This window comes from Charadrius vociferus, unplaced genomic scaffold (genome assembly GCF_000708025.1).
Source record: "Charadrius vociferus isolate BGI_N301 unplaced genomic scaffold, ASM70802v2 scaffold52, whole genome shotgun sequence".
In the NCBI taxonomy this organism is placed as follows: domain Eukaryota; kingdom Metazoa; phylum Chordata; class Aves; order Charadriiformes; family Charadriidae; genus Charadrius; species Charadrius vociferus.
In genome coordinates this window covers 1,363,155-1,431,555 of record NW_009647572.1, presented here as the reverse complement: position 1 = coordinate 1,431,555, position 68,401 = coordinate 1,363,155, and the positions used below count along the sequence as shown (strand labels likewise).

Genomic DNA, 68,401 nt, shown 5'->3' with positions numbered 1-68,401 from the left:
AGGGCGGTGTGCGGGGCCTTGGGGGTGGTGTGGGTCCTGCCCCGCGGCCGCCCCGGCTGTGTGGGAAGAGGCAGCAACGCTGCTGCAAGTGCCCGAAGAGTCCCTCTGGATGCCGGTGGTGTCAGTGGCAATCGGTGTTGCCTCGTGCTTGTTAGACTCGGAAGTTGCAAGATTTAATCCTTATATATTTGTATAACCATTTTTTTTTCAAAGCAGTTTGCCATATTGTCATATGTGCTGATTATAGCAAACAGAAAAGTTGTTCAATGCAGCAGCTTCTGTTGCATGTCGGTCCTTTTTATGCACCTCAATCACGGCACCGCCATAAAATCACAGAATTGTTTTGGTTGGAAGAGACCTTTAAGATCATTGAGTCCTACCGTTAACCTAGCACTACCAGGTTACCACTAAACCATGTCCCTCAGCAGTACATCTACCCGTCTTTTAAATACCTCCAGGGATAGGAGCTCTACCACTTCCCTGGGCAGCCTGTTCCAATGCTTTGACAGCCCTTTTGGTGAATAAATTTTTCCTAATATCCATCCTAAACCTCCCCTGGCACAACTTGAGGCAGTTTCCTCTTATCCTGTCACTTGTTACTTGGGAGAAGAGACCACCCCCTCCGCCTTTCTAAAACCTCCTTTCAGGTAGTTGTAGAAAGCGGTAAGGTCTCCCCTCAGCCTCCTTTTCTACAGGCTAAACAACCCCAGTTCCCTCAGCTGGTCCTCAGACTGTGCGAGTCTGCTCATAGCTCCTCCACAGGGGCTCAGAGGCAGCGGGGAGCTGAGGGAACTGGAGGGCACCAAACCCTCAGCTGAACCCCCAAGGCAACGCACCTGCCATAGCAACAAACAACAGGGAAGGGGAACCAGCTACCCCAAATACACAGGCTTGGTTGCGTGTCTCCTCGTGTCCAGAATGATGTTGCAGCCTGAGTGGAGTAAGGTATGTGTCAGTGTCAAGAATGATGATACCTTATTAGTTGTCATGATTACTGATGGAATATTAATTTAGGATTAATTCAGAAGAACTTGAATTAAGTTAAGAGCAGCCTGTGGGGACAGCGTGTAAGAAGAGTCACAGGAAGAAAGGAAAAGACTTCATTAGCAGGCTGCAGGGAAATGTAATAAGAAGCAAGACTATAGCCATAGGTAGGAAAGCACAGACTTAGGAATGGAGATGAAATATTTAAGGTAAGTCTGGCTTTGAAGTTATTAAGGTTAATGAACTTCCCAAATCTTCAGTGGGATCATCTATAGAAAGGAATAAGCTGTTTTGAAGGTTGGGATTAAAGAAAGCACTATTACAAAGTAAGAAAGATGAGTTTTGGTGCTATGTTGTGAATAGACAAATCTTGAATGACCCTGGAACAAGACACTGAAGCAGTTAAGAAGGGGGAAAGATAGAAAAACAGCTGTGGGTTTGACAAGCCAACCACAGAGGTAAGGCTTTGTTGCAAGGAGGGCATACTATACAGAACTGCTGTATGTTGTTATTTGTTACTGTTGAGTCTTTTAATTAAAATGACTACTAAGTCACTTGGGACTCATGGATGCAGAGAAAGCCTCAATATTCACTGTTCCTATCACAAGTCTTGAAGACATTTCTGTCATCTACCCATGCTGCACAGATCATGTTGCGCAGAAGAGCCAGGCAAGCTGAGGAGAGGTGTCTGTGAGAGAGAGGAATGCAAAGAGAAACACTCATCACTTCTGAGGTGCTGGCTGTACTTTTGTTTGATCCTCTGATTGTATATCTTACATCCATTCCAGCAGTGGCCTTTATAGCTACTCACAAAACTTCAAGATATGTAGTAACAGAAGAACAGCTTTGGTCCTTTCTCATCCATGTTTTGAGATGGGCACATACCGTACACTGCTTACGATGGAGAGAAAAATCTGGGACTTCACTGCCATCAGCAATGGCAGATATGTCTTGAGTTTTCCTATGGGTACATGAAGTTCTGGCCCACAGATGTTTCCAGTCTGACCAGGGCTGAAGGACAGTGCTGTCCAGTTGGATGTCTGCTCCCAGAACCAGCTTGTCAAGGATGAGCAGTTGGTCAGTTCAGCCAAAGAAGGAGGGCAGCGTGAGATGTGGCACAGTCTGCTCCGTGCCTGGTGAAAGGAGGAGAGAGGAGTTCAGGTTTTGTACAGGGATATGGAATTAGGGGGTCATGAACTCCCATTTTCTACTAACCTTTGCAAACTCTATGATACAGGCACATTCATAAATTTACCAGGCTCTACTCATTCACATACCCATTAGTGTTTTTCTCAAAAATCAAGAAGGGAGGGCAGTTTGGCCTGAAGGGATAGTTGAACTGTCATTGGGAATTGAGGTGAAGATGCCAGGAAAAGTGGTATTAGACTGGGACAAAATTGATATAAATGGTTACAGAAATAATTTGTTACAATTTCTGGATTAGTGGATGAGTTTGGAGCATCAGCCAGTTTTGCTGAAAGGAGTATCTTACTTTCAAAACCTTATCATTTGGGAGCCAAGCTTGTGATTTTTGACATTTGATTTCTTTTTTTCATGCTTTGGGGTGGTAACAACATTCTTTCTTTAGTCTATTTTTACATGTTCTCAAGTCTTTAGCTTCTTCAAGTGTTCTTCAAGTGACTGATGACAGAGGTTGTCCTTAGTCAAGGTGGACAGCACAACCCATAAATCCTCTGTAGATGAAGGATAGGACTAGTGAAGACAGTTACTATTGCCTGTTGTCTTTTATAGCTAGGTGTAAGTAGGACTGTGTCTTCATTTTCCAGCTAACTCCAGAATGTTCTACTCAAAGATCATGAGTAAACCCCAAGCTGTAGGAGGCACATGATACTTAGCAGTACTTCAGAGTCCCTTTGTGTGTGTCCTGTGTTTTGTTTGGGGGGATGTACTCTGCTCACATTTTCAGAGTTTCTCTAGAGCCACGAGAGCTGGAAACTTCCCTGAAGCTGAGCCTCTTGCTATATTGTGTGTCTCTTGGGAGGACAGCGTTCCATGAAAGCAGAAGCAGAGCTATCCTCGTGGTGCAGCTGTGAGGACAAGCAGAAGGCAGGTGTGCCAGAAGGAAACTGGAAGGCGTGAATGAGACACTGGTGTGAATGAGGGCATGGTTGTTTGGAGAGGGGAGCAACAGGGAGTGTGATACTAGAAATGAGTGTTATTAGAGGGGGGGAGGGAAAGGATGGCAGGACAGACCGTGAGGTTTTGATCATAATACAGTAGACAGAGTGTAGAAGGGGAAGAAAGCAGGGATGAGGCAGGACATGGCAACGAGTGGGACTCCTGGAGGACAAAATGGTGCTTATCCTTGAGTGCAGAAATTAGGATTCTCATGGAGCACAGAGGGAGAGGTGGAGATACTTGAGTTTTTGTGCTGTGAGTTTGAATTCTTAACTTTGAAGTGTCCTGCACCATTGAAATGATCCCACGCCATTTACCATCTACACAACATTGCAACAAAGGCACAGGCAAGTGACTTTATTATTATTACTTTCTCAATGTAATAAGCCTGAATGAGCCTGAAGTGTTATTTTTGGAGTCTTGAAGCTGCCAGTACTACATTCCGTCTCTGGAAGAGACAAGATGAAAAAATTTTAGCATGGTGGGTTGTTCTTCCTATTGTGACACTGTCGGGAGTGATCAATTAAAGCCACCAAAATATCTTATGTCCAGGGAACAAAAGAACCATTGATGATATAATATTTCTGCTGTCTGGTTTCAGATGCTCATTTGAGCAATGAACGATTCATCTATTTGCCTCTCGGATTCTGAGCTTTTGAAGAATGTAGATATATTCAAACAGCATAAAAAAAGTCTGACGTGAACTCTGAGAGTTTATTCAGAGCTTATTCACCCTCTCTGCCCCCATGTCATACACGTGTTGCTCCTTCATTCAGTCTGTTCTTCAAGATCTCTGGTGTTGGACTCTCTCTTCCAAAACCTCCTCAAGCAGGCTATTTCTCTAGCTTAAAATTTCTACTTTTGGAAAGCTGTTCCTGATCTGTAATCAGCATCCTTCCTGTTGCATCAGGAGCCCGTACGTTTAGTCCTGTCCACCATAGGCACAAGGAACAGATTGTCCCTTTTCTCTTTGCAACAGGTTTTAATCTGGATTTAACTTTTTAAATTCCTTCTCAATCTTCTTCTTAGGGTAAGCAGCATTGAAAGGCCTACTGAAATCAAATATATGACAAGTGCTCGGTCAACCCTATCCAAGGTGCCTGTTACTCTACTGTAAAAGGAAATGAGATTGGTTTGACATCAGTTGTTCTTGAAAAATCAATGTCAGTTCTTTTCTTCTTCTTATCTTTGAAGTACTTACAAATAGGTTGCTTGATTACCTTTTCCAGAAATTTTCTGGGGATCTCTTTCTCCCCCTTTCCAGCAATGAATTTTGATTATTGCTTTGATAACTTTGGCTTGTGTTCATATATTATGCAAAAGAAAAAAAAAAGGAGATAAATTAGGTGGCTTAGCTCATTTTTCTAATAATGTACTGTTCTGAAGTCTCTGTCTTTAGTACTTACATTCTTATTACCTTTTAGGGAATTTTTAATTTTGACGTTCTGCCATATGTATATCTATCCAAGTAAGTAGGTTGTGTGTTTTGTATGTCAAAATGCCTCCAATACTTGGCTGCACTGAGAACATTATTTCAGTGTTAAAGCTTTTCATTCTTTCCTTGTTTTAAAAAATTGTTTGATCGAGATACTATGTTTTTTATGTGCATGCAGTATGTCTTTGCTTGCAAGCTTCATTGTTTGGAAATATAGCACGATACTCTATAAATAAAATCAAGTGGGATGAGTTAACACACTGAGGAATTCAAGACTTCTGCTTTTTAGGCAAAGGGAATATAAGAGGTTGGTCTAACACCTAAAAAAATCTTTTTTGAGAGCATAGTCTGTCTGAGTATAGACAACTGCTGTGGGTTTGGTGGTGTTTGGTTTTTTTTTTGCCCCTTGTATTTGTTTTAATAAATGCCAAGGGCATTGTTGGGGCTAACTTGTTGGAAACAAAGTTATCAAACCTCTGCATTGTTTTTTTGGTTGGTTGGTTGGTTGGTTGTGTTTGTTTGGTCTTCTAATCCATTAGAAGAGATTAATCAGCTACTATTTGTTCTGCTATTGATGATTGAACCAGCCATGTTTACCATTTAGTAAGCTAAATATAAAAAAACCCATTGGCTTAATCTTTGGCAAAACTCAGCTTCAAAAGAATCTGATGGCTGGGATCAGATCAGATAAAATTTGGCAGCACACATTTCAGATTCACAATATTTCCATATCCAGGAACCATGCCTCAGTTCCTGAGAGTTTCCTGTTCAATTAAAGCATGTTCTGGCTCTGAAGCTGAAGATCTTAGACAAAACCTTAGGAAATCAGACTTTCTCAGTTCTTTGTGGATAGCAGCAACCCTTTTATATAGGATCAGAGGAATTTTGTAATGGTCTTGGCCAGAATTTTCCTCTCGCCATGCCAGATCGTGGTCGCACTTTGACACTGCTCCGTGGAGATAGACTGGAATCCTCTGGAGTACGTCCCACTGTAGAAATAAAAGATGTTGTTAACAGCAAGATTGAATATCATGAAGAAGAAAAGGCTTCCTGTGTTTGGGGCTGTGAGGAAACAGGATGTGAGATAATTAGCCATAATTTATAATATATAACCATATTGTTTCCTCAGCAAGAAATGGGATGGGTGTTATCCTGTCATGGAGACACCATTCTTTAATTATTCCAAGAGTTCCCATGAGCATTTTGCAAATATTCTGCCAGTGAGCTGTGACCAACCACATTTATTCACAGTCTTAAGACAAAAATTGCTTGGAGCTTTTAACACCAGCATATAGTATGAGCGCACCTTGCAGTTTCTAACAAAAGACCGACAGCGCACTCCCTGGCGAGAATGGCCTGCATTCTTTTCTTGTTCCAAATTATGTTTTCTAATTTGTGAGATGGTGATCTGTCTGACTAATTTAGCACATTGGACTTAAGCTGAACCACGTTATGCAATGGTCCTCTTTGCCACCCTGAACAGGCTTACTGGTTTCACTCAAACTTGCTGTAACAGGTTGTGATAAATATTATTGAAAGCACTGGGTGTAACTACCGCCCTTCATCTTAGAAGAACTATAGGAGATAGCTATGTGAAAGCCAAGTTAAGCTCAAATGAAAGGCACACGCGGGCTTGTACTCTTTGGGTGGAGAAGTTTTGCTGGGGGAGTGTGCATGTGACCAAGCAAGAGGAAGATGAGAGGGAGAGGAGTTAACCGGTAGCGCCGAGAAAAAACTGAGACTACAGCTGAAATAGGAAAGCAGAGTCATAAATTTGTGCAAATAACCAGAATAAGAAAAAGTACGACGAAAGATTCCGTACTTTTCTGTCAACTTCTTCTCACACAGAGCTGTAGTATCTCACGCTGCTAGCCACCTATTTCCATCAAGTGGCGTAATGGTGTATAACATGTGAGTCAGTCACACACACAGGTGGTTCGCGAATGCTTGGGACAAACCCAGCATGAAACACACATGCAGGCCGTACGTTGTGAAGCTGCAGTGTGTACTAGGAGTTGGTGGCACTACGAGCTACAGTTGGGGATTGCATCTCTCAGGCGGTAACTGTGGCTATGATTACTTTCAGATACTGCCCAAGGATGTGCTATATGATTGCAGCTGCATAGGTCACTCCTTCAAAAACCTTGCTGTCTCAAAAGACCAAGGAATGACAGAAAAACCCCAATATCTATTTCTGCTTTTTCATACTCTTCTTTCTAAAAGTACTAGTTTATGTTTCATATTTCTCATTTCTTGATATATTTTTTTTGGCATTTTTCTCTGCATATGATTTACTTAAATAGTGGCTGATTAGTGTTTTTAAGATAGATCAGATCTTAGCTTTATCATTTAGTATTTTCTAAATATGCAGCTTGGCAAGATTCAGCTTTTGATACCTCCTCAGCCAACACTGAAATTGTTTCTGGTTTTCAGTCTCAGCTCGTGCCTGCTGTAGATTCAACCATCTACTTGGGAAACTCTTTCCTGTAATCCTCTTGATAAAGAAAGTATAAAAATGAAAATAATTTATACTTTTCTCACGTAGCAGTAGGAAGAAGAACATTTAAAATTACATTCTGAATTTTTAAATGACTGATTCTTAATGTACTTCATGCAAGGTCTCATCTTTTCTTTCCATTTAACATAGGAACAAAGCCATAAATGTTCTTGATTTATGAGGGGATGGCTAAACTGCACCTTTCTGGTGTGTTTTACTTTACTGTGCTTTATCAGCTAAAGCAATTGTTAACTGCAAATTCATCAGTTTGACTTCTTTATCTCACGTCTTTATTACAAAAAGGTAATCAGTTAGGCATACCTAGATGTTATTGAGGAACTGAAGGAACACTATGAAATTAAACCTTGCTGAGGCCTGTCACACAGTCACACTGACTGGTACTTTGTTATTTGCCTGTTGACTCGTAATTTGCACCGTACAGCTGGACTCCATAGATGAAGGTACTGTTCCTGTTGCATACCAGCATTCTCTTACATCAATAAATGTACAAACCAGCATTCCTTCCCTGTCTTTTTTTCTTCTTTTTGTTTACCCTAAGGGATGAAAACATCTCATCTATCAAGAGCATATGCAATCTGAACCATACTGGAAAATACTATAACACTGCAATTTAGTAGCTTTGTTTCACTTGAATCAATGTTTTTGTACTCCTATGGATATCTAAGTGATTTTCTTTTTTAAACAGATGCAAAAGGTCCGTTAGTTGATTTTTTACATGAAAAATAAGGGCAGAATGATTTGTCTGAACTTCTTCCCTATTTAACCTTGAGATATTAGGAACGTGCTTTGGCCTTTTCTGGTTCTACTATAGAAAAACCCATATATTTAATTTAAAATGCTAAATCTTTAGCACACACTTACTTTCTCCAAAGTATTGGTTAACTACTACAGTTCAACAGTGCTCAGAAAAAAAGTAAAAAAATAATCTAGCTTGAAATCTTTTTCTTCCTCAGTTGTCCAACATTTTGAGTCTTGCAGTATCATTTGCCCTTCCTTGAGGTTTTGAGTACACCAGACTTCTCAAAATTCCCTACAGTTGCTATTCTTCCTGTTGAGGAATTCTGTATTCGTAACTCTGTGGTTTAGCAATGGCAGTAACTGAAGGATTAACAAAAGTGTCTGAAATCCAACCTACTATGCTATCTAGACGTGACCCAAGAGAAGTTAAAGAACGTGATGCAGAATAATGTCTCCAGAAAATGTCTGTGTGTTCATACCAGAAGACATTACCTTCTGCTCTTGTCTAAGCTGTCCTTCTCCTGAGGGTTTTCATTTCAGGAAAAAAACCAACAACCCACCCCACAACAAAACAACAGATAAATCCCAAACTGATGGTTCTTTACATTAATATGGTGTGCAGTTTGAAACGTTGAATCTGCTGCCTGTTATGAGGTGGTAACCATCAGCAAAAGGGAAAAGCAGGTAAATAGAGATGGTAATACCCTCTTTGGTTGCTCCACATGAGTCAACCAAGCTTGTCTGGAAATACCCAGAGAGGGCAGGAGACAATCTGCGTTCACTTTTGGTAGTGCTGGTAGTGTTGGTGAGATGGTGACAAGGAAGGACAATCCTACTCCATTGTTTCTCTTTTGAGATGGCTCATTGGTTCTTTTTAGTAAGTTTGAGTCTGCCAAGTCAGTTTGCAGATCCCCTGTGTTGGTTGCTTGGGTCTTCCACAGAGAAGGCAGAAAACAGAAATGTAGTTCAGCGTCACACAAGTGGAGAGAGGAGTTGCTCTGAGGCAGTGGCTCTCAGGGGCCGGGCACCTTCTCAGGGTCTTTCAGACTGTTTCGTCTATTAACTTCTATTAACTACTTTTAGAGTTGTGTATGTTTTTTTAAATGTGTTCTTTAAATACATTCAGCAAATGTCAGGTCCTAAGCACAACAAGCAATAATCCAAATGACTAAAATAAGAACAAAACTTGGCCATAACTTTAAAAATAAATCGTTTCAAACTTCAGATTATTTGCTGTATAGCTCACATGAATTGCATCAGTGCCAACGCCACCATCATCAGCTTTTCCAAACAGTCATTTAGGTTTGTATTATTATCACATACTTTATGTTGATAACATAATTTGGACATTAGTGATTTACTGCACCCAAACCGGGCTATGTTATTACAGTCCCTAGGCAATAATCCCCAGCTGATCACCCAGAAACAGCAGTAGAGTCACCCACGAGGCTGCTAGCTAATGGTCCAATACAAACTGAAGTGCTGTTAGCTGCCTGATAAACACATTTTTCATAGCAGACTCACTAATAAGGGCACCACGAAAAAGAACATCCCTTAATCATATATAATACCGCTGGTGTATTTTTAGAGCATAATAAACAATCTTTTTACCCAAAACAAAAATTAAGCATCCACTCTACTAAAAGTGCACCCCACTTAATACACTCTAAGAATAGTAGTACGGTATGTTCAGAAGTCTGTTGAAATAAATAATTTCTGGCACTTCCCCCAAAATAACACTTCAACGAGCCTCTGCTTGTCTGCAGCTGCTGGGGCTGACATTATGGGAGAAGGCAGCTAGGTGGAGGAGTTGTTAATGTTATGGAGCTCCAGCTAATGCAGCCACCAGCGGGGCTGGACTGGAGGAGGTGCTTAGCTTTATGCGCTGCGGAGAGTTTTGTCGAATCGCTGAGATTACTCACAGGGTATAAAATTAAGCACCTATGTAATTATTTCCTAGGTCCATCATCACATACCTCAAGGTTTTTCTAGGCTGTTTTGTTTTATTTTGTTCTCCTATGGTTGCATTCAAAAATGATTTTCAGCAGTTAAGCTAAGATTTATTCCAGTGGGGCTTTTTCCACCTGAAGTTTCTCGAATTTAATTTAATTTTTATTTTGAATTTAAAATGTTAAAAGAAAGTCTAACCAAAGCTGCAAGCACCTTCACAGCTATAAATAATAACTAAAAATAATGAAGTAACCTTCCCAATAGGAATTCAGTAAGTTGGGCACCTTCGGATACCCCCTCTGCTGCGATCTTGGGACCCCCAAGCCGCGGGGCACACCATGTGCTGTGGGGTCTCCATCCCAGCTGCTGTCAGTTCTGTGTGCGGGAACAGCAGGACTGCCACAATATGAACATCTCACCCAAGCAAGGCTCATGGGACGTGGAGGTGAAAGACAAATTTTGGAGTAGTGTCTGAAAAGAAAAGCCATCATCTCTTCAATGGACCCAGGAGATAAAAAGAGTGACTAGGTTGCAACCATCATGTAATTTCAAAAATCAGGAGCGACCTGAACTATCAACCCAAATTAGCCAGTTATCAAAGGAACCAACACTGTCTTAGTTATCTTCTTCCCCCAACACTTTGCTGTTACCACAGCCCTGTTTAGGTGGAGTGCCTGCATGTAGCTGCCCATGCAGTGAGCCATTGCCCTTCATGGTCAGTGTGTGCTTTTCACAATGGACGTATCCTTATGGCTTGTACAGTGTATTCATGTATCCATTTGTTTATCAGACAGAATTCACAGAATCACAGAATGATTGAGGTTGGAAGGCACCTCTGGAGGTCATCTGGTCATCCGCCCCCCTGCTCTGGCAAGGCCACACAGAGCCAGTTGCACAGGACCTTATCCAGATGGCTTTTGAATATCTCCAAGGATGAAGACTCCACAACCTCCCTGGGCAACTTGTGCCAGTGTTTGATCACCTCTCACAGTGAAAAAGTGTTTCCTGATGTTCAGAGGGAACGTCCTGTGTTTTGGTTTGTGCCCATTGCCGCTGGTTCTATCCGTGGGCCCCACTGAAAAGAGCCTGGCCCCGTCCTCTTTGCATCTTCCCTTCAAATGTTTGCACACACTGATGAGATCACCCCTGAGCCTCTTCTTCTCCAGGCTAAACAGTACCAGCTCTCTCAGCCTCTCCTCATATGTGAGGTGCTCCAGTCCCTTCATCATCCGTGTGGCCCTTTCCTGGACTGTCTCCAGTAGCTCTATATTTCTTTTGTACTGGGAGGCTCAGAACTGGACCCATCACTCCAGGTGTAGCCCCCCCCACCAGTGCTGAGTAGAGGTGAAGGATCACCTCCTTCGACCTGCTGGCAATACTTTGCGTAATGCAGCCTAGGATACCTTTGCCACAAGGGCATTTTGCTGGCTCACATTCAACTGGGTGTCCACCAGGACCTCCAGGGCCTTTTCTGCCAAGCTGCTTTTGAGCGAGTACAGGAAAAAAAGAAAAGGCCATCAAATTAGATGAGCTGCTTTATAAATTTCTGAATTGGTAGGCCAGAGAGCTAAGTAGATTGTATAAATGCCATCCTCCCAGGTTAGCGAGAAGGAAATGTTATAAAGTTTTAATAAAACAAAAAGCCACATTTCTGCTGAGGGAGCACATTTATGTATTTTGTAGCTATTAATAACACTAAGCTGTTACGGTGAGTCAGTAGTGACCTGCTCAATTCAACATTAAATGCGTGGCTGAGTCCATACCTGTGGTGTGACAAACCTGATGTTTCAAGTATTGGGGTACACTGCTCAAAAGGAAAGTTTTAGGCATATAGTATAAGGGTGTTTATTTTTGCCTACTGACCTCTTCTGGTCGCTTTAAAGTCTATAATAGAAACGGTAAAGAGACTCCAAATACAATTTTGTACCTTTGTTAACAAAAATGAAATCCAACACTTAGACTGCAAGCCTCCAGCAGAGATGTGATGGGTGCTCTGTGTTCAGCCACAGCCTCCGGAATAAGTTGGACAGGTTGAACATTTTCTAGCCCTGCAGAGGCAGCGTTTCCTTGATGTCATCTTCCCTATCACAGCTCATGTTGGAGGCTGGTGAAGTGGTGGCCTGGAGGGCATTGCTACCCGTGAGAGCAATCATGCTGCTCCCTCCACTCGCAGACCAACTTTCCAAAACGACTTCGAGGTAGGGAACCATTTTAAGGGTGAGATAAATTTATCAGATGGCAGCTGCGGGCTTCTGGGTGCTCCTGGTTTTGTGGTGGGAGAGGTGGACACACCTCCCGTGCTGGTCCTCGAAGCCATGTAGCTATTTTCAATCCACTCTGGACAGACTAATTTGAAATGAAAATTTTAAATGGAAACAGAAACTGTGTATGCTAGCTACAGTTGCCCATGTTTTCCTGAGCTTTAATTACTTAGATAATTGTGGGGAAAGATGCAAAATCCTCTTTGAATAGGGCCTCTTTTCCAAATGAAAGTCAGGATGAGTGGTTGGAAAGCCCTTTCAGACAACCTTCCTGGGGCAGCTCCTGCGAAGCAGCCACCAGGCAGCTCCTGTACGACTGGAGTCGCAGAAGATGCAAAGTAACTGAACTAGCCACATGGTGGAGCTCGTTTTGAGGACAGGAAGGTCGAAGCATCCCGACAGATGCTCCTCCTGGCTTTGGGAGAAGAGATGCTGCCTCCCAAACTCCTGGCAGGTTTCCTGCTTGGTATCTTCCAGACATAAGTAGTCAGTGGGCCTTCAAATAGAGAGCAAATGCAGGAAAGCAGTTCTCAACAGGGAGGAGATGTAGCAAGCTGTTCAGCACAGCTAAATGGTGGGGTGGAATGCCAGCAGGTAGGGGACCCTGGCTACTGCCCTGACTGTCGCAATGAAAACATCAGATTAGGGGGAAAGTTTAATTTTCTAGATGCTTGAACATCGTGGCTAGTTTCCACCTGAAAAAAAGTATTTCAACAGGATCTAAAGCACAGCCTGTGACTCAGAATAAGGCTGTAATCATTTCTGTGGACACTACTAGCTGGGAATGAGAAGTATAATTAAGCGGCGGCATCCTGTATTTCCAGCAAACAGAAGGGATTACTGCAGTAACTCCTTTCAGACAACTTTTCTGTGCACAGTGATGGAATCAGTTCAAAGCTAATTGTCAAGCAAGTATCGATTAACGATATCATTTGAAGGAGAGGCTAGGATTTATTGCTGCTGGTGGGTCTTCCCACCAGCCGGGCAGGAGAGCCTGGTGAGCTGGATCCCGAAGCGGTAGGTGACAGCATGTCACCCCTCGAGAGGACGGTTTGGTGGCTGGGAACTCCAATTCATAACCGAGCGGGTTAGGAGAGACTGCAGGCTCTGCAGAGTTGCCGCTTTTATGTCACGTTGAAATCTCCCTCCCTCCAGCAATCCTTCTGTCCTCTACAGGCTATAAATTACCTGTCCCCAGCTTTCAACACCAGATAACCACTTATTCACCTCCTTCCTTCCCTCTGATCACAAACAGCAGCAATACCACTTGTTTTTGCTGGGGTTTTATCCTGGTTATCCTTTTTTAGAGAGAGCTAAAGGCAGCAAGCTGTGATTGAGCACAATGACTGTCCCTTAGGGAAAGGGACGGCCGGAGATGTTGTTAGTTCCTATTAAGCGGCGGTGCCAAAACTTCACAGGATCAGGCTTTATATGACCGGACATATTTAGCATTTTAGCAGTACTGTAAGTGAGGATGTGCATCGTTTCCTGGGATTGTCAAGCCTTTGATGGAACTCTTGGTATGCAATGAATAATATTATTACAATACTGTACTTTCTTAAACATAGTGGGCATAATTAAAGTCCCACCCGCAGAGGTCAGATCCATCTGACTCGCTATTGTTAGGAGTTAGGAGACTTCCATTTATTTTAACAATGGCTTGTTTAGAATATGAAGTCAATGAATTTCTTGCCTTTGTGGAAGGTGTCATTTTACTATGCCAGGGACAATGTGGAGTTCTGGAGTAAAGCTAAAAATAGAGGACAGATACTATTGGATCTGTTTGTCACTTAACAAAAATTAAAGCCTCTTTGATGAAATCAGTGAAATTATTATTTGCATGTGTGCTATCTGGTCCTGTGTATTTAAAAATGGGTCCATACCTTTAAAGGTAGGATTGCTAAACCAGTAATATTGTAATATTGTACATTATAAAGCACAATATTGTAGATTATAAGCAATAAAACTTTTAAAAATTCATTTTTGGGGTTATTTTTCTTGCTCATTTTATCACAGTGAACTAGTTTAGACAAAACAGTTATAATTCTCATTTTTATGTCATTTTAACCATCTGGGGCTCTTGCAGAAGCACAGAACTGGTGCACTGTATTTGTATCAAGCATTGCATTGGAACATTTAAGTTCTCACATCACAAGAAAAAGAGTCTGAACTATTATCACCGATAACAGCAAAATAATTATTAATGAAAGAGATTAGCAAAAAGCAATCTCTATTTTTTAGCTGATTAGTCTATGCATTTGATAGCCCTCTGTGTATAATTAGTTTCATGGTTTTACTGATAATGGCCACTTAGACCCAGATCTTCAGAGGCATTTCAGTTTGGGAATCTGGGCTGAGCCTGGTGCCCGTGTTTATTATTAGGAGCCTAAATAACTTTGTGGAGTCAGACATTAGTCCGGATAATGGAAACACATTAATCTGTACCTAACTCTGTTACTGTGAACAGTCTGGTTGTCAAGCTCGAAAAGAAAAACAATGAAAAACAGAACTCCTTTCTTGCTCTTTAAATAAGGGAAGAGGGCAGAAAGCTTCCAGCTGTGGGGAAGATGCCGGCTGAGTCCCTGGTGGGTGGCTTTCCACAGCTCATGTTGCTGCAGATGCTTTTGGAGGGCGACCTGCCCAAGGTGTAGGGCAGGACAGGATGGCTGGCACTGGGGACAGGGGTGGTGGGCAGCCGTCCTCGTCCTCTCAGCGAGGGGATGGTGTTGTCACCGCCTCATGAAGTGGCAAAACAGCAGCAATTCCAGGCAAGGCCTCTTCCAGCTTTCAGAAGGCAAACAACTGGAGCGCCCTGGAGGCCCGACATCTCTGAAGGAGATGTCTCTGAAACGCTGCAGACCCCATGTGCCAACCCCGCAGTGGCCGCTGCAGAGATTAGGGGCTGGCTGTGCTCGGCGGGCACACCATCACCTTGCCCAAAATCCAGATTTGCTGATCACTGAGCAGCCCAGGAGCAGACTTAAGAATCAGCTGGGAAGGAGTAGGAGGGACAGTCCCTGAAAGCCGCTTCTCAAATCGTTGTACACATCTCTGCAATTTTTCTCCTCAAGCTGAAGGGGAGAGGGCAGGGTTCAACAGAACGCTGGAATAAGTCTAAATTTTGCTCGTGATTGATTTTGCTGTCTTGCTTACATAACCCACCTAATCCTGCCTTCCAGCTCGGTAAATGGAGCCCACAGCCCTCTTCTGAGGCATCAACCCGGAGATTCGTGATGAAAAGCAAATCTCGTTACCCATTGGCAGTGCAAGCGATAGAGAATGGAAAGTAAAAAGCGAATTATAACTTTGCTGGCTAGATTGAATCAGTTTTATCTTCATTTTTATCAAAAAAGCTGTCGTGCCTTGGGGGTGGGGAATGAGGTAGAAATTGCACTACAGGATTTTCCATGACCAGAGGAGCCTGGATCTTGTGCTGAAGGTGTGGGATTAAGGAGTCAGGGGCCATGTTTATTCCCAGTTAAGTCCACAAAGGCGTAGTCAGGATTTACAAAGAGATATTGAACTGTCGGGAAGAGTGCTCTCACTGACATGGCCCATAATAGCAACGTGAGGCACTTTTTAAAAGTCTGTTCTGATTTATTGACCTAAGCAGGAGCTGAGCTCTTCTGGCAACTTATCCCCAGTGGAAAGACCGAGCATCTGGGACATCTGACCTTGCACACCCTCCCCTTGGTACCAGGGAGGTGCAGTTTTGTCTTTCATTCTTTATGTGCAAAAGAGGGCAGTGCTGAAAATAATCCGGGGGGGGCGGGAGAGGGGAGAACCAGAGGTGGCCCCTGATTCAGTCACTGCCACCTTGAAAAAGGTTGGGTTTTTACATGAGTGACTTTGGTCTTGTTTCTTCAGACAGTTGTTTGTTTCTTAAGGTAAATTGGCTCTTTGCTGAGATGGAAATAAAGTATGGTCAACGGGCATGTGGGGAGGAAGTGGAAGGGAGAGCAGAAGAAGGAACTAGTGTGCTGGCCACTGGCAGGAACCTTTACGCCTCAGTGTGTTTGGGGAAGTGGTGCTAGCTAGATATCTGCTGTCCCCCAACCATCTGCACCTGGAAGACTGCTCTCCTGGGAGAAGGGCTGAGCTCAAACCGGCCCCTGCAGACTTCAGGGATGAAGTAAAGGAGGGTCTCCTGGTGAGACTGCACCATCTTTCCCAGGCTGTCCTTCACTGAGACTTGATCCAGCCCTGGGCAAAGTGGGGACAGGGGATCATTGCTCCAGTCTGCAAATGACAGATGGAGGTGATGCTGTCAGAGCGCGCATGGCCCTGTCTCTCTTTGACCAGCTCTGAGTAGGAACCTTGTGTTTTGCAGCAGTAGCAGAACAAATGCAATCAGGAAGGCCACGTGAAATCAATTTCCGTTTAATTATTCATTGCATATCTCTATGCTGTACTGAGGAAATCATTCCAAATCCTATAGTACCCAGCTACTTTCAGCTGCCTTCCTGAAGGTAAGCATGTGACTCTGGTTTCTATTGCTACTGTAAATATACAATTATTTATAAACTACCTCACAGGGACCATATGGTCCCCTTTTGAATAAAAATGCACAGACGGAGCTGAAAAAAAAAATAATCTGTGAAAGAGAGGCATAGTAAATTGATACGTAGTGTACCATCTGCTTCCATGTGCAAGTGATGTTATAACAAACTGCAGGAGGCACAGCTCAGACAACTGTGGAGAGCCAACTCCTTTGTGGTGTTTGCAGATCTTCTGCTGGTCTTCTGCCTCGTAGCAGTTTTGTGTTGTCGCTTGCTGCGGCAATATATGAGGAAAGCCATATTGGCTAACTTCTACATGCTTAGGACTAACGACCCTCTGTGGTTTCCCCTGCATGTGACTGTCCCGTGAGCACCTCTTAATTTGATTTCAATTGCTTTGAGTTTTGCTAGGTTTATGAAACACATTGAGTATCGCCAATCAACCGGGCTAAAGTTAAAATGCTTCTGACAAGGTTTATTCTGTAATACAGCAAGGAAACTGATGCAGAACTTCTCATTTATTGAAATGTTTTCCGTACAGGACCGAAACTTATCACAGGTTTCCTTGGCTGATATTAGAATAATGTCTGCAGTACTTCTCACAGATCCGTTTTTCGTTATTGTTATTGTAATATCAGGATGCCAGAAGCACAGGTGACAAGCGGGAGCACCGTTGATGCCACTTGGGTGATGGTGCAGCGGTGTGAACCCTTAAATGCGTCTCTGGCCCCTCAGGGAGAGCATAACACAATACCAGCCAAAGGGCAGTGTAGGTGGTTATGGGCGTGAGCACCTTGTCCCTGTGCTGTGCTCCATTCGGCGTTGCAGGAGCCAAGCTGGTGGCAGTCCCTCGAAAGCACAAAGGCAAAGACTGAAAAATTATGGGTTTATTATGGCAAGAAAAGAATGGAGTGGATGACAGGCGGGACGGCCAGTCTTAGCATCGACCCTGTGGATTTGGGACCGGTTCAGCGAGCCTGTCTGAGACACAGGGTGAGTTACTCGTGCTCTCACATGGTTTGGGAACTTGGCTGGGGGCTCAGAAGCCGGCTCTGCCCTTCCTGCTCAGCCCCTAGGAGCAGGCCAGCAGGGAGCGTGGGTCCCCACGTCACCCCAGTGCGTGGGGAAGGGGACACTCAGGTCTGAGCTGCCCCACGAAAGTCCAGCTGTGGCTCCACTGCCTGGGCAGGGGGGAGAGGAGAGATGTGTGAAAATGCTCAGGATCTTTGTAAAAGCTCAAGAAGAAGATAATTTTCAATAAAAAGGCAGAAGGAATGCACATTTTAAGAATATAAAGAACGGGCATTTTCTGAATTAAAGTAACTATTATAATAATGTAACAATATTATGATGAACAGTATTACTAATATTATTAAAATGCATTCAAATTGCTCAGGGTTTGACACTGAAATTCCAGCTGCAGAGCAGAGGCTGAGTCAGACAGAAAAGGACAGAAGCGTTAAAAAGGGAGTTACAAATAAACCAAGCTGCCTTATTCTCCTCCCCTGTCCTCCTCAAGGCCCTCAAATGCAGGACGGCAAGTGAGGGGGCCTTCTGGTCAACATCTCCTCACCTGGCCAGCTCTGAGGAGGTGTTGGATCTCTTGTGGGCTCTTTATTCCTTTGCAGCTTGTTTTGTTTTTCTCTGCAGAATACATTGAGCAGACTTCGCCACCTTGACTGGCTGTGCACTGGGGGCAGCCTGAGACTCTCTGCTGAGAAATAGCGGTATAAAATGCTGAGATGAGACAGCAGCACATTACTAAAAATGAAAGCACGGCCTGTCAGGGGACCTGTATCTTCACACAAAGCTTTCTGACCCTCTGTTGGTCTTTTCTTCAGCCAGTATTAAGGATCTGTATACAACATCATCTTCTTCTTACTCCCCTTCTAGACTTCTCAGGTGATGTGCAGCTCACTGGAGCATCTCTTTACAGGGTCTACTAAACTCTTTTGGCTTTCAAGCAGCCAGGATGGAAGACAGTCCTTCTATAAGCACCATCTGCTGACTTGAAACAGAAAAAGCAGCAGGCGCTCAGTGTCTTGCAAATTAGTTAAGGCCATCACAAGAAATGTGAGCTGGGCTGCTAAATGACACGCGAACATTAGTGGTGTTGTATGAATACACGAGCTATCTGTCTTATCCCAGACCTAACCCTATGAAAAATGCTGTGAGTACCAGTGAGGGCTGTGGTTACCTCTCATTTCCTTGCTGGGTGTGGTGGCTTTGTTCCACAGGCCATCACGAGCTTGTATGCTGGAGTAACACCTCAGTTTCTTCGTGTTCAGATATAAAACAACAGTGCAGGAGGAAATACTTTTGGTGACCCAGTTTCAGCAGAGTTGAGAGCAGATGTGTTTTCTATCGTATGCAGTCCTGCTGCAAATCCTGTTAGTTTAGTGCTAAACTGCTGGCATCCGTGCTGATTTACCTCTTGATCTTGGATACGAATGATAAATTTGTGTCAGGGATTAGTCTGCATGTGTAGCCCACAAGGAGAAAACCACATTGCTAAAGGCATTTTTGCTTGACTGACAGTGGAGATGAGGAAAAAGAGCAGCAATAGGTAAAGACACACTTAGAAATATGAGTGCATATGCAAAATAATGTTGCCTCAAGAACAGAGAAGACTCAGATGCCCAGTTGTGCAATTCTCAATAGCCATCACTAGCCATGTTGGCTACCTCATCACAGCTTGGGCCTCACATATTAGATGGGGCTTCACTGAGCTTTACAGCTGCACTTGCCTTTAATTTTTTTTTTTTCTTAGTTGAGATTTGCAATAACATTGCCCTGAAAGACCCTTCAGGAACTCCATTGCAGTAGTTTTCATTCCTTAAAATGTTTTCCTCAGCAGTGCAACACTGGCATCTTTTGCTATTTATTTTCCTGGGCTTTTGTTGATTCTCCACATCTTTTACAGAGTTGGTTTAGATAATTTTAATTTCTTACCAAGATTGGAACTGATATAAAATATAAATCCTATATCAGCAAAAAAGATACAAAGGCTTGAAGCCTACCTAGCATTTCCCTTGTCTCTTCCATCCCCCGAAAGCAATTCATGCGTAACTTAGTATCTTAAAGACCCATTAAGGCAGTTCTTCAGATTATGAAAGTCTAAGACATTTTATCAGATTATATAAAGCTAAGGCTAATTCCATTGACCACAGTGACCTCAACTATTTCACAGCAGGCTGTGAACATTGGAAAGTCTGTGAAAGTGATGCCTGGGAATAGCTTGGTGTATCTAATAGTAAGTTAGTCTGGTCCTTTTTGGTAGTGGTGCTAACACGTAGTGGTTGTGCTAGTGACCTTTGTGAAATAAGCTCTGTACCCACACAAGATCTTTGTGGCTAAATTTCTTTGCTCGTAGAACTCAGCACTCTAAATGGCATCCTTGACAGCAGTTATTTAGCTCTTAATTCTTCAAGTATGTACAATGTTTGTAGGTGGATGCTACATAGCTGATCTGGTCTACTGTAACTAGACTGGTGGTTTTCTGCCTTTGGCAGATCTTCCTGGAAGGTCCATGGGACTAAAAATTTGCTGAGCAGACCTGTGGCAAGGACATGTGAAATCTCTTTTACAGCTTTGAGCCATAGGACATCCAAAGTTAGTACTCCCCCAGCAAGGTAGCAGAGATGTTACCAGCTGCTTGCTGGTACAATACTGCCTTTGGTGGAGCACTTATGGAAGTCCACTGAGACAGCACCTATAAAGTAGTGGTGTTGGAAACACTGCATGTTCTTCTTGTGGGTAAATGCCCTCGTCATGTCTGTCCCCTTGTGAAAAGTGCATCTCTCAGAGCTGGCTTCAATGAATCCTGCTCTTTGTGAGTGTTGTTTTCATTGCTCAGCTGTGCTAACCACAGTGTTTTCTCAGAGGCAGGTGGGTAGGTAAAGAGAGTGTTGCAAGAGGTGTTTTCTAGCAATTAGTTTTGACCTGTTTTGTTTACTGGCATGTGGACTGTTTGTGAATACCAAAATAATAAAAAAAAAACCTTTTCAATTTTAGACAACTGTCCCAAATCCTCAGAACAGCATTCACATGCCCTCAGAGGAAGTATGGGCTATTTCTGCAGTGAACAGGACTAATGGTCTCTTGTGCTTGATAGAGGGTTGTAATGCAAATATAGACATGCTCTTACTTGAATGAATTGATTTAGAATCATCTTTTTTTTTTAGGGTAGTGAGGTTGTCCCCAGAGAAGTCAAAGTGTTGGTGGTGTGTTTGCTTGGCGTGTTATGGTGCCACCCCACTTGCTCAGTGCTTTAGTTGCCTGCCTGGGATTTGCAAACTGCCTGGGGTGCATCTTCTTCTTGGTGGGCTTATGTTCTGGTCAGTGGTGAGGAGGAAATTCCTCCTCATGGCTGACCAAAGCATGAGTCCCACCAAGAGCTGAGTTTGCCCTGGTGTAATCTGGAACAGGCAGGGGCATTCTGGAGCACGGGATGAAGGAAGATGATTAGGTGGCACGCGTGTGTCTGAACACGCTTCCTGCTCCCTAGAGAGTCCTCTGCATCTTGGTGGGCACTGGCAGCCATGTACAAAAGATTTCAAGCCATTCTCTATTCCAAAGCAGAGGTGAGAATATTGTCCCCTCTCTGAATTAGATTGGTCCTAAACAGTACAATCTGTGCTCACATCTTACACTAGGAAATCTGTGAAGATGACACGTCTGCTTTTGTAGTGATGCTGAGTGCCATCAGCACAGCTAGGACTCAGCTAGAACTTGTTAATCAACTGAGTTTTATTGTTTTCACTACCAGAACTCTTTAAGAAAACAAACAATTTCTGCATCTCTTAGTACCCACATTCCCGGGTTTAATTCCATTAACTGTGGGGACTGTGGATTCTAGTTAAAATAATCTGCCTCTGGAAAGCAGAGGAGTTGACCCTGTTTGTTCTGCCCTGAAAGATGCCAATTAGTGCTGCACTCGAGTCAAAATTTAACAAAGGCTTGAATGTTCCTGTGCCTGTTGCTCAACAAGATTGTTTATCAATTTACAGGGAGGCCACGCTGCCTTTTCAAAGTGCTGCTGGAGGCCTGCCAGCAGTAGTAACAGAGACTGTGCTCATTGTTTAGATGCCACTGGATGCGAGAATGGCAGGCTGATGCCTGGTTTCCTTTCATTTTATGATGATCTAATTGCAAGAGATATATAATTCCTCGTTATGTCGGGGAAGTTGTTTCTCCAGCATCTGGTACTTGTCTGATTATCTACAAACGGTATCTGAAAATTAATAGGAGATCCAGCTTTCATGTGAGAAACACTAGTGAGAACCATTGCCTGCACAAAGCTGGAGGAGACTTCAGAGTCTGCAAGAACTGGCTTTGTCAGTGAACGTATAATTTTCTTTTTTTCTTTTTTTTTTTCTCTTTTTTTTTAACATCCCAGTAAATTACAGGCTTTGGTTATGGTTTGAAGAAATGTGTTCTACAAATGTTGTAGCATCTGTATGCTGCTGTTTTTACTGCAGCCGTTGTACAGGTCATTAATCTGATCTCACGTCGTAAAAATTTCTCCACCCTCTTCATGAGTTTCTTTGTTATGATAACACTTTCCAATACCTTGGCGCCTAACTCCACTATGCTCCCTTATAATTATCCGGGCTAGAACAACTGCTTTTTTATCCTTGACGTGCTTGGCTCCTGCGATGGTGCTGTTCAGCCCCGTGCTCGCTGCATCTCTGCGGCAGACTGAGCATCCAGGAACACGTGGGGAGCTCCGGAGGGCTGGTACTGGTGGCTGGGGAGACATTTGGCCAACAGACCCTCTCCTCTCATCCTCATCGGCCGCTCGCCAGCACCGCTGCTGCCCGCAGGGCATGAGCATGGAGAGAGGGAATGGCAGCCGTGGATGCTCCTGCATCCAACACTTGGGTTTCACCTCTCTAATCACTGTCAGACACCTCTGGGCAAGGGTTGTTGCCATCCAGTGCTGTGGAAGGGGAATGGTTGAGCAAACCCCACCCAAATGAGGTGAGGGGAGCCGGCAGCTCTGCCTGGGCTGCGGGGCAGGTCTCTAACAGGCAGTAACGGGATGGTCCAGCTGGTGCAAAGCTTATGTGAAGTGAGCACTGTGGGGAAAAGAATGGGGTTTGGAAAGAGACACTTTTGGAAACTTACCTGAGCATGGGTCCCCAGAGGTGTCTAGGAAGGAAGAGCTCACGGGAGCGTGTCATGGGCACAGTCAGTGCTTGGTGCATTCAAAGGGTGTAGTCTGAAGTGGTGATCTCTACCAAAAACTAGGCAAATTTCACCAGCTTTTCATAACAGGCAACAGGAGAGTGATTAAGGTTTGCTGATTAGTGGGCAAACACTCTCCCAAGGGGACATGGTAGGCAGGAGGAGGAGGATCTGGTGCTACAGTCACCTCTGGGGAAAGGACCTGAGGCTTTAAGTGGGGTGGGATTTTCCAAGGAGGGGATGTGGTTCTCGGCTCTGGGGTATGTTCTGGCTCCCGTTGATAATACGTTTCCCTCCGTTTTTCCAGGGCAGCAGCCTCCATGGGGCCCATAGCACTGGGATCTCAAAGAGGGCGGCAGTTGGCCAGGCACCACTGCCAGCCTCACAAGGTGGCTTTGCTCTGCAGATTGGCTCTCCAGACAAGGCTGGCCTGTGCCACCCCAGCCTGTCGCAATTTACTTTCCTAGCCCTATTGTCTAAGCTTTGGCCGAACTACACCTTTTTCCAAGAATCCTAATAACCTCATGTTTTTCAAGCAGTGAGCCATGGCAAGGCTGAGGAGCACGACGCCAGCAGCACCGTCCTCTGCCAGCGCCCTGGCCTTTAGCAGTGTAACACCAACAGCTTTAAGAGACTCCATTTTCCGTAACTGTGAGTTGAAAGACAAACGCATGGCACTTAATATTTGCAAAATACAGATGCCAGGCTGCCTGAAAACGTCTGTCTGACCGCAGTGGGGTCTGTGGCAAGAAGTCAGTATTTCGGCCAGAGTCTGCTAGCACAACTGAACACAAAGCAAATGGTGCTGCTGTCGTGTGTGGGTCTGAGGAGAACAGGGTGTAAGAAGTGAAGCCCATGTTCGGTTTATCAGGGATCTGTGATCAGAAAGGCTTAGAAATGGACTTACCACTCACCCCTGCTCCTACTGTCTCCACACTTCTTAAAGTTGGTGCAAATGCTTACTTGGCACAGCGGGGAATGAGACATCTTAACAGTGGCTTGAATTTGGGCTTCAGCCTGAAGAAAGACTGCAATTTCACTTGAATATAAGTGAAACTAAGACCCCGCTTGAAGGAAACGGGGTGTCTCTTCCCTCAAGCAGAGCTTGCCCTAGATAATTTCCTTTTTTTTTTTCTTCAGAAAGTAGGGACTGGTCAGATGAACTCAGGGCTCTGGCTGACCTTGGGGATATACGAAGACCAAGCCAAACCAAAGGTTGAAATTTGTGGCTGGAAAGGAGCGTGGTGCTTCTTTCTTTGCCTCTGTGGCTTGAGGTGAGCTTCAGGTGAAGCTGTCAGACTGCACTGCAGAAGGCAACAGAGGTTTGTTGTTGTCTCTGCAAGCAAGGAAGAAAATCAACATAGCTTCTCTTTTTCCTCTGCTCCACAAACCGTGCTCCTGTGTTTTAAGGTATGGCTCTGAGATGATTATGCTTGGCTCTGGGCAGAGAAGTGGGTATGCCCAAGCAGGAGAGGCTATTAGACCAAGTCAGTGCAGAAGCTTGTGTATCTTGCCAGGATTATGGCTTTGAGACATTTCCCTGGGCTTGGGTACTGGGCAAAGGGTTGCCAAGGGTCCTCTGATACATAAATAATCCCATAGTTTCTCCCACAGAGGGGTCCAGGGAACTGTGCCACAGAGATGTTGCCCGTACTCACCCTGTTCAGTCAAGTAAGCTCTTCAGTTTTATGGATAGGACTCAAGCCAGGAGGTCTTTCTGTAAGTGATCGCTGCAGCCTGAGCACTAGTAAAATTAGTGGTCAAAGGCAAAAAGCTCGCATTTTCCAGACTCTCTAAGGGTTTGACAGAGGCACTTTGGCAGATCGAACTGGGAATGCTTAAGACATTACTGTCCTCAGGTATCCTTCTCATCCATCTGCTAACAGCTTCTGCTTCCATAGCAGAGGGTCTGGCAGGGGTTTAGCTACTCCAGGCACCAGTTTAGCATCTGAAGTCAAGCCCAACTCTAACAGCGGCCCTTAAAACTAAACTGCCTGACTTGACCCTGAAACAGACTGGCGAGCACTTGGACAGTCTTCGAGGAGCAGGCGGAAACAAGCACTGACTGGGCTTGAGAAATGTGGTCATCTTCAGCAACCCCAGTCTGTGGTGACCATATATGCCCTGGCTTCAGGTCCCTCTAAAACTGTATTGGAACTTTTACATTAATACTTAATAGCCATGTATGGATGTTTTGGTCTATGTACTGCACCAAGTCTAATACAGTTGGCTTTGCAAGACCTGCATGCCCTGACTTCAGTGAAAATACTTGTGTAAGAGCGGGAAGCACATCCTGTTCAAGGTATTATAATGCTACAGTCATCCCTTTGAAAGAATGAGTACGGCCCCAACATTAGTTTAGATCACAATTTTAATGTTTAAAAACTATAGAGGTAACAGAGAGATTATAGAACTCAATACATTTTTTTTTAATTTTATTTACACACAGAAACTGAAAAACTGCATCCTTTATTTGGATATGAGCAGCACAAAGTATGATGATGTTAGCAGGAGCAAAATATTACCAATGACTCACTTCAACAATCTATTAGAGACAAGCTCATATCAAGCGTACATCATTCATTATACTGGATCTGGGTGAGCCTTAACATACCTTGGGACACTAAAAACAGATTTCTATAAACAAGTTAAAGTTCAAGTCTTGTGGAAAAATACCTTTACAGTTTATATTTTATTGGCTATAACACTGAAAACAAAACGTACACTTGTATTAATTTGAAAAGCTCTGTAGAAGTGACTGCATATAGGTTTTTTCCTCAAATTTGTGCTCATGGTGAAAGCAAACGTTATTTCAAGTTTCATTTTCATCCAAGACCATAAAGTAAACATGGAAAAAAAATGCAGTTATTTTTAGATGCATTTCTCAACCTCTGTTTTTCAGCAATCCTGAAAAAAGCATGTTTCCATGCTTTACCAGTGAGAAAGTCTATGCAAGCCTCTTCACGGAGGCACTCTCAGGACATGCACAACCCTCCCCTCCCATCACCCTCACCCCTGGACACGCAGCTATCCCATGACCAAAATACCGGCCTCTGCCTGTTCGTAGGGTGGGATGTGCAAGCAGTCCCTGGCTGGGGATGCTCTCGCCAGCCTCGGGTGCCAGCGTTCTGGTCGTACGATAGCGGTGTGTCTGGGTCTGCAGTGGAGGAGCAGAGCAGGACTCTGCAGGAAGGGAGTGGGCTAGAAATGGCATGGACCGCTGTGGTTGCTGCCCACCCCTGGCTTGTAGTATGCTTTTTTTCTGACCTACAGTCATTTCTGGTGACTGAAAATGGAAATGCAGAAGCCCTGCCCTGACTTCTCTTTGTACTACTTGGGTAAATATGTGCCTGGATACAACATGGCATAATGCTGGGTCAAACTGTTGGCTGTGATTCACTCTGGTTTCTGCATAAAGCCTTTTTCAGCACTTTGCTACCGCCTGACCTCAGCTGAGGAGGTGAGAGGTACCCGGGTACCAAAGGGACCCTTTACAAGGGAGATATTTTACCCAGCAGGAAGACTGGCTAACTTGCTGCTGAGAAAACAGGGAGTCATGCACTGGAATTACTCCTAGCAATTTCATTGGACCTTTTATTTCTCTTTTTCTTGTTACGTTAGCGATGTAATTATAATTTCAAGTTTAGAATTTAACTTGTGAAGTCTTGGGAGAAAGGAAAGGATATATATTTTGCTAAGTCAGAAGCTAAAGTATTTGTATTTCTATTAAAATTATTCTCAATATGCAGAGCCTATCTCAACACTTCTATATCATAGGGGATAAACAACTGCAAAAATATACAGCATCCTATTTATTTACAATATATATATGTACATAAAAATGAAATTTCCTACAATACAACACAACTGCATAGATTTGTCTTCAGAAACATAGGCATGTGTACAATTTGTGAATTCTAGACCTTTCCAGCCCTGTACTTTTTATTAATTCATTATCTTTTTTTTTTTTTTTTTCACAGTTTGTTACAGAAATCCTTACATTAGATACAAATAAAACATTCTTTGCGTACGTTATAGGAAATAAGGATTTTCCTGATGCCGAGGGCTCTGGGGACTTGTTTAAGAAAGCACCCTGGCGCCAGGTGATAAAGCCATCTCGTGGAGCTGCTGATGGAGCTGAGTACATTCTGCTGTGCCTTTCTCCTACAGGCACTGGGGTGGGACGGTAGGACTGGAGGTGGGACACCACCACATGGAAAGTGTTTTGTTTTGACCAAGGTGCTCTTTAGCCTTAATGTAAGGTTCAAGCAAAGAAACGTATTTATTTAAAGGTAAGTTAGAGATACCATTAATTGTTACTGTTAATACTCAATATCAGAGCGAGCTGTGGCGCTTATGCGTTGTAAGGCAGATGTACCGACACAACCCATATATCACCCAACCTGCATCTGCATGTGTGCAAGTGGAGCACAAGCTATGGGTCGGTACGTGGCTCAGGAAAGCAGCCCTCGGGAGCGGATGGGCATCCCCATCCCTGACCTCGCAGGGTGACACCAGCCGTTCTGCCCTGGACCTGCACACGGGCTGAGCACCCCTCACTCCGTGTCAGCCCTACAAAAGGTCTGTGCATTGGACCACTGACCAGAAGCAAGCATCACCCAAAGAGGTCACTGCTCCCAAGATACTGTTCCCAAATAACAATTTACAGTGTTTTACTTAGTAGGCATGTTTGTCACCGGACAGAGAGGGGCAGCTGTGTTCTGCAACTGTAAGGGTGCTTTAAGCTCACGACTATTTTCTTTGCAATGTGCTATGGACTAGGAGAGGCAGCAAGGCCGTCTTTTAAGTGTAGGATTAACTCCTACTATCTTATTAGGAGCCCCTGCTTCTAATTAGTCCTTCCTTGTACCTCACCACTCAATTGTTGCTATTACGCAAACAAGAATTTTAATGCATTTTGTTGGAGCAATTTTGCATCCAGTCTATGACATTTGCAGTGCTCACAATAGTGATAAACTCTCTATGAAAAGAAAGCATGCTACCACCTACTAAGTAGATACGGTACTCTGGATCCTATTAATTTAACAACAGAGAAACTCCTACAGCATTTCACTGTGCTCTTAAAATCCTAGCTAAAATGTGGGACTCGTACATCGTTGGCTACAAGTTCACTATTCCAAATGAACTGAATAACAGCAGTACATTTTACAGATAACCTCATACAAATATTGTCATCCATCACTGATGTTGACAGTTACAGCAGGGTCTATTGCATTCTGTTAAGAATGTATAAACCTGATGAGAAAACAAAAAGCACGTTATTTCACGTTCATTACCACAGACATCAATAAACACATGATTCCTTTCCATAAATATCTATAAATATGATGCCAGTAAATCAGTCTAATCAAAATTCCCTCTTTTTTTTTTTTTTTTTTTTTTTCAGAGACCCAGAAACAAGGTCTGCTTAAAGACTCTATTTTGGGTATCTATTTTTCTGTATCCAAGATATGCCTTGATGGTCCAGTACCTGGGGTAATTTCACTCTATGCATACACCCAGCTCATTCTTCTCCCTATTTATCCAGTAAAACTCCAGTATACAAATAAACTGGGGAAAAAAAGGCGTCAGAATAGCAAAGAGGAGAGAGAGAAGGATAGTGATGGAGGAGATGTGGGAAGTTGCAAGGAGCAATCAGTCACTCAACAGCCCTTCAAGTCGAAGGAAGCTGGGTGCCAAAACTCAATGGTTGGTATTTTAAACATGAGACTGCAGACTATTTGGGGGGTGGGAGGGAGATGTCGCAGTTGTGAAATTGCTGGTACCCCGTGCAGCAGATCATAGCAGATCAGGTAGCTCATACCGGGGTACCTGAAAGACGCTCCCAGGATCTCCTTTCTCACAATCCCCTAATGCACAGAGCTGCACTGCTCATAAATCAGTAGTAGAAGAAGGATAAAGGGGGAAGGAAAGCAGGAGAGCCCTGGAGCATCTTGAGGATAACACTGTACAGCATTCTCAAGTCTGAGTTAGGTTTTTTAGGCTAAGATCCAGAGTGATTATAAGGCACCTCAAAACCTGAAACACGACCCCAGCAAGCTGAGTCAGAGAAGGCAGTGAGATGCTGGGGTCCTGCTGCAGCGACCAAGGAGGGCTGGGTGCCTGCAAAAGGGGAGCCACAAACTTACATCCCGAGCTGGGAAGATGCTTGGAATGAGCTGCAAGGAGATAGGAACCAAGCGTGGGTTCTTCTCGCCAGAGCTTGACTAACACATGGACTCATAGGCTATTGTATGGACTTCTCTGTGATTAAGGGCAGGGATCAGTCTCATGAAGAGAGAGCGCAGAGAGACGTGGTAACCTGCACCATCGCAGGCAAGGGTTTGAGACCAGCCACAGGAAAGCACTTGTGACCTCAGCCTGGGGGTCCCAGGTAGCTCAGGGGTTTGTGTCTTAAATGCTGGGCTGGGGGGTGCTTGGGAGGAAGGACGCCGCACTGGAGACCTTGCTGGGAGCCTGTGAGTGAAGATCTGAGAGACCAGGAGGAAGGCAGAATAAGGGAATCCCATTCTGCAGTCTAGCAGGTCACTTTGCCCAGAGGGCTTCCAGTTTTGTTCTTGCTGCTGGGCTACTCTGAAGACTTGGGCAGCCTGCCGAGCCCACTCTGCCTTATTTCTGGCTCACAGTGGAGTATCGGCAGAGCTGGGTACCTCACCGCCTAGGCTGAGGTACAGATCTAGAAGTCTGGGGTTAGTAGGCTTAGTTTCTGCAGCATGAACACTCTGCATCTCGATGCTCAAATTCCAAGGAAGGCCCCAAACTAACCTCTCTGGATGTTACCCTTAGAAACCATCTTTCAACGTCCTGAGAAGTGCTCTGTGGTCTCAACTCTCAGTGACTTCAAGCCATGTAGGACAAGACAATGGCAACTGAGGCAATTCACAAGCTCACAGAAATCCCAAGATCCCGAATTCTCCATCCCTAACCTTAAAAAAAGCAAGCTGCAATGGCAGATGCCCCACAACTGATGACAGTCTCCTTCCACAGTTACAACGGGAGTCAACAATGAACCAGCTACTGGGAGCAAGAGGGTCACCGTATACGGACAGGTACGGCTCGAGCACACCGAGGGCATTGCTCAGCCCTTGGGCGTGAAGCGGGGCTCCCTTTAGCCATCGGTTCTCTCAGTGGGAGCTGGGTTCATATTTTGAGACACTTCGTAGCTGACACGGCGAATGACACAAAGTGAACACATTTATGCTGCTGGCAGTGCACTAATAGATGTCTGCTCAGGATGGTTAACGATCACCTGCTTAGCGTTTGAGTCTCTACAAGTAGTTCTCTACACCAGCTATAAGGCATTAGGCAAATGCTTATTTTGTGGACAACAGATGCGAGTTACAGTGTTTCTGCTAGTAGTAATTGAATGTCTTTAATTGTTACGGAGAATCAATGAGAAATGTAAATGAAACATTTTAAATATAAAAAGTGTTTCTGTTTGTTTAAAGAAATGTTGAAGATTTCAATTTCCATTAGAAATCCAGTAGTTTGGCAGGGCAAGTCAAATCCTGCTCCCGCTGCTGTCAAAACTCCCCCTGACTTCAGTGGGAGGAGGGTAAGACACAAGAGAGGAGCCAGTCTCTACAAGGAGTGTACAAATGAATCCCAGAACGGGAAAGGCATGAGGTATGATTAGATGTGTAGATTTTGATGAATGTGGAGCTTGCCTTTTTTTTTTCTTTTTTTTTTTTTTTTTCTGAGAGAAGTGGGGCATTAGTAAACAGTTTAACGCTGAAGAAAACGCAGGCTTCTCTTCAGGTTTAAGTACTCATGGCTTGGGGTCAAGTCTAGTTCTGGTCAGGCTCCAGCTGAAATGTGCCAGGGTAATGGTGGCTGGTGGTGGTGGCTGTCCTTCTCCTGCTCCCTGCACCCCATCACAGAGACACACAGGCCTGTTCCCCAAAGCCACAAAACAGCCAAGCCCTTGGGCTGGCTCCCCCACCAGAACATCAGAGAGAAGCACCAGATTTAGGACATACACTTGTACAATGCTCATTTACACTCTTTAGGTGCCTTTTGTGCCTGTATCCAGAATGCTACACTCAACCCAGTGAGGCAAATGGTGCACGAAACAGCAACAGAACAAACAAACAAACCAACCAACAAACTGGATGAGTACAATTGGAGAGCAGAGTTTTGGCTAAAATGTTGGGGGAAGCATGGGAACTGACATCACTCCAGTTGGGGTTGATAACAAGAGGTGCTGCTGCTCTAAAGGAGCAGAGCTTATAGTTGAAGGGCTAAGGATAATAATGGAACAATGCAATTCATGGGTGGAAGAGGAGAAACAAATTAATTGTGATGAATTTCTATGAGCAACATTCTATATATTCTCACAGACAATTAACACAGACTTTAGGCTGATCTGATAGCTCAGTATCAGGGGACAGAGTGATATGCCTGTTGGAAAAATGGCTCTGTTTTCTGCAAGAAAATACACCCATAATAGTATTTTCAGTACTGGATAATCATTATTTGGATTTGATTTGAATAAACTCACAAAAGATGGAATAGATAACAGAACGGATGGTTGCGATTTTGGTGTGTAGCAAACAGGGGTGTCTTCTTCTCAGAAGGAGGTGAACTTCAGTGGCCTTCGGCACTGCCTCCTGATTGTACCCAGTCATAGATGACCAAGGGAATGCTCACTAGGGAAAACATTATCCCCAGCGCCAAGAAAAGAGAAGCCTGGAACAAAAAGAAGAGATAGTTAATGAATAAAAAGAAAAGACAATTAATTGAAGTATGTTAACTTCTCCTTTTAAGGAAATTTACAAGGTGATGTATCAAAGTTATCAGATAAAATGGGATAGCACTTCTGGTAAAGACAAGACTCATAGATAATTAAACAGATTAGTGCCATTAATAATTGCTCGCTAAACACCAAAACCAATTTTTTTCTCCTTTCAATTCCCTTCTTAAACACCAAGCCACAAGTGAAATGTGTTTGCTGCCTGTCTGCTTGGAGCAGGAAAGTCTGACCTTACGGTGCTTCCAGTGCATGCCCCACTAGACTGGGAACACACAGGGATGTTGCATGTTTTCAGCTGCAGCTCTTTCTGGGCCTCAGAGGAAATCCTTCCAAGGCCCATTCCCATCTGGTGGAAGCACCCTAAGTCTGACTCGGGTCCACTAAAACCATGAGGAATACCGCAAACAGAATCACAGAATCATAGAATGGTCAGAATTGGAAAGGACCTCTGGAGATCCTCCAGTCCAACCCCGCTGCCCGAGCAGGGTCACCTACAACAGGTTGCGCAGGACGGCATCCAGGTGGGTTTTGAATGTCTCCAGAGTCATAAACTCCACAACCTCTCTGGGCAGCCTGTTCCAGTGCTCTGCCACCCTCTAAGTAAAGAAGTTCCTCCTCATGTTAAGATGGAACTTCCTATATTCAAGTTTATGACCTGTCACTGGGCATCACGGAAAAAAAACCTGTTTCCATCCACCTGTCACCCTCCCTTTAAGTATTTATAAACATTGATAAGGTTCCCCCTCAGTCTTCTTTTCTCCAGACTAAAAAGACCCAAGTCCTTCAGCCTTTCCTCATAAGAAAGATGCTCCAGTCCCCTAATCATCTTTGTAGGAGCACTTTGCGTGCTTTCTGCATCAACATACGGAAACAGAGAAATCTTGCTGCGCTGAAAGGGCTGCCGAAGGGGGCTGGAGGGGTACCCACACCCTGCTGACAGCTACAGCTGCTGCAGAGCTGCCTCTCACCAGCCAGGGGAAAAGCTCCTCACCCCGCAGAGAAGGGCCTCCAAAACACAGGGTGCCTTGTGCGGTACGGCCCCTCCACTGGGCAACCCCCAGGGTAAGCAAAGGAGAAAGGCAAGCACGGCTGCCAGCTGACTGAAGCAGGGATGGAAAGTAACATAAAGAAGCTCACACATACGTTCAGATTAGGTACGCTTTGCACCTAGCACATCATAAGGAATGACAAGACGAAAGCGTTGCATTGATGGGAAAGGAATGCATACCCAAATCCTCTGAGTCAACTTTGATCCATCCTGCTGTGTAATTTTTAAATACAATGATGAAGGAAGAATGAAAATCAGCATATTGGCAGAAGTGACCCCTGCAAAATTCAAATAAATGAGTTTTGTTAGTTGTCAGCAACAGCTAATTATTTTGTTGCTGATTAGCAACAGTTTTTTATTAGTAGTACAAAACCAGGATACTGTACCTACAACTCCGAAAATATCCTTCATGGTTGGGATAAAAATGACTAACAGGTTGATGATAACCAAAAGAACAAAAGTAACCAAAACGTGACGACATAAGTCAAATTTTGTTTTCCTGGCCAGTTCAAATAATGATGAACGCACCTGTAGAAAGAGAGAGAGCTCTCTGTCAGGAACAGTCTATATAAGCCAATTCAAACCTTCCTATGTTTATTGTAACCGGTCCTTCACCTGACAACAAGTGCTGCATAGATATGTCAGAAACTTTGGGATCTCTGATGTAACGCCCTTTGAAATAATTCTTAAAAGTAATGTTATACTTCAAAACTGTAGGTATAAATGCATCCGCAGTAGGATATTCCTCCCTTTCTGACATGCCCTTTGGGGTCCTTTTGCACTTAAAAATGACCTTCACCTCTGAGCTTGCTCCAGTGAAGTCATGTGAAGTAAGAGAGGGCCCTTGCGGATTCAATTTAAAACAGATTCAAGATTGTAACAGATTTGAACAGATAGATTGATTTATTTCCTGCAGGGAGAACTTCTCCAGAAGTTAGTGGGAGTCTGGTGTGGGAAAAGACTGATCCAGGCTCAAGTTCTTTTTGTAGCTGCAATATCAGCTGCTGGACTGTGGTTTGAAGAAACGTGCTGTGTACAGCCATTACCCGTTTCCAAAGCATGTGGAGCTTTTTACTTACAGTGAAAAACAGCACCGGCACCGTGAGTATCACCGCAACGATCACAGCCAAACGCACGGTCAGGATGAGGATGTCATCTTTGCTCTGGTACTTGTGAAGCAGATCTGACTGCACATTGTCTATGGAAAAGACAATAAGATAAGTGTTCTGGCAAACAGGCAATCCGTTCACAAAAATCATTGCTTAACAACAGCCTTCTTGAACAACAAGTGATTTATCTGCAAACAAAAGAGTATGGAATGAAACATTCTTGAGTTAAAACAGCACTCTGAACCAAATCCTAATGATCCCATTATTCCAGATTAATCCTTTGGAGGCCTGATTTAGGAATGCATCCTAATTCAAGACAGCGCATGCCTAAGTCTAAGGTAATTTTCACTGTAGGAAAGACAACAGTGAGACATACATGAAAGCTTGCTTACATATATATGTATATAAAAAAATAAGTAAAGTGAAATATGCTATTTCTAATTTGTTCCATGGGCTTTTTTTTTTAAAGTGTCAAATGATATAAAAATAACCACATGCACTGCAATGGCTGAACTTAATATAAACTACAAGGTTTTGAGCTAAATTAGTCTAAAGAGCAAATAAACTTCCAGCAAAAAAAAAAGCAGTGCCCCTGTTCTCCACCAAGAACAAAGCCTATCTTGGGTCAGCGCTCAGCGGGACGCTCTGACATTTGCACTCAAATCCCTCGGCAGCTCCTCCGAGGGCTGCCCTGATGGTCTTTTTTCTCTTGGACCTACCACCCACCCAGCAGCGCCTGCAGCTCGGCCCCACGCCGGCCAGCGGCCCCAGCAGCCAAGACAAATCGCGGGGGGTGCCTAACGGGGAGGCGCTTGGCGGTATTTTAATACGACCTCCTGCAAAAACGTTTCCTTGAAGCTGTGGTAAATAGCGCAGAGTAGGTCTGCGTGTGCTAACCAACAGGAAAACCGAGCTGCTGAGGGACCTATGTGTTTCCTTCGTAACTTTTAAATATCTAAATATCTAACCGAATGGGGTGGCTGTTAAGCGCGCCACAAAACATACTCACTGCCCCTGTTTAGGCTCATGTTTTGTTTCTGCCTGCTAATCTTAGAAAGCTGGTGGTTAAATGTAACAGCTCTTAAACCAAAGTCCTTAAAGGGAATTTGGCAGCCACGTCTAGTTTAAAATCTTTGGCGCTTGGTAAAACCTCATATATTCCTGGAGGCAGAGATATCTGTCCTGCGGCGAAATGCCTGCGCTCCCCCCAGGACGCCCCTTTTGGGGAGAGACCACGAGTCAACACCACCTATGCAGTGCTCGAATCCCCACCAGGAGAAAGAAAACGCTCTCCCACCTCCCTGCAGATTAGGAGTGGGGTTTTCAAGCCGGGCACATGCACAGCTTCTGCGACACAGAGCTTACTCTGCTCCTGCAAGCACAGACTGCAACTTCTGTACCGCTCACGGACTGCAGCCAGGTAGGAAGTGAAGGGCAAGGCTTACAGTTGAAGGTCTGTTTTCCTTTCAGCTAGATACACCACAGAGCCCAACCACAGTGTGACCTTTTAGGGGAAGAAAAACACCTCTTTTCTGTAATTCTGCAATGTAAATATAGTCATCACTGCAACACTTTCGAGAACACAGCAAACAGACAAGTACTATTGGTGTAAAGAAGAAATGGCCATAATAAAAAAATACTGTTCTTACCCAGGTAAGGGTAGAGCAGTGGGTTAGAAAACTGTAAGCGAGCATATGAAAGATAAGGTCTTGCCAGTCTCAAGGGAATGAAGGATCAAAGTGGAGGAATTTTATATTCCCTCGGTGTCTTTTTTGCTGCCTGGCGTGGCACTGACCCTTGCAGAAGCCCCAGCGGAGCCTCACAGCTTCCACCCGCGGGCTCTCAAGGCTGGGCAGCAGGGACGCCTGACGTGGGGAGAGGCACACGAAACACCCCAGGGATTCCTCCGCCGTTCCCCCTCGGGAGGGCCAGAAGGACGCAGCCCCTACCTCCTCCATGGACTCCAGACCCTCGTCCTTGAGGGGCGTGGGAGATTCCCAGAGAGGAGCGCCACGGATCTGCCTCCTCAGATCCCTGGGGCAATCACATCAGAATCTCCTCCCTGCCAAAGCGAAGGGGTCCGTGCTGATTTACACCCACTTGCTCCCTGGGGCTGCTAATTAGATGCATTTCTACGAAAATGTGTTAGACGGGAGCAGTTGGATGAGAACGGCAGTTGCTGTTGTCACTTGCAGCGTAGTTGCGGTTTTATTGGGAAAATTAGAGCAGATGACCTCAAGTCACTTCAACACATGCAGACTTAAGGCCTCATAATCATAATGAGAGCCTGAGAAAACAAATATGAGATAAGTACACCTTTGGGGGTAAAAAAAAAAAAAAGCCAGATTTCATATTTACTTATTTTCTTTCTCTTGCAATACGTGGCTCACAAGGAACGGTGTCATGAATGAGGAGATTGTAACAAAAAGGTCACTTGGAATAGGATGGAGAAGACTGATGACCTTTTAGTGACTCTGAGGTAAAAGGCAAACATCAGTTTTGTCATCTGTCTCGTAACCCCTTAATGGTCCATAGAAGAAGACACTACTTTTTAACATTCCCATTAGTCTGGAACATGGGAGTAACTTCCTGGGTAACATTCATATTTTATCCTACTTTACTTAATAATTGTCCCTTTAGGGCATACATGTTGTATCCTTTAGTGATACAACATAATGTGCTGCTTTAAGTGAATTGATATGCATGAAAAGAGACAGGGTGCAAGTTTCAAACACTGAAATAGCCAACCGTCGGTGGCTGAACTGGGACAACACTCAAAGCTTCCCCACCTTCACTGCCAGTTTAGTTAACCAAGACTTGAAGGGGTCGGCTCTAGGGACACGGGGGAAACATTTAGTCCTTCGCCTCCATGATGAAAGCATGAGTAAGAAAATGAAAAAGCTGTGATGGCTGATTTGGTATGCATTTCCTAGGACCTGCTCTCAAATCTGTCTCATTTTGTGCAGTTATGCACGCTCCAGTTGTTACCAATGTACACAACATTCAGGTGAGGACCTTGGAATGGAAATCTTAGTGGGGCCCAGCTAATCCCCAGTTCTGTTAAACAACTCTCTCCCTCACATTTTGAATATGCCTTTTGCAAATACTGCTTTCACTTGTGCTTTTCATCCACAGGGGGAAAGGAGGAAAGGATTTGTACCTTCAATATAAAATCTTAACGGAAAATTATTTGAAAAAGGATTTTAATATAAGTGGATGGGACTTTCCTTTCCAGCTGGGATACGCTATTGATTTCACATGTATTCCCTTTCTACTTTGATCAGTAAAGAACTGCATACTTACCGTAGAAAGTCAAATAGCCAAATATGGCAGTCATAAAGTACATCACAAACATGGCAAAAAATGAGATATTTGAAACCAACTGCATTTTTTTCTGTGAACGGCTGGAGAAAGAAGAAAAAAAAGAGCACATAAAAATGGTTGGGTTGGATTTTTCAATAGCTGTTTAAAAATGTATTAAGTCTTTGCATAAACACTGTAATTCTGAGGAAACTCATGAATGCATTTTCATTTAAAGCAGGAGTTCATTGACAGCTGCACAAGGAAGAGAAGGACTGTGGAAATGGACCCTACTTGGGGTTTAAGTCAAGAGATGGTGGGTCCGCCCTGTGGCTCTGCTCCTTGGCCATACCCACCTAAACAGAACGAAGGATGACGCCAAGTGGAGAGGGATGGCCCTTAAACACTTCAGTAATTAAATTAAAAGGCAAAAATAAAGAAAGAGTAAAATTATACACAGGAAAAAAACACATTCTGAATGTTTGCAGAGAAACATTTGTGTGCCCATGGGTAGAACATAATGAATGTATGCAGACCGCTGTAGACCTGTAAAACAGGTTAAGTGTAAACATTTCATTTTTAGATATTTGTTCTGAAATATTCACACTCTGGTACCTAAAGTTAGACTTTTAAAGCCACACAGGGATTCCCTAAATAGGCACCTGGGAACCTGCTGGAGTCTCCTGAAACTCAAAGCATCCAGCAAGTGGCAGGGACCTGAGGGCACCCACAGGTCTGACTGACCCTGACCTCTCCCCTGGGGCTCCTCCCGTGGCCAGGACCCACTTGTGACCCCCCAGAGCCGCCAGTGATGCCACAGCAGGGCTGGTCTCCAGCTCCCCCCAGCCAGAGGTGTCAGCGAGACAGCCATACCGGCAAAGGTCTTTTAATACAGGCAAGCCTGAAAATTCTCTTTTTTTTCTTTTTTTTTTTTCCTGGTACTGCAACAGATTTTTAGTTGCACTGGAACAAACGCTGTTAGCTGAACACACGCCTCTCCCCTATGCCAAATAACGACCGGCACAACTTGGCTCTCCCCAGGCTGCCGTGTACTTCCAGAGAACACTCCCAAAGTATTGCATTATACCCAACCTCCCTCACCCCCGCCCCAGCGCCGTGCCTGGGAGGCCAGATTTCCTAGCTGACAGCCACACTCGTTGGCTTGTTGGGTGTTATTAAAGCACATCTCTTCCGAATGGCATGAATGACTCAGAGCATCTCTGCGCTAACATTTTCCATGCAAAGCGGTTGAAAAAACAATTAACTGGGAAAAAAATAAAAGAGAAAGGCTTACTCTTTAAGTTCGCTGTAAATCGGGAGGACTGACGGGTGGCACACAAATGCAAAAGCAATGGTGGGCAAAGCATACACGGTCTGTTTGGAGAGAATTTCAGAAAAGAAGTTAAGAAGAAGTATTTCCCCCAGTGGCATGAAGAAATGATCCGTGTTGAACTACCTCAGCTCCCAACTCTCTGAACTCTTCAACCGAATGTTGAGAGCCTTCAGAGAAGGCAGCAGACCTGTCAATTAGCACATATTTAATGAAATATGTAGAGCAGCGCTCTTTCAACAAGAGGACAAAGTCTTTGCGTTGGTCATGCGAGCATGGTCCTGACTCTGCTCGCAGAGCGCAGTGCTGGATGCCACATGGCTGCTGGCTTTTGCTCCCTGGGATGAGTTTCCCTGCCCAGCTACTGCCACCATTACTAGCACACTGTCACACGTAAAAGGGACGTACGGTGGGTCACCGCTACACTACCCTGCCTTGGCACGGAGAGGGGTGCGCACCCGTGGTGCTAAGGCTGAAGTCCTGAAGAGGAAGCCCATATCCAGACTGTAAGAAAAGAGAAGAGGAGTGCAGAACTTACAAATAAATGGATATTTCAAGGTACCAGACTGAGTCCCTTCATTTCCCAGGCCAACAAAAGGGCTAGGAGGGCTGTGGAGGGAGCATGCTTTTCCTTGGGGAAAGAGAGAGACTGTTACGTCACCAGGAAGCACAGGAGGCCTCTGGGGGGGACCTCACCCCCTTCTCCACCAAAAACCTGAGTGGGTTTCAGTCCTCAGCGTACAGCCAAACTTCATAAATGATCTCAGCACCCAAGCACTTCCATTCTCCCCAGAGAAAGGGTACGAGCAGAAATCACAAGAAAAACAGGTCCTTCTTCAAGGACCAAATGAGTCTATCCCTACATGCAGCTCTCCCTGGCTCTCTGAGATCTGCTTGCACTGGCCACAGGCATCTCCTTCCCACAGAAGTCATCCTGGGGTATGCCCCAGGCCCGATAGATTCAGAAAATACATTGGTTTCTCTCCAGCAGTCCCTCCTCACCCAGGTCTGTGCCACTTCCTCTTCCTGACTCACAGCACTCTACTGTTGTGGGGTCTCCATCTGTGGCGATATTCAGAAATTCCTGGATGTGGTGCTGGGGAACTGACTCTAGGTGGCCCTGCTTGAGCAGGGGGGTTGGACCAGGTGACCTCCAGGGGCCCCTGTCAACCTCAGCTGTACTCTGATTCTGTGAAACTGTCTCTCCTCTCACACGCAAAAGTTGCTAAGTTGATTGCCCTGAGCGCAAATCTCTAGAGTTCAGCTCCAGCGTCCCTAATTGAGATGGACCAATCCTTCCAATGTGCCTCCACATCGACTCTGAGGCAAATGCTGACACTTACTGTAGGAGAAGACGACTTCCCTTTGACGCTATCTGAAATATACCTACCCCTAAGCTGCTATACGCACCAAGTTAACTAATTCTTGGTCCATCACACCAGATCTGGGCTGATGGCTACCCCCAACTAAAGAACAGTGCTCAGATTGGCTTCTTCAACCAAAGTTGGTACTGTGAATTTAAAAAAAAAAAAAATTTTGCCTGCATATGCTATACATTTGCATTCCCTATGGTTGCGACTGTGACACCCCGAGGACCCTGCCCCACTGAGTAAGGTCCTCTTTAAAGAGCACTGCGCCCCAGCACAGCTGACAGGAGTGATCCTCCTGCTCCCACAGCTACAGCCAGTTGCTCTTTTGCATTCTCTTGGCACAACTTTTCTTGCAGCTGTGCGGCGATGGAGGAAAGCATCCAGCTGAAAGGCAATCAAATTTTTGCTGGATTAGCTTTCAACTGTATCCTTTTTGCAATCCAGTTCACCATATGGCTACAGAAACATGTACCCTGTCACAAAGAAGCCGTTTGTTTGCAGAAGGGCAGAGGGATTGCTTTTGGGTTTTGGATGCAGGAATGGCTTACTCAGCCTCTGCTGAACTGCAGCCTCAAGGTGCAGTTACAGCATGGACAGTAAGAAGCAGTGGAAAAGAAAACTCTCCCAAAGAAAGCATTAGTTGTTCAGTGGTAGCTTGGGCTCACAGCCTTAGCACATCTACTACCGGGGCAGAGCAAGACCACATGGAAGTACATTCAACATGGCGTCTCCATAAGGGTGGGCAAGGAGAGCTGTTGTGCGTTCACCATTGGAGCACCAGTGGAAGCATGGGAGAATCAGGCCCTACATGGTGCTGACCAGATTAAGAACACGAGGTGTAGGTGCATATATTATGGGAATGAAAAATAAGTATTATAAAAAGAAACATACCTTGGAATTAAAGATAACATACTTTGGCTTACACATATGTTCATGTGCTGAGCTATTTGATAGGATAGGTGATGTTGCATTTAGCTCCGATCCGCCACAGGGAATTTGAAACTTCTTGTAAATAACCTAGAATGAGAGTGGAAGACATCTAATTGCTAAAAATAATTTTTAAAAGGCAAATTAAAATTATAACATCGGAGAAAATGTGAATTTCCTATCAAGTAACACTCATCCGACAAAGCTTCTCATCCAAACTTTCTCATCCAACAAAGAAAGCAAGCTGAACTTACCACTATCAGGAAAAATACCATGCAGCTTAATGAAAATCCACTGGTATAGCCCAGATACCCTGAAACAAATTAAAAGGAAATATACAAAGTTATTTTATTAGCCATATCTTGGTTTTTACTTTTTGTTGCTTCATGAAAAGCTTAAATGTATCATATATTTAGTATTTATCATGAGCTTCTGGGCAGGACAAAAACACATCCTGTTGGTGTGGGAGTCTCCCACATGGCAAACCTCCCAGATTTCAGACAGACCTGAGCTTTGCTCTGACTGGTTTGACTTTACAGCAGTTTAACTAATTTTACTTTTGAAAGGGGCTGTGATAATTGAAACAAACCTGAAAACTTGCAATTGCAATCAGAATGTGACCCAGATTCCCTGATATGAGCCACCTCAGCTGAGTATGAGTTATTTTCTCAAAAGGAAGATCCCAACAGGACTTCAGTGACGGAACTTGTCACATGGTTTTAAAAAATACATTTTGTACCTACTGGCATCTCTGTGGACTCAAGCACATTTGAAAATGCAATCCTCTATACATATCTTCCTTCCAAGTCCAATATCTCCAATTAACCTCACCACTAAAAATTTCAATGCTGATGATAGAAAAATAAGTTGGTTTTTGTAATCTCACAATTTGTGAACTTATTTTTAGAGGCTACACATAAAATAGGATTGCTTTATGAAATGAAGATCCTCTTAACCATAATTTTTCAAATCAGTTTCCACAATTGTGAGGATGAAGCTGGTTTATACTGAGTTCAACTGCTCTGACACTTTAGGCCTACTTGTTCCAAGATGCTCAAAACACAGCTTCTTCCTGGACCAGAGAGACTGCATAGATTACAATAAGAGCACTTTTTTTAAAAAAATATTTGAGTTGCCAGTGTGGCTGTGAGTAGCATGATGTCTGGGATCCTTTATTTTATTCCCACAATAGCATTTGCATCTTACCTAAGTTCTTAAGGAGACATAAAGGGAGGATTATACCAAACGTCACTGTGACAACAAGAAGCCGCCCATCCACGTACCATGCCCTGTATAAAACATTAAAAAAAACCCCACCATGAGCACACCTTAAACCCTCTCTGGTTTTCCTCATACTCAGTCATCCTCTTTGATTGCTGCAGTTACAGAACTGTCTTTGGTCTCCTTACCCTACAAGCTCCTACAAAAGGAGGGACGGGGGCCACATCTCAACTTTGTAGGCTCATTAAGTATCCAGCCCTTAAAACATGGCCCTGCTCTGACTCAGATACGGCAGCTTTTCGTGGCCGCTAGACAAAGTATCACCCTACTGCTGAGATGAGTGAGTGGGACTGAGAGGCAGAACAGCACCCTCCGTAAGCTGGTATAAGCCGCTCTGCCACACATACAGCAGAGTGTGCCCACAGGGGCCACCACGATTCATTTGCTAAACCATGTGGGCACATGCCTGGAGCAGCAAACCAGGCTCCTGCGGGCTGGCACGCACTAAGCCTGCCCAAGGCTGTATCTCCTTCTAGCAAAGTGTTTTGAATCCTGCTGGAAAGCAAGAAAGGGGAGAAGAGACAGCATTAGTGACGTTCTGTACAACCTATTTCCACTGCTTGGCTCAATTTAGTATGAAAGCCTAAGGAATGACGTCTCTACCTTCCCACGTCCTACAGCACACCATATAACCCAGTGCAAAGGATATTTCCCACTATCAAGAAATACCGTCCCTCTGTTAAGGAAGCTGGAAAACGTCAAGGAGTGATCAAGTGGCAGAAATCTAAGTATATCATACTGCTATTGTCATATGCTAGTATTGAAGAATTTCATACTATGGACAGTGCTTTAGGGGCAAAATCCCGTAAGATGCTAAGAATGCAGGGAAATACCTAATATCTTACACTCGCATTGTTCGCAATATTTTCCAAGTGTCGCCTAACACTGTAAAAGATTGGATCCTATGGTAAGAGGTTTGTATAAATCACAATTCTTCATGAAATTCTGGTGTGCAAAGAGAGTAACTACTGATCACTTAACCTTTCATTTCCTATCCAGTCTCTTTTCCTTCCCAAAGTTGTCTTGTTTTTTATCAATCCCCTGAAATATTTCTGTGGAAATCTACTTTGACAAACCTAAAGAATATCCAATACTTAAAAGGTTTTATAAACATATGCTTAAGCTTATGTTAGCAGTTAAATTCTATGATCTAATCACCAAAATTAATTCAACTTACGAAAAAGATTCTTCTTTTCCCATTAGAAACTTTATGGCAGAAGGCAGCTCATTTTTGACTATGAAGAGATAGCTCAACATAGCTGGAGGAAGAAGAAAGTCAGTTTAGAAAATGGGTGAGATATTTTGCTGAACAAGTACAGAGAAACATCCTGAACCTTTTCCCACATCAGCATCTAATGATAGAAGACTGCAAACTATAATTGACTGTAAACTACTGATCATTCGGTAATGCAGCATTTTCAAAGGGCTGCATGCAAAGTGTTAGCCACAGCAATATCGAGGAGCATGAAGATCCCAAGATGGCCCTGAGAGAAGGAGGAACCTGACTGGTCGGTAGCCGTAACATTATTAAGACGTTCCTGGGTTTTGTTTTTCAATAACCCTCATCTCCTTTACCTCCAACGTTCTGGAGAGATGTAGATCCAAAGACAATCATTTTCCCTGGGGTACCGAAGACCTGCTCACCCAGCTTTTCATACACCATGCAGCCTGCATGAAAAGAAACAAGGAGAAAGGTAACAACTACGCCAGTGAAAGCTGTTGAGTCAAAACACTTCTGATTCCTTTTCAGCTAACCACCCATCTGTGCAGCCACATCTGCTCTTTGCAAGTAAATAGAGAGCTCTCTTGTAATTACTGGGGCCGAAACTTATGTAGGAATGTTTTCTTGACGTCTATAAATGTTATCATTGGCCACCAGTCACTTTTGAAATTGAAGTTCTTATTGAGGCTATTACACCCCTTTAATGAGTTTGTCTATACCCCTAGCGACATGTTAAGTTCTGGTATCCCCATCCTGGCGTATTAGGTTTGCACCCGCAATGAGAGTGACGTAGAAAGCCTCCTCTCCAGACAAGGCTCAGTACAGCAGGACCCACGAGTCAGCACTGGCAGCCTGGCCCCAGCAGACACAGTACCGCGATTCTGCAATTTCGCTTGCTTTGATTAAGCAATCCAAATGAGGGCAGCCACTGGTTTACAGGATGATTTACAATTTCTAATGACGAAGCCTGAACTTGTGAATTCTCACTGTGGTATGTTTTTGGTAAAAGCAGGGCAAAGTGTAAATTGTAACTAAAACTTCTTTTTAAATATCTGTCAAGCTTGAGAAACTCCTCTATTAATTGGTTTGTGTTTCTGTTAAATGTTTTTTCCCTTGGCTGTGATTTAGGCTGTGAAAAAGACTGGACATTGTGAAGATGGTGAGATACATGAGAAAAGAAGGAGAAATATTGCGGATGTTACACTGTACAGATGATTTTTAAAATGCATCCCATTGTTTGGTTTTCTCTATATTTCCTTATAGCTGACATTTCTGCTTTGAAGCTTGTATAAACAATAAGTTTGAGCTTAAATGTACCAGCAGCATAGAAACCAGGGCTTAGATTTTGGGAACTAACAGGGCACAAATGTGTCCACAATTAGGCATAGATACCTAATTAAAATAGGCAGTTGGTGCCATTGTACATGCTATAACAGTAACTCATGTGTGTCCAAACTACATATTAAAATATTACAGTGTTTTTGTGCACAGATAATTTAAAAAACCTGGCTTCAGAGATTGTTACCCAATCTTGGTAACAGACTCTTGGACTTCAGAGAGACTCTTGGATTTCAGAGCACAGTGATGTTTAACACTGTGGGTGACTTCTAATTTCTGTTTTTAGGATATACTCTGCTTACAGTTAGACTTCTCTCTGTGGAGGAACTGTTCCCTTTTATTTTCTTCTAGGAAACCTCCTACTACACCAAGACGACTATCAGAAATTTCACACTAACCATTAAGGACAAACTGCATTTCCAGGTAAGCTTCACCATAGGCAAAGATTCATTCTATTTCATTTGCAATTGGTTTTGTAATGCAAAGAAACTATATGAGCTGTTCCTTGCAGCTCACTGAAGACAATATTTCACGGTAGCGGAATTCACTTTTTGTCGTAAGTTTTTCTCTTTATAGTGATGGTCAGATGCTCTTCTCCATTGCCATGATGTAAATTCTTGTGAATCCTGGGTTTCTGACCCAAAATGTGTTAGGCCTGTCTATTGTGTCAGCAAAGTGGTAGAAATTCTGTCTTACACAAAGCACCTGGCCTTATTTGAGCACTTTTCACCTCTTGCTCTTTACAATTCTACTAAAATGGTATAGTAACATCTTAAATTACCTGTTTCCTTTGAACACACCAACAGGAGATATATTGAATAAATAGACAGCAGTGTCACTGAAACCAAAAGCAGCCTACAAAAGAATGGAAAACAAAGCTTACTGTGAGAGCTGAGCTCTAACATTGCAATATTTCACATCAGGTCATATTCCCATTGACTCCGAGATAACTTTTATAGTCTTCTGGCAATGCAAAAAGCCCTAAAAATACATGTCATTCACATGCTTTTTTTGCAGTCCCACCACACCATGGTGGAGGTCGAGAGCCCTACATGGAGAGGGATTCAACCAAGTAGAACTTAGCAGAGCTGCAGAGCGCAGCCTGTTAGTGAGTTGCATCTTCCCATATTGAAAGAAGCAAGAATAAAAGTGTTTTTTTCAGATAGGAATTAAGATGTAGTCAGATGAGCCAGGTATGTCCCTCATCAGCCACTCTCAAGATTTTTTTTCTGGAAGCAGAGTAAAAATTGCAAAGCGATGCCCTCTGTTTAAAGACTTCCATACCAAATGGAAGCATCTTTTCCCCAGACATGTTTTATATGCTACCAAAGGGGCGCCCAAATGGCTTTTTATGTGTGTCCCTGTGCCCAAGGAGCAGGGAGAGGAGGGAAGTTAAGGCTTGATGGGCTTCCCTTGGGAGTAAGGCAGAAACCAAGGGCTTATACTTTGTCCAGGTGGGGACTGGTGTTCCCTCACTGATGTCACTCCTGGTCTGCTGTGATCCATAATTTGACTTCACATAGAAGAATTGCAGGAAGTAATGACCAATCTGTTTGTGCAGGGAACTTGCTGGCACAGATGATAATTAGTCAGTGCTGGGGGCTAAGTGCATAAAAACACATTTGTTCATTGCTCTATGTCTTTAAGCCAAGCACCATGTGTGCCTTCCTCTCCAACACTCTGACACACAAAGACCTGATGATGTTTTCATGATGTGTGTGAAGAGCACTCGGACAATCTGTTGGCAATTCCTCTCTTTATTATGACAACTACCCTCAGGACACCGAGAAAAACAAGCCTAAAATTTAACAGAAAACAAGCTGCCATCACAGATAGGCAGCAACACATCTTTTTCATAGGAATATATAGAAAGAATAGGATGAGAAGCCTCTTCCCTCCCCTTTTTTATTGTTTTAGATTAGAAATACTTTACTGCCAAATAATGACCCACAGGTTTCTTGGGGCCGGAGGAACAGGGAGAAACATAAAGAGGTGACAGGAGAAACTGCTGTTTTGCCAGCAGAGAATGATGGTTGACAATAACAACACACTCTTTGTACAGCCCAAAGGGTGTTGTTGCTCCTTGGGGAGGTGGGGAAGGGAAGGGAGATTGTACTGGCTGAGGTCACTCTGCTCCATTTTTTACAGATTCGCTAAGCTTTGCTTCTGCCTGCGTTCCCTGCAGAGCTGCCAAGCCCCTGTCTGCCTGGAGGCACGGTCCTTGCAGCTCCTGATGCTGGGCTGCTGGGCTGACTCACTCCCAGCCCCAAATGGCTCTGGCTCCACATGCCAGCATCCAGTCTATTTTAATATTAAAAGCTCCCGGTTTTCAGGCACTGAGCTCATGGAGTCTTTGCAGCGGTAAAAATAACACTCCCGAGCAGCCAGGTATTTATCTGATCTGTTGTCCTTAGCTCCCCATAGGGTTCTTACAGAGACACTTGGCATTTTCATTAGCGCTGTATGAAAAACTTGTTTGTATTAGGACTGTGGTATGGACAGGGATATTTGTGCCAGAACCACCCCTTGGAAAGGAACGAAAATGTCTGTGCCACTCGCTCTGCACAAATTCAAAACAGAAGCAGGGGAGCTTGCGCTGCAGTCCCAAAAGCACTCCCCTACTTCTTATTTTGCCTGCTTTTAAAGAAGTGCTGGCAGCTACGTGAGCAACCGGCACATGCAAAAGTCACCTTCCCCCGGCAAATCCAGATTAAACAGTTTAGGGCAGGGGACTGAAACAGTGCTGGGAAGAACAAACTGTTCCTGCGATGCCACTGCTGTTTGCTCCCAGCTGCCGCGTTACCAGGTCAGCTGCAACACGTGCTGTCCCCAGCCCTCCGCAGAGTCCCAGGCTTTGGTGCCAGAAGACCTGCGAGGCTTGAGCAGTCGCCTGCCTTATTGCACGGAACGGCTCTGAACCCTCATGATGTATCATCGGGTGCAGAAAAGCATGGCAGAGCGCAGGGGTTTGCCACTGTAGGGCCTCCCAGAGGGCTGGTCTGCCAGCCTGCCCCGAATCACTGGAGGAGTTAGGCTGCGGCTTCATGACTGCTTCCAGCCAACCCTAGCAGAAGCTGCTGCAGAAAGCAGTGTGCAACTTCAGTTGTAGTCTTACACTATACCTCATCTAACAAACCCCTCTGCCTCAGCAGGGTTTTTCAGATCGTATGCAGTGCCGGGCTAAAAGCAGGCTGAAGGCACCTTGCACTTGGCTGGCCCGTATGTCTCTGCAATGACATCCATCACTCTGGTCCTGGCTCTCCAGGATGAAACCACAGGCAGTAATGAGTGCTTCTGACACCCCTAGATGTCCTGGCCCATCTCTAACTCCCTAAGCCTTTTTTGCCACCTTTCTGCAGCAAGGTTTTCTCCCCTTTTGCATACTTCTTTGGTTAGGCTGTAGTTACCAACAATACTGGGATTAAGTTACTCTGAGTTCCTACCTCAGTTGTTTTGCCTAGAAAGCATGACACTGTGCTATGGAGCTAAGTTACGCAAATAGGATGTGAGAGTATATACTCATTGCCATGTTTATTTTGCACGTCTTATGCCAAGAATATAGGATCTGAACTGCTCCAGGTGTGTGTGGAGGGACACACTTCACACTGCAGGAGCCTAAAACTTTTGAGAGAGGCAATCAGGCCAGTTCTGCTTTGTTAGTGCTGAAATTGCTCCTTTAATTATTTTTTTCCGCCTCTACTTTCTACTTTTCAGAGATGGTGCATGCCAATACTGGACAAAGCAACCTAGAAACTTTCCAGAACTGTGCTACTCGAGCAATGAATGCAAGTGCTTCCTCATGTGCAAAAAGCAATGAAACTATTGCTGGGACTCTATCTTTAATCACTTGTAAAGCAGAAATTGTTCTAAGATCTACCTCTGATAGCGACAGCAGAACTATACATTCATGGGAAAAATGCACTGAATGAGAGTGTGAGAAAAAATCTAACTCTGAAAGACTAGGTTTAACTCTGAGATTATTGCATAGAAAAAGAACATTAAAAGCAGTTCAACTTTCAGCCGTAACTACAGACACCACATTAGGATCCTGCATCTCCATGCTTCAAAGGGGAAAGCTCTGCTAGCCTGGTCAGTTGGGTCCTGCTAGCTTCCTTACCTTTGATCTCAGCGGGCTGGTCTATCTCCAAGCCAACAGATCTAAAGGCATTATAAAGCTAACAAAAACAATTATTCACTTTTAAATACACACAGTTAATTCTGTAGAGAGTAATGCTGTTATTTACTGCACAAAATCTCTACATTCAGGTTTGGTAGTTTTTTTGTACAGTGTGGTGGTACAGATTTACACACTTACTACTCAGCCCAGTCACCATCACATGTTGTTAGAAGTTTCTCTGATGTTCACATCACTGGTCTGATCTACTCCACTTAAAAGAAACTGCATTTTTGGATGCAAACACATTTCACTTAACTCTCATGAAAAACTGCTGGAAGAATGAGAGAGGATGAGGTTATAGAAAACTAAAGCAGTAAGGAGAAATTGAGGGTGCTCCTTGGGTGAGACAGTATTATCACAGAAGAGGTAACAAGGCTGAAGAGAGGTAACTTTGGGTTTTTTTCCTGGTTACAGCAGTTTTTGCAACCACCAGTCTGTGCTCTCAGAGGTGTGCTTGTCAGAGCACAGGTGGAGTATCACGTACAGGTTAGAGTACTGGATTAAAAAAAGCAGCAAAAATAAAATAACCTCAGTCCCTCTGCGTAAGAAAGACCTAAATTATATAGAGTCCGGCTACTTTATAGCCTAGCTTGGAGACAACACAGTTATGATGCTTTGTACATTCTTACTGTAAATGGATTGACTCCTTGTATTATTCCTAGATTTTACTCAGCCACAGAAAATTGTAAGCTAGCAGCATGGATGTAGCCATCTTGGCACAAAACCCCAGAGCAGATGGCTATATGTACCATTTTGACCATCCACTCTGCTATACACAGGGGTTCATATTATATATTTCCCCAAACCCTAAGAAATAACAGAAGTTCTAGATTTTTACATTTGGCATTCAAGAAATGATGCCTCTTTAGAGTAATCTGTAAACTCAATAACTCTGTTGAACAGTTCTCAAAGATTGTAAATTATTGTATTTCTTCCCTCAATGAACATTTATCACTGAAATCTGCACACAATTCCCAACTGATTTCTTAACAATCACTTTTCACAATGAAACGTCTCATGCTGCAATCCAAAATAATGCAGAACACCACTGTGTCTTACTCATTTACTGGCACCGTTTCATTTTTAAACTATAAAATTCTCCTTTACAAAATGCCTCTTTTTTTTTTCTGGAGTTAAGTACTCTACCTCAACTCTTTTTTAATGCTAAAATCTTGGCTATATTTATGTTGGCTCTCAAGGACTCTCACGTAAGAAACTGAAGAAACTGTGGGAGTGAGATGAAAATATTATATGTAACATATAAAGGAATATAAATATTCTTTTTCTTGATTAAAAAAAAAAGTAGTTATTGCACCATGCTTTGATGAATGCTGTAGAGATCCTGTGACACAAGTAAGAACTAGGTACTATCCCACTGCAACTATTACAACTGAATATTTACAATGTATGTGTAGCTTATGGACCATAGGAAAAATCCCTGGCTAGGCTGAGGTCAGTAGTAAATAACATGGACTTAATTTGCTCTAACATTGCAAGCAGTGGCTTTTCCCCCCACCAAAAAAATTGACTGAAAAAAAAAAGTCCAAAACTTGTAGCTAGTGTTTTCAGGCTCGAATGTTGTACATGATTACAGATGGACTATAAATTCCTCTGCTTGCTAGCAGCACACGTGTTCTTTAAACGCAGTGAAACTGCACAGAGATCAGCTACTCACCACAGCAATACTTACAGAAAAAGGAGAATTCCTGTGTTGGCCAAGGCAAAAGCAAGACCCAAAATCCCACTGCCCATAATCGCGTTGCTGAGGTTGAAGACGGACATCCCCAGGGAAGTAGTTCCTGGGATCTGGAGAAGTAAATACAGACGTGTCAGCAACAGCTTGGCACAGAGCAGGGAACCGCATCTATGCTTCAAACTCCATCTTTTGCTATATATCAGATATAAGTAACTACTGCTATGGAAACAACTTAATAAAAATTGGTTTGGAAGAGGAAAAAGTGTTGCTGAACCCTGTCACAGCTACACTCTGATCGCTGTCCTATAGATTCTGTAAACTGACATAAAAGGTATAGGCAATACAAAACTCATAGTACACTTTCAATTTTAAACCCCATCTTTCACTATGCCTGTGTAACATCTTAGGCACGTGATTTATATATTGTAGGTCATAAGGAACCACCAGGACTCCCTGCCTAACACATCCCAGAGGGATTCCCTTGCCCAAATCCTGAGGGATTTGGTCCCTTGACCAAAATGCTTGGGGGGTTTGGTTTGTTTTTTTTTTTTTTAAGTGCTGAGCACAGGCAGCTTTTACTGGAACCTGAATTTCAGTTATAATTGTATGTGCCCAGCACTTTTGAAGACCATGTCTAAAGGCCCTTCATATATGCAACATACAGTTCATTTTGACAGGGAAAAGAACAGCAAGAGGGACTTACATATTCATCGCATTTCTTCTTCTCCAGGTGACTGTTTGTGAGACTTCTTCTGCTTTCTCGATCCGAAATAAACTTGCTGAAAGAATTCAGAGAATTTATTTCCAGCACGTGTTTAGAAAATGCAAACACATTTATTCTATGAGCAGCATGTGATTACAAAATATGTAACGTATAAAAACTGTATGCAAAAAGAGGTCAAACACAACTATTTAATGAGCCAGATTATGCTTCACTGATACCAGCAGACACTGGGCACCAATAAAGGTAACACTCGCACAAGATCAGAATAAATGTATATATACAGAATGGTCTTTTAGGAGATTTAGTAAAGCAGCAACACCAATTTTGTGGAAGGGAAAGTAATTTGTTTGCACAGACACTAAGAGCAGATACTTCTCCAGATGTCCTGCAGAGGTGTGTGTGACCGGTAGCCCCTGCTCCTGTGGTTAGCATGATAACACCACTTTATAAGGCAAGCAGCTGTTTTCTGTGACTGAGCAGGTGGTGTATTCATTCCCTTTCCCTCATTATCAGGTCCTGAAGGTCCTGTGAACCAAGTAGACAAACCAAGCAGTTTTCTCTTCCCCTCCCTACTGGCCTCAAGACTCCTGGGCGCCAGCCCAATTACTCCCTTCCTTGCCAGCCTTGAAGGCACCAGGCATCTGGCCCACCAGGAGGTGGTGATGACCCCCTCACAGAAGAGGGAAGCCTAACAGCACCCAGAGCACTGTCCATAAAATCAAGCAGTTACAAATCCTAAGTGGGGAACTTGCACCAGAGCTGCTGCCGGACAGTGACACCCAGGACCCCCCGGTCACCAGGGACACCCCCACCATCCTCTGTTTCCTCTGAGCATTGGGAGAATGACTCATATTCTTTTATATGATTTTCAAGTCTAGGTCATATTCTAGATTCTAGTCTAGACCCGCCATGCGTTGGGGCAATCCCAAGCACAAATACAGGCTGGGTGGAGAACGGATCGAGAGCAGCCCTGAGCAGAAGGACTTGGGGGTGTTGGTTGAAGAGAAGCTCAACATGAGCTGGCAATGTGTGCTTGCAGCCCAGAAAGCCAACTGCATCCTGGGCTGCATCAAAAGAAACGTGGACGGCAGGTCGAGGGAGGTGATTCTGCCCCTCTACTCTGGTGTGGTGAGACCCCACCTGGAGTATTGCACCCAGCTTTGGATCTCCCAACATAAGGACATGGACCTGCTGGAGCGAGTCTGGAGGAGGGCCACAAAGATGATCCAAGGGCTGGAGCACCTCTCCTATAAAGACAAGCTGAGAGAGTTGGGGTTGTTCAGCCTGGAGAAGAGAAGGCTCCGGGGAGACCTTATAGCAGTCTTCCAGTACTTAAAGGGGGCCTACAGAAAAGATGGGGAGGGATTCTTTATCAGGGGGTGTAGTGATAGGATGAGGGATAACGGTTTTAAACTGGAAGAGGGTAGATCTAGATCAGATATTAAGAAGGAATTCTTTACTCTGAGGGTGATGAGAGGCTGGAACAGGTTGTCTGAAGAAGTTGTGGATGCCCCATCCCTGGAAGTGTTCAAGGCCAGGCTGGATGGGGCTTTGAGCAACCTGGTCTAGTGATAGGTGTCCCTGCCCATGGCAGGGGGGTTGGAACTATGACAGAATCACGGAATCTTCAGAGCTGGAAGGGACCTCTAGAGATCACCTAGTCTGACTCCCCTGCAGGATTGCCTAGAGCACATTACTCAGGACTGCACCTAGGTGGGTCTTGAAAATCTCCAGAGAAGGGGACTCCACAACCTCCCTGGGCAGCCTGTGCCAGTGCTCTGTCACCCAAACTGTAAAGAAGTTTTTCCGTGTATTTGAACGGAACTTCCTATGTTCCAACTTGTGCCCATTGTGACTCGTCCTGTCACTGGGAACCATTGAACAGAGTTTGGCTCCATCCTCTTTCAACCCACCCTTCAGATACTTGTATGCCATAATAAGGTCTACTCTCAACCTTCTCTTCTCCAGGCTATACAGTCCCAGCTCTCTCAGCCTTTCCTCATAAGGGAGATGTTCCAATCCCTCAATCATCTTAGTTGCCTTTTGCAGGACTCACTCCAGCAGTTGCCTGTCCCTCTTGAACTGGGGACCCCAAAACTGGACACAGTATTCCAGTTGTGGCCTCACCAGTGCAGAGCAGAAGGGGAGAATGACCTCCCTCGACCTACTGGCCACATTCTTCCCTATGCAACCCAGGATTCCATTAGCCTTTTTGGCCAACTAGATGATCTTTAAGGTCCTTTCCATTGCAAACCATTCTAGTTCTATGATTCTATGATTATGATTGTTATACTGATACAGCAAACCATGTATTAAGATTTGATCTGATCTGCAGAGGGTCCAGTTGATTAGAAATCGTGTTAAGTTGCATTATAAATTCTGTATTGTATCATCGTACTATGTTGATTCTGCTTGTAGAAATCCTGTGCCATTCTAATCATAAGTTCTGTCCTACACTAATCATAATATTGTTAAGAAAATAAAGCTTTAATTATGATTTAGTGCCGTCATCATTCTGCCAAGAATCTCTAAAAGACTCTGTCTGTCTTCTCACTGTCAGTGACACTATGGCACCCTGCGAATCCCTAAATTGCCACTGTAGGGTCAGTATGGCTGGAGTTAAGAGGAGGAAAAGGTGCTGTATGCAGCCAGCACTGGCTGGACCATCCTGAACCATGCGATGTGTTCTGGGCTGCCAGATTTTCATTTAAGTGTCTTTCAAAAGCCAATACCGAATTCACCATACTGCAGAATTAAACACTTCTATGCAGGGAAACACAGAATAAATAGCTTTTCTTTCTCTGCACCCTTTACTTGTTCTATGTCCTTGATATATCCACATTTAGGAACTTACTGTCACCAGAGCAAGATTTGCCTCCTGTGGCTGTGTCGGTATCCTTGGGATTTACAACACTTCTGATTTGGATGACCTCTTATTTTCTCCCACATCCTCTCTTCAGCAAACATTTTAGTTTGTATAAAACATTCTTTCGGCTTTTCATCTTTTGAAGGCTTATGCACAATTAAGTCCCTGGCATCTTCGTTAATCCACAGATAGTTCTTAGGCTGCACTGACTAATGCATCAGCCATTGCACATGCTACATACCTAACCAGGGGCTGTCACCAAGTGTCAGAGACCCTTTTTGCTGTAGGTAAATTAAGGTGGCTTTTCTTAAATTAAAATAGACAAACAATACGCTGAACACATAGAGAGCACTGCTGATCCTTTCCCACAGCTGGGAATGTCTACTGGCCGGGGATGTACGATTCAAACTGTGACTCAAGACTGTGCATCATTTGAGTACCTCCAGTGGTATTCAGGCTGGTAATATAACCATGAACTCATAGAGACAGATCTCTATCAAACTTCCCTACTACCCTGGTTGTGGCCAAATTTCTAGTAATATATGCTAGCGCAGCTTCTAAGTGTATGCCAAAATCATGCAGTTGTAATGCTGCTGACTTGGCTTCCACAGCTGACACACTGGGCCCTGTGTCTTTAACATTTTGTGTGCTACATACACATTTTGAGTTTATCCCTTAAATCCAGGCATAGCTGTCAAAACATATATATCATTTTTGCTGGTTTTGTTGCAACTTTGACTCCTACCCATTGGTCTGCTTTGAATTCCTTTATATCAATAAAAAACAGCTATAGGTTTGTCCTATATTTTTTAAACTACTAACTTCAGCAACTAATTTGCCGCACCGTGCTGGCTTTACCAGCCCTGATGCAGTGGGAATAGATGGCTGCACCTCCCCCACTGTTTTAAGAAGTGAAAAGCAACCACTTCTAAGATAGACTGATCCAAAATTAACTTTCCAAAACTCACCATGTAGGTATTTCATCCTCACAGAATAAAATCTCAACCTGATTCAGAGCGCGTGCTTTTTTTTTTTCATGTCTGTTTAAAGCCCATCTCTTGAACGCAGGCAGCAGAGTGTGAACAGTTTGAAAAAGACATTCCAGCTCTCTCTCGAAACACCCTGCAGGCAATTTGTACAGGCAGGAGCACAGAGAAGAGTTTTGTCTCTTTTGGATTTGTAAATGCTGCTGGGAACATCTGTGGACTTTGCCTTCTTCTGTCACTTATGGAGACCATGTGTCATTTCAAATTTTGTCAGAGTTATGATAGAAGTAACTACTCTGCTCCCCCCACTTCTCCACATCCCTCTGCAGCCAGTCCTCCTTTAATAATTACAAAAATAACAAGTTTGTAGATACTATTATCATTGCCACCTGGTACTAAAGTTCAATGAAAATTATTGTTAATGAACAAACACATGTTAAAGACAACACTTGAGTAATATTGCTTGAATGTAAAGCGACTGTGGGACTTTCCATTAGAATACTTTTGACAGAGTGAACAGCTTCAGCAGAACTGGTATCTTCTGCGGCCAACAAACACATTATTTCCTTCTGGATGGGACTGGAAGAAAATTAGCCTGATTTGATAAACTGATCCAAAGTACTTTCTTTTGAGTTAGTCTTACATTAAATGGACTGGGCTTGTTGTCCAGCCTCTCATCTGCTATCATAAGCTGGGGTCCTCATCCACCCCACGTTCACTGTATCACACTACACATTTTTCTCCAATTATGCTGTGTGATGTGTACAGGAGGGCAAACTCAGAAATGGGAATGTGGCCATGGGGCTCCCAAATCACACTTTCTATGAGGTATATAACATTATGCCCAGCTTTTTTTTTTTATGGGGTGCTTCCCAGCGCCTGCCTCCCAGCCCCAGGACAGCTTGCCCTGAAAGCTCAGCAGCAATGCAGTGGTGGGGGATGTGGGGTCCGCCTGATCCGGAGGCTGTGCTGCATTTGCTATTGCAGGCAACTTAACCTGCAAGTCCAGACGAGAAGGTTGCCTCGGGACCACGCTCGGTAGGTGGTACAGACATACCATATGACAGCCTAAGTTTTCCATAACTGTAATGTATTACTGAACTTAAATTAAGGAAAAAAAAAATGTAGGGGGAAGGTAGTCCGATGTATTAAACAGAAAGAAGTTTTCCCAAGATCTTTCTTTTTATAAACATTTTTTCATTTCAGGGTGTTTTTTTCCCCCTACAGCATATGAAAGGGAACATACGTTAGAATACTGGAATTTCTAGTTAAACCATGACATGCATCTGCTCTGCTTAATAGATGTGCTTAGAAAACGAGCTATTCATTGTCACAGAATGTTGTATATTTGACCTTTATAAATATGACACGAATGAAGTGAAACGACTGTTGACTCCGGCCTCTCCCAGCCCTCCCAAGGACTAGAGGCCACTGTGACAGGTGCTGTGGAAATGCACAGTAGGACCGTCTGTGCCATCAAAGCCTTGTGACTCCCTGACAAGCATAAAATCCATTTGCGCTGTTTGTTGTCTTCCTTTCAAACACTTTACTCATCATTAAAAGACATAACCTGTTCTTATACGTTTCTGCTTTCCTATTGTGTTTCCTACATCATGGCTGAGTATGAGCAGCTTATACAAAACTTTTCAGATATGTTAATAAAATATCTTGGCCAAAAAATAATCAGCTCTTCCTTGTGATGCATGAAGCCTCACGGATGGCTTGGAAAGAATTTCTTTCATCTAATTCTTTTCCTGGTTTGATTTAGTGCAAAGTAGAAACTTGGTCTTATTGATAAAGTGGTTTTAAAAGGACTGTGTTTAACTATGGTTTCTAAATTTAATTTATTAGAAGACTTAAATGAAAAATGTTTGATTAAGGTGATACCCCCGAGCTAACCAATTTGGCTAAGCAGAGCTAGCCCAAAACCATTTAGCCATCTCAGATATGTTTAAGTGTAATTAAATTAAAGTGATATTTGACAATGCCTTAAACATTTGTTAGGGAAAGCTAGTTTTGCCAAGATGTCAGAAGTTTATCCTTAGGCAGCTTCTTAAACTGAGCTTTAGCCTGAGCAACAGCAAAGATTTCCAGGGCAGGCAGGAACAAGAAATGCAGAAGACACCTTGGTCTGGCTTATACTATGAAATTTGGACCAGCTCTGGGTATACCTACTAACAACCTTCTTAACTGAACAAGGGGTGCTGATAACACTAGTAGCTCTAAACCAAGACAGACATTCAGCCAGCAGCTTCCTGAGAGCATCATTGCAGTTACAGGTGAGAAGTAGGGCGTCTAAATGCTGCCTTACAGTTATGTGCAGAGATGGCAAAGCTTTATAGCCAGGATATGTAGTTAAAAGACACCAAAGCTATGTTTGGATTTGATGCAAGTCTCTTTCTTGACATTCCCAGAAGAAATTCAGCATCTGTGAACAAAGAGAAAACCCTCCCAATACAGTCCCTTCCAAACAACATCCCCTCCCTACATGCAACTGCATGTATAAATGCATATTTAGGCCCAGAACAGGCTGGAAATCCAAAGGAAACCAGAGAATTCTTTTCCAAGACCAAGAAATATTTGGGTCTTAAAACCAAACCTGGACTCAGCTCCTCACTGGTGTGCCTTCCCCAAGAGACCCTTAAAAACGGTGCTCTACATTGAGCTTGAAAAATTATACACTGGGAGAAAAAAAAGGTTTAAAATTAAATACAGAGTGCAAAATCAAGCAGGTTGAAACAACAACAACAAAGTTAGTTGAAAATTACAGATCTAATCTAAAGCTCAAGTGAAATCAACAGAAAAAGTCCCGCTGATTTTGACAGACTTTGGAGTTTCACAAGGCCTCGCACCGTGTGCCAGACAGCACAACATGATTTCTTCCATACAGCCATTAACCTCTTATTCCACAGAGACAGGGCATTTGCCAAAATAGTCATAGAAAGGGAATAACCACATCCTTTTAGGATCTGTTTGGTGAGGCATACAGAGCAGGGTCTGCCTGCGTGCTCGTCACCCGTGTCGGCGCTTGCACAGGGCAGTGGCCATGGGTGGCTCAGCACCAGTCCCAGGGGACACCAATGCCAACGTGCTGCTGTGCTGGAAGCTGTGGTCAGCACGAGTTGTCTTGAAACTCTTGGTTTAGAGATGGAGTGGAACATGAACACACTGGGATAGATAGGGCAAAATATCCATGCATGGGATGCATGAGTGAGTAGCTATTCCGTGAGCACCCCAGCAGAGGGATAATGTCTATTATGCCTATAAATGCCATAATGGGCTACATCCTACAATCAAATGATGCTCTGCAGAGGAAAAACGTTATCTGGAAGGGAATGGAAAACTGTGGAATATGTTCATTGGCCCTAAGAGCCAGAACAGTAATCAGAAATTGTGCCTCTGAGATTCTGATGCTCTTTCCTCACCCCTCTTTTCTTCTTCCCTTTGCAAGCAGTCTGGATCCGACCCAGACCTTGGCATGCTTACTACGCCCTAACTCCACAAAGCACATCGCAACCGCTGAGGATCAGGCACATACAGCATGCTCCTTCCCCACCCTCCATAAACATCCACCGAAAGATGAAGAGCTACAGGGTTTTTTTTCCCTCTTAACAGTTACTGGTGGCACCAGCCAAAGCACTGGAGAGGCACAGCCAGCCCAGTACAGCCACTCCTTCTCCTCTCAAGGATATAAATGCTCAGCAGGCTCCAGGGAGTGAATTTACCACTGTCAGCCCCTGAGGTCCTCGCCTTACGAAGTGAGCCAGCAGGAAAGCGAGCAGGTTCATACTGGAGCTGTTTTGTTTTGGCAAAGTTGGAGGGTTTTTTTTTTCTTGCTCTTGTCTTTTTCTTTCTTTTTTTTTTTTTTTTAACAGAAGTGGTTTGACGCCGGCGCGTCTGCCGCCCGCCCCAGGACTTCCCCGGGCAAGCAGCAGCAGGGGGGTCAGGCTGGCACCCTCCTGACGGGGGGTAATGTGGGGGGTAATGGCCCATGCCGCCAGCCAGGGCTCCCTGCTCTGTCCCAGGGTATGGCCAGCTGGTTTTGTTAAGCACATGGTATGGCTGATGCTGGGTGCTTACTCCTGCCATGCTGCCCGTCTGCCCACGCGGCCACAGGACTCTGCCCTCACTTGGGAAAAACCAGCTCTTAATTTTGGTTTTACACAGGAAAGCGAGTTTCTCTGGGTAGCCAGAGAAGCTGCTGCCAAAAGGAAGAAAGGGCAAGAGAAGAGGTTTTTAAAGACCATAAACACAGGCGGCAACAGACCAGCCACAACCCAGCAGGATGGTGTGCCAGCAGAGGCTTCCCAGTAGCACCAGTGCCGGGCAGGGCTGGATCCCTGCGCAGACACCGGCCGGTCGGTGTGCGCCACCTCCGTTTGCAATATTTGAACAGGAAGTTTGATCAAAAACCAGCTTCTTGTTTTACAGCTCACACAACCCAAACAGGGCCTGTCAGCAGGTCTCGGCTGTGCACAGGATGTCTCAGCACCTGCTGGAGGTTGGGAGGAAGGCCTGAAGAACCCCTCTCAGGTGGAACAGGCCGCTCTTTGAAATGGCTGTACAGCTAATAGGCAAAGTCTATGGCCAAATTTAAACAAATGCAATGATTTTCACCAATATTGATACATAGATGCATTTTTTAAACTTGACATAGGTTAGGTATATGTTGCCATTTTACCGGCTCCTCGCCACCCTCGCCTCAGGGAGCAACAGCCGCTGCCCAGTTTACCTGGCCAAATTGCAAACGTGGACCAGGGCTACATTTGCTGCCAAAACCACCAGTTGTAAATCCCCAAGGGTTTAGGTACGTACAGGTGGCCATGCAGGTTAAAATTGTCATATCAGAGATCAAAGGTCAACAAAGAGATTTGCCTCAAATTATGCTGTTGGTCTAATTGTATTAATTATTATTAGTTCTTTGCTGTGTGCAAGCAGACATTTCAAAATGTTGGCTCTTTGCTACGTTATATGTTTTTGCATTTTATTAGACTAATTTGAAAGATTCAAAACGATGAATAAATTGCCACTCTGTTTGCTTTATCTGCTGTTGCAGCCTATGCCCAACAGATGTCACATATGAAATTCAAATTACATCTTCAAATGGAGCATGACTTGGTAATGAATAATTCAAGACATATACTGAAAATGAGAATGCTGTTTTTAAACAGTGTGTTTCTTAGCACAGACAGCGTCAGTGGAAAAATACTCACCTATTTATCTGGCCATTTTCCACCTCTGTGAAATCATTTGAATCATTGCTGATGTTATCATCTTCAGGGACAGTCATATTCTGCAATTCAGTCAGTTCTAAGCCAGCTTTGAAAGGCATCCTGGGTGAGGAATTGTACGTATCCAAGTGTTTCTCCAAATATTAGTGTTTGGTTGGTATCTCCTGAGTAAACTGCAGCCACAGTGTCAGCAACCTAAATAAAACATAAAAAACCCAAAGATCTATACCACCACCACCAGACTATATCACCATAAGAAACTAGTGAAACCTGGACAAGAGGGACTGTCCTTATCGACCAAATTTGTATTGTTAGAAGGACCTCAGGTTATAACCCAAATGCATTGCAAAACGGTAGTAACCTTGTATGCCTTATTAAGATCAACTTCATTAACCTTACAAATTTACCTGGTCCCGTGACTGACTGCTGAAGACAGTAGTTGTATTTATAAACCAGTGAGCAAACCAATCCTATTTGTTCCAGGACAAAAAGCTTGATCACCTACAAATTAAGAAATAAAAATGATTTGCTTGTCCAAGTCCCATTTCAATATTCAGTGTTCATCTTCTGTATGTTCTCCATGTTGCCTCTTACTTAAAAATACAAAATAGCTTGTGTCCGTGCTGTTGCTAAATCCATGGAACAGAGGGATAGAATTATCCCAGTGCTCTGTTCTACTAAGGTCTGTATTCCAGGTATTTGAATATGTTAAGGTTTTTCCGTAAAGTGGATGTGCAGAGGATGCTTTGTGTATGGTTAAACTTACCCTGAACAAGGACAGAAACAGACAAAAACAAATCCCTAAGATCATGTATCATAGGAAGAAAGAGTAATGTATATCTTGTGTCAAGCAGTTATTATCTAGAGATCAGGTGAGCTCTCCTCTGATAGACGTGTTGCTTAAAAGCACCAAGAATAACACCAAAGGCAGATCAAACAAGTCTGCTGCAGTGACATATTACCTCATCAGCAATGCAAATCAACTGAAAGACCAATATTTTCCGGAGCCCGACCACTTTCGGCTGAGCTACAACTCCCGCGTGGTGCTGAGGCAACAGGATGTTACTCACAAACAAGCTCCCGCACCACAACTCTCTCAATTCCCATTTTGTGAATGAATTTTCTGCAGTATTGCCAAACAAAAATTCACCCTGGGGTACGTGGTGAACGCTCAGATGCCAGATTAGTTTGGGGATATTTTCAAATTCTCAGGGCTACCTCAAACCCATCAAACTGCTCGCATGCAACCAAAGAAGCAGGAGCATCCCCTCTTACAGGGCACTATGTCGACGCAGGAGGATGTAGTTCACTTGCTCAGTTACGACATCTGCCTGTTTCAAATTAAGTTTACAGGACCCACTACTTCTGGTTTATACCACATCCCCCACCATGCAGAAAAGGGCTTTGCAAATAAGCTTCCCCCCCCCGTAAATACTTTCTCAGAAATATAATTTTATCTTGAAGTTTACATGTGCTCCTAACATTTCCTCAAGAGCCCAAACTCCAAATTTCAGGTGCAGAGTTTAAAGGCGAGCCTCAAGACTTGCAGTAGGGCAGGATGGGCTCTTTTCTGCTGAAGGAGGAGTGAAGCAGGTGGTCAGGGTGGCAGACAGGGCCTGGTGCAGCCTGGTGCGAGGATGGGGGGGCATGTGAGCTGGGTCTCTGAAAAAGGGGGGGTCTCTCTACAGAAGAGATTTCCACTACAGATACCAGGGGAGCAACCACTCGGGTATTAAAATGTTGGCACACAAAAAAAAAAAAAAAAAGAAAAAGAAAAAGAAAAAGGGAAAAAAAGGGATTTATGCTGCTGATACATAAATGCAGACTGGCAAACACAGGGTGGTTTTAGCAGTGACATTCTGGAACAGTCTTCCCAGAGGCTGTGGGGATAAAATAGTCTACCTATTTTGGAAGAGAAGCACGATCTTTTTATAAAAGGATAAAGCCACGGGAGACGGTGACTGCTGAGGTGGTAAGGACCAAGCCCACTGAATCCTGAAGCTTCTTGTGACCATGAGTTCCTAAAATAAACAATTCCTTAATAGACGCGACAACCTCTGTACTGAGATCTGTATCCCCTGGCATTTAAAAACCCATGTAAAGGTTCATCTAAGATCCAAGCAGAGCAACTTTCCCTTTAGGTGCCATTTTGCATCCTGGTGCCTCCGGAGGATTTTCAGAACTGCCTTGACATTGCCCATGCTTAATAAATTCCCCATTAAGTGTTTCAAAAGCAGGTGCTGCTGAAATGAGTGCTCCTGTGAGGTGGGCAGCTGCTGGAGAGCAGACTTCACAGCTCACTGACATGCAGCTCCTGCTTTGCCCTGTTCTCCCCCTCCGTTGCCGAAATGTCGCGTGGCTGGACTGGCAGGGAAACGGCTCGCCAGTTTATTCACAAGGAATGTTTATGATGGATAAGTGACAAGCCTTTTTTTGTTTTAACCAAAACTCTGACTCTACAAAAAAAAATCGTTTGAATGAAGGTGCAGCAAGACCTCCGTGTGAGCAGTGCTAGTGGAAACACCAGCAATCATTCAGCAGCTCCTAGGTTTTGGGCAGAGGAGTTGCTCCTGAAGTAGCATGACAGCAGGCACATCTTTGAATCTATCTCGGGTTCTTGCTAGGTTAAGTGATTTACTAAAAAAAACAAACACCAAAAACCCAACAAAATGCCAGACTCCTGAAACAAAAAAAAATTTGGTGGATGAATTAATGCATTGCAATTCATAGCATGAGAAAACCTGATCTCAGTGCCAAAACACGAGGAGGGTGAAGAGAGAGTGGTGGGGCTGGGGACCGCGACTTTCACTGTCACAGCATTCACTCCTCACAAATCTTTGGCAAAGGATAACCACCTCGTCCTTAGCACCTCCATCTGTAAAATTAAGATGATAATAGCGACAATAGCACTCAGTTAGTGAAGCACTGGCAGATGCAGAGTGAAAGAGTGATAGAAGCGTTATGCCTGGAAAAAAACACCATGCAAACTGCAATTTTTTTGCAAAGATAACTTTACCATACACATATACAGAGCAAACCCTTTGACATTGCTAATCGCTCTAGGCACCCTCCACAGCCAGTGGAGTACAGGTGGTCACATGAATTCCACCTCCAAATAATGTATTTTAAATTTCAAGTTCATGGATGTGACAAACGGCAGTCTAAATAAAATCTACGGCCCCAAAGGGTAGGGTTCGTGTCAACTAGCTTTGTTCCCTACAAGTCGAGTGGCCACTCCAGGCTCATCACTTGGCCTCTACAGCGGAGCCTGGCACTGCCAGAGGACAATCCTCCCCAGCCCACGTGAGGGGTTTGCAGCCACGCTGAGCTGCTCTCTGCAAATGCCATAGCTTTGCTCCCAAAGGGATCTTCGACACTGGGATAGCTGGGCTAAGCAAGTCACCACCTCAGGGGTAGGTGCCGCTAATGCTGTGGGAAGAAAAAAAAAAAAAATAGAAATTGCTTCAACTAATAAAAATTCACCATATGTTGGTGCTGAGGTATACAGGAAGCAGCATGGTAATATTTTTACTTTTAAGGCCTTTTCATTCAAGAAACGTCATGAAATAAATGCAAATAAAAAAAAAGCTATGTTGGCAAAGGTTCCCAGACTGAGTTTTATTCATAATTTACATTGAAAGGCAGCACATAATCCTCTGAAGAGTGACCATAGCAATCCCAATCACTTCCAGTCACTCTGCCTACTACTCTGCCCAGCCTTAAATCTCCCCAAAAGAAAACTTCCACATACCTGCCATCAAACCTCTCTCTCCAGACACACACATCGTAAATCAACAAGAAGAAATAAGTATCTTGCCCTTAAAACTTTTCCACTCAGATGGGCAAACACTCCTCCTTGAAGGAGGAATCACCCTGAGAGAAAACTGGGAAAGAGCTAACGATCCTTCTAAAGGAACCTCAAAGGTCTGTCTTTGGGAACTGATCCAGCCCCTCTGTTTAGTAGAAAAAGCACTGCTCTGGCTGAGGAGCTTGGCTTTCTCTTTAAACATCCCATGACATGTCTTGTAAAACCCATTATGGATAATTTATTCATCGTGTGCTGCTTGCAGAATATGGGAAAGATTACAACTGGTCACAAACTTCAGAAGGAGGACTGTGAGATGACACAAGAAGATAAAATGAGTTTATTTTTCTCAAGGACACTGAGACCTTCACAAACCATTAAAACACATTCCAAGAACTGGGGTCATTTTCTCTGTTAGCTTCTGAAAGATTACAAAAAAAAAAAAAAAAGAAAAAAACCCCTGCAACTTCACTTTTCTGGACTGTTAAACTTCCACAACAGGAGTAATGGGCTCAAAAAGTCTGTATTTAAAAAAAAAAGGTAATACAGACAATCTAACTTTATTTCTTCTGCTGGCTCAAACATGAATCCTTTCTGGTGCGTACCTGGAAGAGGTGTAATCTCAGAAGCTGTGTTGGGGTTTTTTTGTTTGTTGTTTTTGTTTGTTTGTTTTGTTTGTGATTGTTTGATTGCTTGCTAGAAGTTGTGTTTTTAACAGTAACATCATTCCTGATGGTAATGGTAACACCTTATTTTACAGGCCATTTTTTTTCATATCCTGTGAATGACATCATTCAAAAAGTGCCATCTTAAGGCACATGGCCACCCAAAAGCTGACTCAGTGTGTGTGAGGCATTTGGGTACATGGTTGGGTTGGACACCATCTCGCCTGTCTCTGGGTATTGTTTTTGTCACGTGCCCTTGCACACTCACTGGGCACTTCATTCACTGAACACAACCCACAGTCCAATGGTCTTGGGGATGGCAAATATCCAAGGCACGTTCAGCATTTTTAACTATGAAATTCAAGATAATTTGCTTAAAAGCTGAAATGTGACTCAACTTTCTTCTCAAAGGGGGTTTTGCCAAGAACTCCTCTTGGTCGGTTACGAGTCATCAGAATCCAGCGCTTGAGTTTCACACAAGCTGTTTTTATTCCTGCAAAGCCTGAGATGTGATACGTCTTTCTTTGCTCACACTTTTGAAAGTTCTCTCAAAGAAGAGCAATATGACCAGTAAGACACTGTGGACATAAATAATGAAACACCGAGCCTGAAACTCTGTGTATGGAGTATTCACTTAAATGACAAAAAGCAAGAATAGCCTTTATACGTAACAGTATCACGTTGGGAGGCGGGGAAGCAACTGTCTCCTTTTTGTTCAGCATTAGTGAACAAAATTAGTGAGCGGAGAAGCAACTACCTCCTTTTTGTTCAGCATTAGTGACACCTGACATGTGGAACATAAAGCTCCCGATTTACTCGTCATCTACAGGAAGGACAAAACAGAGAGATTAGAGGAGAGCCACCGAGATAACAAAGAGCCTGGAAATTAAAGACTGACTCACATCCACTGAGCAAACATCTGCACTGCTTGAAATGTCATTGCTTCCAGCTCCTCAGTGCTGCCCCTCTGCAGCAGGCTGCAGCCACGGGACCGGTGGAAGGAAGGGGGTTCACCCCAGCCCCGCCGGCAGCCCAGCCCTGGTGGGCTCAAGGACACCATGGAGAACCACCGAGGTGCCAGCACGCGCCCATCCTGCCTACCGGCAATGCTGCCAGGCCGTGGGTGATGCGGTGGCTGGAAGGCCTTCCAGCTGCTGCAGCTGTTTGCTTGATGGCTGCAAGCCATCACCTTGCATTTCCAGACTCCTTCTCTCTCACACAACCCCTGCGGTGTGAGGGATAGTTGAAAGATAAGGGGGGTGGGGAATAAGTGACAGAAGACTTGAGAAGGAAGCTCAGAAAAGGATGCTATAAAAAAAGAAGTGATGAGCGCAAACGTGGATTCTCAACCTTTCTCTCTCTACGGCGTGACCTTGTGCTGCAACAGGAAAATGCTGCTCTGCCCCATCGCCCTCCACACTGCACTTCCATGCTGCCATAAAGAAAGGGAAGACAGCCCCAAATTAAGTCTCGACAGGCTACTCAGCTGATCAAAGACAGGCAAATAAGAAAACATAAAATCCCAGTCTGATTCACCCAGTGATTCATTACTTTAGGCAAAACACTTAAAGATGAGCCATAAAGGAAAATGGGTTTAAGTACATTTTTGTTTTGAGCCCTTCCCAGTCAATTTAGGGAAGGCATTTGGCAGAGGGATATAGTCACATTTTTTCCTAATTATATTTCTCTGTGAAATCCTCTCAACAGTCTCGGTTTTGCTGAAGAGATCCCAGAACGCACTGCCACAAATAAATGAACTCTTGTCTTCCGCAGAAAGTGGAAGCGCTGTACGAGTGGGGCGTTATGGGTTACAGCAATGAAACAGACTATCCAGATGTATTTGTAAAGGCTAAATAGCATCTCTGAAATTCTTATTTAAATAAATTTTGTACTACAGAAGGAAGAACCCTTTGCATACGTTCGTATGTAACTCACTTTTCCTTCTGCTCGTTTACAAGCAATTTCTTTGCTTCAGTTTTCTTGACTGGAAGAGACTCAAAGTGATATTTACCTGATAAGCTTATACAAATATTATGAAAGTTAACTGCAAAAGGGCCGTGAAACACTTTCACCGTGAAAAAGCTGCCATTTTTCCCAAGAGTGGCCGCTCAAACTTCTTAGATTAGATTAAGGTCACAGCAATAAATGTCAATCAGAAAGAAAACTGAATTCAGGCTTAGAATATTTAAATATTCCCACAACATCTCGTTTACCTTAACAATACAAACTTTGAAAGTGGTGGTTATTGTCACACTATGCACTAAGTGTGTTTCTACAGAATAATTAAAAAAAACCCAAACCAATAGAAAACTCAGATGAAATGTAGGACAGAGACCCGGGGCAAGCAGACCGGCTGAGAGAGCCCTGCCTCCCCTTCCATCCTTTGAAACCTTTGTAAAAAGCGGGATTTGGACACGAAGGACAATTGCTCCTCCATGTTCTACACCGGTCTGCAGACAGCCTCAAACAGCTCGGAGGGTAAACCCTCTGCACAGCGGTGCGCGGAGTGTAGTGCTCACTGCCAACACATCTCCTATCCTCACCCAGGCTGGAGAGCCCAGTTGGTCCAACTACAGCATAAATTCCCTCAAGTGACAAGCTGGAGGACGCTGCAGTGTGCTTCAGTGAAGTGCTCTCTCTATGGTGCCTCTTAAAAAGAAAAAAAAAAAAACACCAAAAACCAAAACACACAACAACCAACCACCGACTTCCAAAAAGGCAAAGTCAAATAGGAGTCATTCAATACGGCACTGAAGCAGATCCCATTTTAGTCAGTGAATTTCCACCGAGCCACAGCAGAAGGCCTCTGCTCACCGCCAATAGGCAATTCCTAGATTCCAGACAGGTTTTGCCATTCGGTTTCAATGTGATTTCGGCATGAGCTCCTACTCTGAAGAGGGCAGTTATTGCTACTCTGTATCCTTCAGCAACAAATGGAATTTCCTTTTAGAGACTTTTTAAACAAAGTTGCTATTTTGGTGGCAAATGAAGTAAAAGTTAGATGGAAGGATGCTCTTTCTTTCCCCCCCCCCGTAGCTGTTTTTACTTCTGATCTCGGACGGTAAGACTCAGAATTTTTTTTTTTTTTCCCTTCCGGAATGTATTTTATCAATTAACAAGGATCCGTTTCTAATACTTTACTTTCAGAACAATGGCTGGTCCGTGTTATTTTGCCTTTCAAGCACGTGTAAAACCCAAACAAGCCTAAAGGGGAATGAAGCACCCCAAAGCACAGGTTACTATCACTTGGCATCGAGGTGGGTAGAAAGGCCCCGAAGCAGTCCGTGGGACACCGAATGGCCTAAGGACATGTGGCGGGTTCAGCTGGTGGACTACAGCTTCGCCTCCCATAAAACCAGCTGCCAAACGCGGGGGTTATTTCAGTCCTTCTAATGTCACATAAACAAAGCCCGGGTTTACACACCTCCTCGCCTCCTCTTTCACAAGGAGATAGGTCCTAGCTACAGGTTGCACTTACAAACTCTGCCAAACAATGGAACAAACCCTCCGGCATAAGCGCAAACTGGACGTATACACACGTGAGCAACCGCATACCCGGGCCTTCAAACCTGCCCTGTTTTTGTTGGGTTTTTTTAGGGTTTTTTTGTGTTCTCGCCTTGGGCTCATTAAAAGCCAGCAGCTTCGCTGTTACTATGTATTTACGGGCAAACACATACAGACGCACACACTCCCGCACACGCGTGCGCGCCCTGGGCCCGGCCTGCATTTTCTGAATGCCGTAGACCTTCCCCGGCCGCTGTGGCAGCGCCGGGTCGAAGGGGAAGGCAGGAGCGTTCCGCGGCGAGGCAGGGCTAAACCCGCCGCCGCGCATCTTCGGGG

The 68,401-nt window shown here is 44.0% G+C and overlaps 1 protein-coding gene across 1 annotated transcript; it reads right to left on the bottom strand.

The window, feature by feature from the left end:
* Window positions 1-31,045: 31,045 nt before the first annotated feature.
* On the bottom strand, window positions 31,046-60,192 carry SLC38A1 (solute carrier family 38, member 1). The gene is made up of 15 exons (XM_009880843.1): window positions 60,074-60,192; window positions 50,988-51,063; window positions 50,279-50,394; window positions 45,193-45,266; window positions 43,427-43,519; window positions 43,029-43,110; window positions 41,777-41,859; window positions 40,825-40,883; window positions 40,535-40,660; window positions 38,238-38,317; window positions 36,947-37,047; window positions 33,614-33,732; window positions 32,921-33,062; window positions 32,715-32,812; window positions 31,046-31,422 (listed from the first exon to the last, which is right to left on the bottom strand). The coding sequence occupies exons 1-15, from the start codon at window positions 60,190-60,192 to the stop codon at window positions 31,321-31,323; spliced, it is 1,470 nt and encodes a 489-aa protein (XP_009879145.1). The 3' UTR covers window positions 31,046-31,320.
* Between the last annotated feature and the right edge of the window lie 8,209 nt (window positions 60,193-68,401).

Bases quoted from the DNA above. Each gene is read 5' to 3' on its own strand.
- SLC38A1 (XM_009880843.1), bottom strand. From the start codon at position 60,192: ATGCCTTTCAAAGCTGGCTTAGAACTGACTGAATTGCAGAATATGACT. The intron at 40,884-41,776 runs GTAAGATGCAAA...AATTTGTTTCAG, and splicing joins ATGTCTCCTTAAGAACTTAG to GGTATCTGGGCTATACCAGT. The intron at 33,063-33,613 runs GTAAGTAAAAAG...CTCTTTCTACAG, and splicing joins TGCCGGTGCTGTTTTTCACT to GTGCGTTCATCATTATTTGA.